Source organism: Wolffia australiana, chromosome 4, assembly GCF_029677425.1.
Source record: "Wolffia australiana isolate 7733 chromosome 4, ASM2967742v1".
NCBI classification, from domain to species: Eukaryota; Viridiplantae; Streptophyta; class Magnoliopsida; order Alismatales; family Araceae; genus Wolffia; species Wolffia australiana.
The window spans coordinates 3,131,262-3,195,037 of record NC_135838.1 but is presented as its reverse complement, the minus strand read 5'-3'; the positions used below and the strand labels follow the sequence as shown (position 1 = coordinate 3,195,037).

The 63,776-nt window shown below is 38.9% G+C and overlaps 4 protein-coding genes and 1 non-coding gene across 5 annotated transcripts in view; 4 read left to right on the top strand and 1 right to left on the bottom strand.

Annotated features, from left to right (window-relative positions):
• Nucleotides 1–8,371: 8,371 nt before the first annotated feature.
• On the top strand, nucleotides 8,372–13,938 carry LOC144701632 (two-component response regulator ARR14-like). The gene is made up of 5 exons (XM_078573351.1): nucleotides 8,372–9,773; nucleotides 10,974–11,126; nucleotides 11,678–12,070; nucleotides 12,163–12,239; nucleotides 12,992–13,938. The coding sequence occupies exons 1-5, from the start codon at nucleotides 9,593–9,595 to the stop codon at nucleotides 13,748–13,750; spliced, it is 1,563 nt and encodes a 520-aa protein (XP_078429477.1). The 5' UTR covers nucleotides 8,372–9,592; the 3' UTR covers nucleotides 13,751–13,938.
• Nucleotides 13,939–27,648: 13,710 nt separating this feature from the next.
• LOC144701631 (26S proteasome regulatory subunit 6A homolog) lies at nucleotides 27,649–35,959 on the top strand. The gene is made up of 10 exons (XM_078573350.1): nucleotides 27,649–27,808; nucleotides 27,981–28,097; nucleotides 28,727–28,834; nucleotides 29,922–30,113; nucleotides 31,443–31,634; nucleotides 31,705–31,823; nucleotides 32,331–32,418; nucleotides 32,486–32,605; nucleotides 34,434–34,574; nucleotides 35,773–35,959. Exons 1-10 carry the CDS (start codon nucleotides 27,689–27,691, stop codon nucleotides 35,848–35,850), a joined length of 1,275 nt encoding a protein of 424 aa, XP_078429476.1. The 5' UTR covers nucleotides 27,649–27,688; the 3' UTR covers nucleotides 35,851–35,959.
• Nucleotides 35,960–43,138: 7,179 nt separating this feature from the next.
• On the bottom strand, nucleotides 43,139–43,296 carry LOC144702834 (U1 spliceosomal RNA). Its single transcript, XR_013581408.1, has one exon. It is a non-coding gene; the product is annotated as a U1 spliceosomal RNA (small nuclear RNA).
• A 7,205-nt stretch (nucleotides 43,297–50,501) lies between these two features.
• LOC144701630 (uncharacterized protein At4g14342) lies at nucleotides 50,502–52,355 on the top strand. Its single transcript, XM_078573349.1, has 4 exons — nucleotides 50,502–50,622; nucleotides 50,864–50,949; nucleotides 51,039–51,162; nucleotides 52,068–52,355. The coding sequence occupies exons 1-4, from the start codon at nucleotides 50,617–50,619 to the stop codon at nucleotides 52,113–52,115; spliced, it is 264 nt and encodes an 87-aa protein (XP_078429475.1). The 5' UTR covers nucleotides 50,502–50,616; the 3' UTR covers nucleotides 52,116–52,355.
• Nucleotides 52,356–60,802: 8,447 nt separating this feature from the next.
• LOC144701628 (AP-2 complex subunit alpha-1-like) overlaps nucleotides 60,803–63,776 on the top strand; it is a 13,171-nt gene continuing 10,197 nt past the window's right edge. Inside the window, exons 1-5 of the mRNA XM_078573344.1 lie at nucleotides 60,803–61,191; nucleotides 61,700–61,831; nucleotides 62,789–62,914; nucleotides 63,593–63,655; nucleotides 63,737–63,776. The exon at nucleotides 63,737–63,776 is cut by the window's right edge and continues 58 nt beyond it. Coding sequence (XP_078429470.1) covers nucleotides 61,060–61,191; nucleotides 61,700–61,831; nucleotides 62,789–62,914; nucleotides 63,593–63,655; nucleotides 63,737–63,776 — 493 coding nt within the window. The 5' untranslated portion in view covers nucleotides 60,803–61,059. The remainder of the gene's footprint in view (nucleotides 61,192–61,699; nucleotides 61,832–62,788; nucleotides 62,915–63,592; nucleotides 63,656–63,736) is intronic.

Below are 63,776 nucleotides of genomic sequence, written 5' to 3'. Positions count from 1 at the left end.
AAACATTCCTCCCCAGAGATGAAGATAGAGAGATATATAAGACAGATAGATGGATAAATTTAGGCATAAATTTGCTCATTAATCCAAACATACACAAATGCATAGGTGTTGATGAGTACACGCATACATGGAAATAAGAACAAGTTCATAGAACCTGATGCACATTCATCAATGAATACTGACTTAGAAACATTCCTCCGCATAGAAATAAAGATAGCGAGATAGATATGATGGATGGATAATTGGTAGCTACTTAAAGAAAGAAACATAAAAATCTATGAGGACTGATAATATGAGAGATAAATGGATTGATATATTGATCCATAAAGACTGATAGATGATTATACAAATTCAAAATCCATTCACAAAATTTAAAAATGAATTGAATTCCTTAACTCCGAGCCATTGTCTCAAAGATAAAACAAAAAATTTGATAACATCTATCAAGGTGACATTTGTTTAAAATGGGGGGTTAGATGGATAAATTAAGGCATCATGGTAATTATAGAGTTGTGGCCAAATAAGAGCAGATATCCACGTGGCATTTTTTATAGAGCTATATGCATGAACATATGTGTGCATAATTATATGCATATATAAATAAGGTGTATGCACATGCATGAGTATATAAACAAATAGACACATGCATACAAACTTGAGTAAATATACAGCATACACAAGGCTGGATGGATGCAAACTTGCACACGTTCCCACACACGGATAAGGATATCACGAAAGATATGGTGTATGGATGGATGATAAGCAGATAAATAGAGGGGAAGGTAGTTTATGAAGAGAGAAATGTATAAATATAGGATGCCACCTTTCTATATCATTATTTTGGAAACAACATACATATTTGGATTATATTTTACAATCCACTAAAATTACAGTTTTCATCAAGATTTTATCTGAAGCGACGTTGATTAAAATCTTCATGGTAACATGATCAAAACACACACAATCTTGTTGAGACTTTCATCACCACTAAGGTAAATCATGAAGATCGTTGTAAGGCACCGATGAAGGAGGTGTGCAGACACAGCTGAGAGATTATCAAGTATATTGCAAACAGCTCAAGGTCAAATATAGAACTTTAAGGTAATTCTCTGATAGTTTATAAACATTCATCTGATGTAAGCATTTGGTATGCCAGAATTCAGTTCGACCAAGATCGTCCACTAGAAAATAATTTGATCAGTTATGGAGATTTTCCCCCACTTTAATGGAGATCATGCTCAAAATAAGTTTTAACTTTTTCAAACAAGGATGGTTCATCTATACAAATGAAATTTCTATATTGACTATTGGATGGTTTTCTACATGCTTTTTGAATTTTAAAAAAATATTTCCTAAAGATCTTTATGTCAAGTGTTGATGAATTTGAAACCAAGTGGCCCCTTATCATAATATCCATCTCAAATTGAAGATTTGGTTATTTTTCTATCACACCAACCCTCACATGTACATCAGAGTACTTACGGGAACGAAAGCCTGAAATATGATCTTAATTAACAAATATAATCCCTAAGTAAGTCAAAAAAGCATGGACTCTTTCACGGAAGCTGTATCCAAATATTCTGGTTTTGGACAATAGCAGGCCCATCAGCGCGACCCTATTAGCATGATCTTGTGGCGTCAAACAACTATTCTCAGCTATATTCGTCACATCAAGGCACAATACTAACTTAGAAAACTGTATCCTCAGCTAGACAGTTAGTCCGTCTATGGCTGGCGATTCAGTATCCACAACAGGCAGGAAGAAGCTCGTAAGACTTTTGTAATAAATATTTTTTCGCAACAAAACAATAAAAGGTTATGTTACTGCTGTAATGAACCATGTATATGCCAGGGTATCGATGTCAGATAAATCTTGACATATATATGTTGAGGATGAAGAGAATATGCATAACCAATTATTAAAGAGTATAATATGCAGTCGAATGAATCCTACGAAATTGAAGGCATCTTATTTGACTTTTACATATTTATCAAAGAGACCCCGCCAAAATCACATGGAATATCATGACTTTTGGGTTATATCAAGAATTCCAAGATGGTGGATCAAATTGATGGAAAAGAAATGATTTCATCAATCAACATTTAGTGATTCAAACATTGAATATTCCATTCCATCTGGACCAATATGAACATAACTCTGTCACATTTGTGATGGGAAAATCCAATGTAATATTAGAAATTTCCCAATATCATATCTATATTAGTTTCAGTTTAGTTGTTATCCCTCCCGCGGCCCTCCCGCTGGCGAACGTCGCTCCCGGGGCCGCCCGCACCGCCGCCCGTTGGCGGCCGCAACCGCCAGCCTTGGCCGTAGCCGCAAGTGCGGCCATAGCCGCATGGGCACCATCTGCGGCCAACCTTGCTGCCACGCCCTACAGCAGCTTTCTCCTGTTGCCACGTCCACTGTCATGCCGGTCACCGCATTTGCCTCTGTGCCTGACGCCGTGCCTCGCCACTGCGCCGTAGCTCCCGGCACCACCGCGTTTGACACCATTGCGCCCACTGTCATTGGCCTGCCGCTGCCGCTCGACCGTGCCCGCCGCCGGCGCTTGCAAGTGCTCTCTGTCGTCGGTCAACATCACCCGGCCTCATGCCCGAGCGCCCGCTGGCCCCTCATCGTCGATACAGACGTCAGGTCTGCAACAAAACGGGTACACCCGCTCTTCTTCCATTTTTGCGTTAAGGTATTTTTCCCAGTACATCCCGAGCATGTCTCCGCTGACGGGGTAAGGTTAGTGATAGATAGGAGTAATGTATAGTGGGTTAGGTTTCTATCAGTACGACCTTGGTTGGTGCGTCAACAGTGCACACACTAGCGGTAGTAGTCGTGCTCGCACCGTCGGCCTTCAACTTGTCGTCCGGGTCATTGGGAGCCTAGTGGCATCCCCAGGTCACACTTACTGTAACTTAGTGGTCATTGGCGTTCGTCGACGTCGGGTTTATACTTCTCATCAATTTCATCGTCACATTATCATTTGCCTTTCACCCGCATTATTGTCTCAGTTAGGTAACATGACTATCCCCACTCTCTTTGTGGTGTAACACGAGCCGTTTGAACCTGTCATCCTTCATGTTACATCACTCTCCCTCTCTATCTAACTAAGTAAACTCTTCTAAAAAATCAAAACCTATTCTCCTCCTATCTCTTAATTTTAAACTCTTGTCCTGTATATATAACTTACATCGCCTAATTAATCTATAGATAATTAGATTGTGTATTCCTTATTATTATCATAATTCTTAACTTCATTTATTTTTTATCCTTCCTCTTATCTTTCACTTAAAATAACTACAACTATTCACTAACTTCCTAAATCTTGATATCCTTCATTGTTATATCAGTCTATTTTATCTTGCATATAACCCGAAAAAACTTAAAATAAATAATTGTAGTAATTTTATAGTAAGAATAGTGTCTAGCTTATTAACCTCTCTAGTTTATTACTCTAACCTTTAATTTTAAAAATATAAAAAACAATATTTCCGCTATATATAGATTTATCTCTTCCTTTATTATAATCCTATAAATCAGTTTCATCATCGCATCTACTATCTCTAATTTATATAGTAAAATAAAAATAATGATGTAATTAATATCTTATCTTATAAATACCTTAAATCTATCTTTTCCTATTTCTTCCTAACTCTTACTCCTTATTGTCACTTAATAATTATCTTTCACACTTTCATTATCTTCATTATTATCACTTTATCCCCTTTATTATTCTACCACATAACTATTTTCTCTTATTATCCATATTATCCATGATTTTTTTAAAATGCTAACTCAATTATTAGATCTACCTCTAAAGGCCAGTCCTTGTGGAGACGAGCTCCTTCCTACTATATATATTTAAGTGAGTTTTTATAATTACAAACTTTATGTGACTCGCAAAAATCAGATTTACAACAACATTAGAAATGACACCCTAACTTGCATCTTCATAGCACCCTTCAGCACATCAATTCTTTAGGGTGGACAAATTTAAAGTTTCACCAAAAGACACTTGTACAACCATTCGATGATCTTTATCACATTATTGGCGTGAAAAATATTTAAGTAGCGGGGACCATTTTTAATGTCTAGAAACATCTGAAAGTTCATAGGTCTTGTCTCATACAAGTTCCTCGTTTGCTAAGTCCTCCACAGTTGTGGTAATGTGCTCTCAACCAGCGACATGACAACCATCAAAGTAAATGATGAATATCAAATGTAGTGTGCCATGAATAAGTAGATGCATCATGAGATGATTCAGAAAAAACGTGTATTTGAAAACTATTTGTTACTACCAGACCATATCAATATAGTTTAAGAGAAGTAATAATTCTAAATGTTCAAAGGAAATATTTGAATCAAGATAAATTTCAAAAGACATCTAAAAATCATCATGAATATCTTTGAAAAAAAATAAAAATTAAAGGTAAATGACATCATTTTAGTATTCTCCATAGTTGTACTAGAGAAGAGCTGATCTCTCATTAATTCATATAAACAAAATGCTTCATAGAAATCTTGCTTTTACGACAAGAATGATATTAGGCACTGATTGAGATGTAATGATTCATTTGTGCAATAAAGTCACTTTATCATGGAATAACTTAATCGATAAATCAGGGTAGAACATCATTTTTTCATCATCATTATTTTAGTTACATTGATAATCTTAATTGTTTTTTTAAATAATAAATTTGGCACATTGATAATGATGCTATATATGACTAGATTGTCTTCATTATGGAAAAACATAGCTGATGATTGAGACTTTAGAATCATCACTGTGTCCTCCCCCATTCACCCATTCTCTACCCTCCTTGGTTGCCTTGAGCTGCTGCCACCCTCCCCCAGATGCCCATTCTATGCCCTTCCCAATTGCCTTTATCAACCGTCACATGTTCTGCAACCTCCCTGGTTGCCCTTATCTGTCGCTGTCACCGCCCTCCCCCAGCCGCTCTTTCTCCTTTCCCTGGCCACAATTAGTCCTCACCCCTGGTGGTACCCTCTCACAGCTACCACTTCTAGTCCTATGTTTGCCATCACAGCTGCCCTCTCCCATTCAAATGAGTGAAGTGGATATTAACATGACCAAAACATACAATATATACACAGTTATATTTCGATGTATGTTATCCTCTCGGTATCAAATATAAAGAAAACCCCAAAAATTAAGAAAAGTGTTGAGGTTATGGATAAGATAATGGATATCATAACACATATTTCCATCCATTATCTGATAGTGGGTAACAAATAAGGATTATAAATTATCAGTAAATAAAGGAAGCAAAATGAAACAACTTCTAATGCTGTTTCCAACATCCATATTTGTATTTTTATCGGAATGGCAGCATGGTACACATTTTTTAATTGCTTTAAAGTGCCGATACAACTTTCTGTGTCTTTTTTGCGTGAATCCTTAATGACCATCTCAATCATGACCATATAACCCAACACCGGGAACATAAGCTTCAAAACCTAAGATCAAACATGATGTATAGTGTTACATTGGACATATAGTTTTACCTCTTGATTCATTAGTAATTCCCGCTACCTTAAATGCATTTCATGACCCCAGAATGGGGATGGGGTCATGGAGTATTTCAAACTTCTTTTAAGCATACATCTCAACAATAATATCTGTATAGTGTGCAAAAGACAATCAAATCATATATTGACCTATGAACCACATGTCAACAAAACAAATAATCAATAAATCTCTAGTATTGGACTCCTTCAACCTTTGTAAGTTCCAAATTAAAATTTTTATGAGATATCAATGGATCTTATTGAAATTTTTGAAAATTCAAAAGGTTTTGCTACCATTGTGGAGATTTTTTATGGTGTACCCATTATTATTCCTCTCATACATTATTTTAAACCAAGTCTACTTTTGGATTATTTTGAATCAAAATGTGAAATTACGTGGAGTGCCAAACTCAATTATTCTGATCAAGGGAGATTGTTCATCAGTCAGTTTTGGAAGAAACTACATAACCTTTAAGGAACTCAATTAAAGTTCAGGTCATCATATCACCCTAAAATGGAAGGTCAAACTTAAGGTACAAATAGAGGACTGGAATGTTCTAGTGTTTCACGTCTGAAAATTCCAAAAAATTGCACATGTGGCTATGTTGGGCTGAAATAACTATAATACCTCCAACCATTATTTAATTGGTAATTCCCCATTAAAAATAATATGTAGATGTGACCCACCTTCGTTTGATATGGATCGTTGCCTACTCCATTTGATTCTATCAACAAGTTAGCGTTTGAATGAGACACCATACTCACAACTATAAATATTCACTTAGACAAGTCCTAGATGAGAATGAAATACAGGCCGACAAGGATATCAGAGAGAAACATTTTAGAAGGATGACATGGTTAAGTTAAATATCAGGTCCTGCAGAACAAAATCATTGCACCGACAATCTTTTGGGAAATTGGGCTCCCAAATATACTGGATTCTTATAAATCCTTCAAAAAACAGATACCATGATGTAATATTTAGATGTCCCACGCCTTACTCTATCCATCCCGTTTTTCAAATTTCACTACTCAAAAATCGCTAGGCACTTCTAATTTAGCTCAACCACTTTCTTTCAAATAGGTGATTGAGAATGATAGTCGTATCAAAAGATGTTCTGCATAGAGGTATGAGCTACTCTTCCAACTGATGAAGGCCACATGGGAACATGCCAAACAGCTCCAGAAAATTTACCCAAATTTAGACTTGCAAAAAGCTCAGTGTGCTAGGAAGTTATTTACTGTAATATATCAAAGAAGGCGTAAGGGAAAAGGGCAATCATTAAACCCACATTAAGGGGTGCTACCACATAAAACCTCTTTTAAAGAGACTACCTCATTGTTAGGAGGTCATCAGACATTTTTAAGACTGGAACATGTGAATGACGATTGGATTGAACTGAGGCTAGAGCAATGAGATGCAACCGCTGCAAGATTACTCCATTGAGGCCCCGTCTGTTCATCTATTGTTATTTCTCTCATCCTATAGTGTTCTATTGGATGATGTTGACACGTTCGTTGTAGATTTTGATTTTGAATTCCACCACACTAACAACTTTATCTGTGCAATTATTCTCTCAGATGCTGCTCAAGATGTATCTTCAAAGTTACATAGATACAGAATTGTGTATCATCTTGAGATGCATATTTACTTGTATGAATATGAAAGTGTTTTATGACAAGTGAATCTATTGATTTGGCCATTATTTTGAAACTGGAACAAAGTATGTAATGCCCCTCATAATATGTCATATTCTGGCAAAACATTAAGTGGATAAATTGGGGCATGATGGTACTCAACGTGTTATAGCTAATAAGACCTATGTGCCTTAATAGACACATTTTTTCTCAGGTGCACAGATCGATGCATGCATTGGTGCATGTGTAAGTATAGGTTAACACATATAAACTTATACACATGCATGGATTGATGCATACCTGTAATAATTCATGCACGAACAAATATAGATACCAAGAAAGAAAACATGAGTGCATGGTAGATTAGTACATTAATAAATAGAGAAATATATAGATAAGTATTTCCACATATCCATATAGAAAGCCATGTATCAAGAGATATAGATGGATTCATATATTGCTCCATAAAGATAGATACCATGAAACATTGTACAGATAAAATTTGTAAAACCAGTCACAAAAGTAAGAAAAATATACGAGATATCCTCAAGTGAACGATTAAACCCTTGCCTAGCAAAGTGTGCATACATAAATACATGCATAGATGCAAAGTTCAAATCATACCTTTGTATACATGCATGTTTGAATATGGGCAATTATATTCCCCCACATAGAAATAAATATGTTCAGATAGATATGATGGATGGATAGTGAGAAAAGTATTAATATAGGAGGCCATTGTTTTATATATATATAAGGCAAGAAGGGAAACTTTCATACAGATATACAAATTCCAAGACGGATAAAACAAAAATTTCAATGCAGCGCATTATTATTAATTCTTTTTTTAGATGGCAGTTTTAATTTTCTCCGGAATAAATTTGTTTCTAATTCGTGCTTCCGGAGCCCATCTTTACTGCATTATTTGTCTTGTCGCGGCTCGTGTCGGAATTAAGCAATTTAATTAATTGCGATATGACCGGAATAAACAGACTAATTAATTAATTAATTAAAAGGCGACCGGCTAGCGCCGGTCAACATCCGGTCACGCGCCGGTTTCTGGTAGGCCGTCTGCCGTACCGGCGGCACGCCAGGCTAATAAGTACTGGAAAAGAGTGGGGCCCACCGCGGTCAAGGGCATATAAATAGTCCCCCCTTCGGATCAAGGCTTTCACAGACAACATCATCACTTTCTATTTTCTAACTTTATCTCTCTAACTTTCTCTCTCTAGCTTTCTCTCTATATCTTTCTCTCTCTAGCTTTCTCTCTCTCTCTCTCTCTACATTTCTCTCTCTAGCTTTCTCTCTCTAGCTTTGTTTTGTCCGCTCTCTCTTGTTTTTTTTTCTCTAGCTCTCTATCCATACTTCCTCTCTCTGAAGCTCTATTCATCTCTCTCTAGCCCCATAATCTTTCCTTCTCTCTCTTTCTCTCTCTATATCCATCTTTTTCTCTCTCTATCCATTTCCTCTTTCCCTCTGCATCTATCAAGCTCTCTCTCTACCCATTTCCTCTGTCCCTCTACATCTCTCTGTCCCTTTACTCTATCCCTTTCTCTCTCTATCATTTAACTCTCTCTCTCTCTATCTCTTCTGTTCTCTCTTTCCCTCTCTAGCTCTCGCTTTCTCTCTCCATCTCTTTTTCTCTTTCCCCTCTAGCACTCTCTTTCTCTCTCTTCCTCTCTAGCTCTCTCCTTCTCTAATTCTCTCCATCCATTTTCTCTCTCTAGTTCTCTCCCTATACTGCTGTCTCTTTTTCCTCTATCTCTTACTCTCTCTCTATCCAATTCGCGCTTTCTCTCTCTACACTCTCCTCTCTGCAGTTCGCTCATCTCTCTCTACCGTTTCCTCTCTATCCAGTTCGCTCTTTCTCTCTCTATCCAGCTTCCTCTTTCTCTCTCTACCCTTTTCTCTCTCTAGGTCGCTCAATTTCTCTCTCTCTCTCTCTCTCCTGCTCTCGCTCTATCCAGCTTCCTCTTTCTCTCTTTATCCTTTTTCTCTCTCTAGTTCGCTCTTTCTCTCTAGCTCTCTTTCTATCTCTACCCTTCTCTCTCTAGTTCATTCTTTCTCTCTCTACCATTTTCTCTCTCTAGTTCGCTCTTTCTCTCTCTATCCATCTCTCTCTCTCTCCTTGTCCATTCGCGATAACCTCTTCCCCTTTCTCAATACACAGCCGTCGTTTTCCCCCTTCTCCTTTACTTCCGAGCCAGGTTCCTCCGTTCTTCGCCGATTTGGGCCCTCTCTTGTCGATCACACCCATCCCCAGACCAAATTCTTCGTCGCCTCCGATCAATTCTCCAATTCGAAGCCTCAGATTTGGTCGATTTTTCCGTTGTTCGAGCTGGATGAACTTGCCGGTGGGGCGATTCCAGGTTAGGGCGAGTTTTTCCGGGCCGGTTAGGGTTTTTTCGGGCCATGGCGGGTTCGCACAAGCTGGGGGCTTCGAATGTTAGCCTTGGGAGCGGATTTAATCCTCCCCAGACGGAGGATGAGCTGCCCGGGCAGTTTCCTGCCGGGCTCAGAGTGCTCGTTGTCGACGATGACATGATTTGTCTCACGATTTTGGAGCGGATGCTGAAGAAGTGCGATTACAACGGTGTGTGTGCGTGTTTTTTTTGTTGTTGTTGTTGATTTGTTGGATTTTTTACGCCGGAATGTGTTTCGTTGGTGTCTGATTGAGGCCCGAACTGTTGATTTTTTTTTGGTTTTTTTGTTCTTGTTCTGATTTTACGCAGTTGTTCCGGTCGTTCCTGTCTCTGATCTTTTGGCTTATCTTTCATCTTCGCGCGATGAAATTTGTTCTCAGTTCATTGTTTTTATGTGTTAATTCATCGTCTGTTTCTTCCCCGATTTAATATTTCGACGTTTTAGTTGCATCTCTCGGAGAGTATTTCATCTTCGTGCGATGTATCTTGTCCTCAGTTCGTTGATTTACGCGTTTAAATTCATCGTTAGATTGTTTATAAGAATCCGTATCTTGCGAAATATGATATTTAGATGTTTTTAGTTGCATCTCTTGGAGAGTGCGATGAATCTTGTCCTGAGTTCGTTGTTTATTGGGGTTAAATTCATTATTAGTTTGTTCATAAGAATCTGCATCTTGACCATTTTTTTAATGATAGTTCGTTGTCTGACGCGATAAATGACATTATTTATCTTGCCAAATATGATATTTCGATGTTTTTAGTTGCATCTCTTGGAGAGGATTTCATCTTCGTGCGATAAATCTTGTCCTCAGTTCGTTGTTTTACGCGGTTAAATTCATTATTAGTTTGTTCATAAGAATCTTTATCTTGAGCATTAGGATATTTCGATATTTTTAGTTGCACCTCTTGAAGAGTATTTCATCTCTGTGCGATGAATCTTGTACTCAGTTCGTTTATTTACATGTTAAACAGATAGTTATTTTGATCATAAAGATCTATTTTCTTCCCCAATCTAATATTTCAACGTTTTTAGTTGCATCTCTTGGAGAGTATTTCATCTCCGTGCGATAAATCTTGTCCTCAGTTCTTTGTTTTACGCTGTTAAATTCATTATTAGTTTGTTCATAACAATTTATTTCTTGCCCAATCTGATATTTCCATGTTTTTAGTTTCATCTCTCGGAGATTTTTGGGTTTTGAGGTGTGTTATGGACTAAGATACTTCTATTGAATGTTCCAAGAGTTTTTTGTCCTCTGACATCTTTTTCGTAATTGTTTCGAGATATTCTTAGATATGGTCTTAATTTTTTTTCAAATATTGGATGGAATTTTGCCCAGTTCCTCTTTAAATATGTGTGCTACGTTATGCAGTTACCATCAGTCCTTGCGCAACGGGCGCCTTGTCTATTCTTCGGGATAAGAGGAGTAGCTTTGACTTGGTGCTCAGTGATGTTCACATGCCTGATATGGACGGATTCAAACTGCTAGAACTCATTGGCCTAGAAATGGATCTTCCCGTGATAAGTGAGCTTTTACCATCGTATTTAAAATGTTAATTTTTGTTACTTCAGTGATTTGCAATCGTTCTTATAATTTATATTTAAAATTGATTATCTGAGTGTCTTTTCTGAGTTAAAATTTAACCCTGAATTTGACGATCTTTTATTTTTCATAATTTAACCTTAGAATGGGATTATTTTGCTGGCTTCAAAAATTTCACGTCAAATTCGATTTTCCTCTTTCAGATTTTCACATTGGTTTTATATTTTATAGTCGTTTTATGGGTCTACTTTAACTTTAAAAAAAGTCCTAGTATTTTTCTGGGTAAGAATATAACTTGAAATTTTATATTCAGTTCCCGGTTAAAACGGTAATGCTCTTATTCTGGGTTAAGATGTAACATTGAATTTGACCATCTGTTTCTGGGTTAAAATTTACGTTCAATTTTCATATTCTTGTTTCTGGGATTAAACTACACTGTCTTCTGCTGAGTTTAAAGTTTCAACTTTAAAGTCGACTTTCTTTTTGATGGTTGGTATTCATCTTTAAATTTTACTTTTATGTTTCTGGAACAGTGATGTCGGCTGACAAGAGAACAGAAATGGTGATGAAGGGGGTCAAACATGGGGCGTGTGATTATCTGACGAAGCCCATACGGTTTGAAGAACTGAAGAACATTTGGCAGCACGTAGTTAGAAAGAAATGGATCGGGAACAAAGAGCATGAACAGTCATGCAGTCTGGAGGACTCCGATAAAGCCAGGCGGGTGGTGGATGATGCCGAGTACACGTCTTCAGTCAATGACAGCAGCTGGAGATCTCAGAAGAAGAAGAGAGACGTGAAAGAAGAAGAAGAGGAAGGAGAATTCGAAAGTGAAGATCCTTCGGTGTCAAAGAAGCCCCGTGTCGTCTGGTCTGTTGAGCTTCACCAGCAGTTTGTAAATGCTGTGAACCAACTTGGAATCGATAGTAAGAAGTTGACTGCTCTCGGTGATTGAAATCGTTATCGTTATCATTTTCATCCTTAGATCATGGGTTTGGATTGTCGCTATTTTCTGCAGAGGCTGTTCCCAAGAGGATCCTAGAACTGATGAATGTCTCAGGCTTGACGAGAGAGAATGTTGCTAGCCATTTGCAGGTCCGTCCACTTTATGAATCTTGTTGTTTAAAGCTTTGGGTTCCCTCTTCTAGTAATCTTTTAGTGTATTTCGTCCCTAGTTTATTCGTTTGTGTCTTTTCGTATCTCTGTTGGTTTTACATATCCGGATTATTTATGTGCTTGCATCATAGGTCCGTGCATTGTGTATTTCTGACACAAACTTTACAATCAAAGCTTGTTCAAATTTTACTCCTAACCCCTCAATTGGCAGTTTTTTGAACAGAGGATGTAATTTTTGTTTTATGTCTTATTTTTTCTGTAATGTTTTCTTTGTTTTAGGTCCGTGCATTGTGTATTTCTGACACTTAAATTTTACTCCTAACCCCTCAATTGGCAATTTTTTGAACAGAGGATGTAATCTTTGTTTTATGTTTTATTTTTTCTTTTATGTTTTCTTTGTTTGAGGTCCGTGCATTGTGTATTTCTGACACTTAAATTTTACAATCGGAGCTTGTTCAAATTTTACTCCAAACCCCGCAATAGGCTATTTCTTTATTTTTATCAGTCCTAGTAATTTGAAACTTTGTTTTATGTTTTATTTTTTCTGTTATGCTTTCTTTATTTGAGGTCCGTGCATTGTGTATTTCTGACACTTAAATTTTACAATCGAAGCTTGTTCAAATTTTACTCCAAACCCCGAAATTTTCTATTTCTTTATTTTCATCAGTCCTAGTAATTTGAAACCTTGTTTTATATGTCTTATATTTTTCTGTTATGGGGTGGTTGAACAGAAATTCAGGCTATACCTGAAACGGCTAAGTGGAGTGGCCCAGCACCAAGCCGCGGTGCTGCAGAGCACGATGTGCGGAAGCTCCATGGACGCCGCCGCCGCCGCTGCGAACATGGGCCCGTTAAGCCGGCTTGACCTGCAGTCCCTCGCTGCATCCGGCCAGCTGCCCCCGCAGACTATTGCTGCCCTCCACGCCGAGCTGCTGGGCCTGCCTGCCTCGGCCGACACCTCGGTCCTGCCTTCCATGGATCAGCTGCCAAAGTATGGCCCGATTGACCGTGAGCCGGTGACCGTGGGCAAGCCCCTCGTCCCGGACTTCGCCAGCTGGCACCCCACCAGCCACCCCGTGCTTCACCAACCATCGCTGCTGCCGCTGCCGCCCATGTTGCCACCGCTGCCACCGTCGCCCGTCGTCTTCCAGATGGGGGGCAGCAGCTCGGAAGCGATTCTCCGGTACCAGCTCTTGAGGACGGCGCTTCCCGGGTACCCCCACCTGGACCCGCTTCCCGCCAGAAGCAACGGCAGAGGCTATGACGTCCCCGCCGGCGGGGTTTCCCCGCCTAGCAGCCTCGGGTTCGTTGGCAAGGACACGTGCATCCCCAGCCGGTTCGCAGCGGACGACGGCGAGCCGCCGCCTTTCCAGCTCGCCGGTGGCGAGGATTTCGCTCCCGGCGGGGAGCTGCCCTTCGGCTTCGTGGATGGCTCCAAGGTGGCACAGCATTTCTCCCTTGCTGATGTTATGAGTGTCCTTTCCAAATAGGTGAAAGACACAAAAGAGAGTGGGGCTGACCCTGTTTCTATTTATGTTGAAGAAAGAAGGGGCTGTTGATGGCCTCTTTGTAAATCTTTTATCTGGCTGACTTGTCTAGCATCAACTGATTTGTTCTTGTTCTCTCTCCCAGCCTGGAATTTACTGCAAGTGGTATATAAGAGGAAATTTATGGATCATGTTCTTGATGTGTGAATGGGTTAGTTTGATTGTCTATAGATTGTTGTCTTGAGCTTTCCTTGATTTGACTCTGATGAACTAAAAGTCCAGGCTGAATACTTTTGTTTGAGCTAAACTAAAATCACAATAATTTCTAAATAATTTTCTTGAGCTAAACTCAATAATATGTGGTTATTGAGAGGGATACTGATGAGCCAAAGTTGAATCCTTGTGTAACTTTATGCAATGTATAGAAGGTGAGATTGATGATAGAAACTCAATTGTGTGTTGGTGTGGCCTGATCAAATCAGTCAATTGGTTGAACTTTCAGTGTTTCAGTGCTTCAGTGCCTATCTAGTGAGGCTTTTTTTTCACTTACCCACTAAAAACTATAATTTTATGTCAAAGCCGATGTGTGAATTAACTTTTTCATGAAAAATAACTGCTAATATAACTATATCTGCAACCAACGCATGGTGTGTGAGTAATTGCCAGATAACTGATACTCAATCTACAAGAAACATTCATGTTAGGACATGCAAGGAAGAAAATTCATCAAGATATAATTATAATTTGGAGACAGGGAATAAACTCTGACAATAAAAAGTAAGGCTAAATCATGGTTATCAATTTAATTGAATATCTTTTCTGGTATCATGAGGGATAAGAGACTACTGAATTCCATACATAAAATTGGTGCCTGTTGTCCGGAGGAAAAGAAATAAAATATATTTACACATTTATGATTCTTTTAAGATTAATGATCCTTTTTACTTACATATGAGAAACAGTATTGTATATGTGAATCATACACGGTTATTAAGTTAATATGATCTCATTTTAAATTCATGTACTGTATCAAAGACACAGAGGTGAATAATCCTGATAACATACCCACAAAATTCTCAACATAGAAATATTTTCATGAATCGAGTTCTTCTCAGAGATAGGAGGGATGTAGACAAGAAGGGAGGAAGAGATCCTGGTGTGATTATACTCACTCAGGGAAGGGATTCTGGCGGAATGGACATCACAATGAGAGACAAATACAAGGGAAAGGACCAAATGATACTTCTTACTAATGTCCTCCTACAAGGAATGTTTCCCTATCTAAAGGCAAATGCATAGAGATATCAAAGAACAGAATACTCCCTAATGGGTAAAATGACAGAAATGTCCCTAGTGTACCAAATGAATTAAGCCCACTTTCATTCACCAGGATCATATCAAATGCTTAGGTGAAATTATGAGACATTGGATATCAGAATTCCGTATTGTATCAAAGATTTTAGGGACAAGCTGCAGTACACTATGTAAGAAGTTAAAATTGATGATTTGATGGGTGTTTGAGGTTATAATCACGATATTTACCATAGTAATTGTCCAGAAACAATCAGGATAGTTACCATATTATTTCATATCGAGTTATACAATTTCAAGTTAATCAATATTTTTGATTAGTTAGATAACACATCAAAATTCACTCACATGGAAAAGTTCATATTGAGAAAAATCGTGGAAATTTGATAAACCAAATCTAATGTATTAATATTTTTTAGATTTTTGGGAATTTATTTCAATAATGTAGTAAAATTGTATGCCAAATGCAATTAGGTGTTGAAAAATAATATATAGTTTTTATTTAACCATGAGGTTTGTGTGTAGAAATCAGTATTTTTATTCTAGCGAAATTAAAAAAGAATTATTAGACATACAAAGATATTTTAAAGATGTACAACTGATAAGTTATTTCAAAAAAAAGTTATAAAGGATTTTTGAAATACCAAGCATATTTTGGCTTGTAGTCTTTACCATGCATCTTCTCTCATGCAGTGGCCTCAATAGGAAAATCAAACAAATAGAACAATAGTTGATAAGATAAAGAATCTCCACTTCCCTCTTTCTCTCTAGATTCTAGTTAAAATTCATAATGTAGATTAGGAGGTCTCGAAATGTATTGTGAGATATTTAAAGTGTCGAAATAATGAAAATTCTGAGATAATGAATGAGATTTAAATTAAGATAATTGGAAAATGAGCTTGGGAATGAAAGATAAAATATAAAATTGAAATTGAGGTCGAAATTATAAAAGATTGGAACTTTAAACAAAATAAAAATGTACTTAAATTCAAAAACCATCCCAAGAGAAGATAGAGTTTGTTTATGATCAAATCAGTAGTTTAGAATATAAGAAATAAAATCTTAAAAAGGGATGAATTGAGCCCATTCAGTTTTTCAAGTTTCTTTTTATTACTGTGCCTTTAAAATGAAAGACCTGCAAATTCAATTTGAGCTCCAATAAAGTATTTTTCTTGAATAATTGACTTGGAAAGAGACCTAAACAAAGTCTCGGTTCCATGATAATAGGATAAATAGTTCTTCTGAATCCTTGATGACCAAGTAAGCATTGAGCTAAGCATTTAAGTTGATTTTCTTTTCTAACTAATATTATGTAGTTATGTTTAACCTTGAATCAAACTTATAAATTCTAGTGCGATAGTTGCTCCAACTTGAAATTATAATTATATCATATCCTTCTATATATGTTTACAAATACATTTATTTAATGCCAAGTGATATAGATAATTATTAATTTATTTGAATATAATTTAAAAGAACTTAATGTACCCAACTTTAGGTTCTATTTAGCCTAAATATACATAAAAACCTAGTCATACAATCCCCCCTTCAAACCTAATTTCACATGGTTTTTTAAACCTTTAGAATTGAATTCCACAATTGGATTTTTTGACATGAATATTAAATCTGAAATATGCAGAGAGTTTTTCTTATGAATTAAAAAAAATATATCCTTCATAGTCTGTATTTGGGTTCAAGTTTTTTGCCTTGTTGTGGTTCAAAAAACATTTTATTGGATATTGGAGTTCCACTACTCCTGCATGTAGATATGATGGACTCTGGTTCTCCATAACGGGGTTTCCTTTATTTAGATACAATAGTTCATCCAATTTAGTTGACATATAAATCTCAGGTTTGTGCTGCTTAAGAAGATACACCTGTTCTGTTCTTTTTTTTTTAATTTTATTTCAAATTAAAGAGACTAAAAAAATCTGTCAAGTAGGAAACTTAAGGAAAAATTATATCTCCTTAAAATCATTGGAGGAGCTTAAAATAGGTTAGGGGTATTTTACATGGAAATAAGGAAGATTATGAGCTTTGTTTCTCTCCAAACTGAGGTAATGGAATTTTTTTAAGATGAAATTGCATGGATTGGATACTGATGCACCCAAATATATATTCGGAATTGAGAAGAAACCCATCCATAGGGATGAAAAAATCCTGGACCACCAATTCATGCCGAGTGACGATGCATTGACTTCCTGTTGGGTTCTAGAGGCCTATATCTGGATGAACAGAACAAAACGATGCGTAGCGGAAGACTTTTGCGAATCAAACGACATCAACAAAAATCATTGAAACGAAGTGCCTTTGCACAAATCTCATTGGTGATTTCTTCAATCCCGGAGCGAGACGAGTTGAGCTGCTCAAGTTTGCAGCCTCTAGACGTATCCACGCGGTCCTCGGCGCATCGGATCTCCTCCTTCTCGTTGACAAGCTCCATTCTTTCTCCGTCGGCGTCGTTACGTTGTCCCGATCACATCAGGGATGGAGAGGGGGTGTGGGGAGAGTGGAGAAGAAGGGAAATGACCCCTGAACAATTCTGGCCTGGGTGAATTTCGTTCAGGGTCTTCCCTTATTTATACTAAGTGGGTATTTTTCATAAAAACCCCAAAACTTAAGCATATCTTCCAACGTCCAAAAGACCATTTGCGTGTGACCCTCTAGGCCCAAGTATCAGTCTAGTTAACGACTCCAGTGGCCCAATAACCTTTATTGGCCATCTAAATTAATTAACTATATCATCATATAGATTAATTAACGTCGGATTGATTTAACCCAATCGATAGGTTGAGACTCTGACACGTGGGGTGCCAAGCTACACCTCGTGTCCTAGAAGATACAAAGGAGTGTGTATCGACTCACTCATGGAGCCTGTTCATCATTAGTTACGGTGTATGTATAATCCCTCATCCACTTGACGCTCCTTGGACAACTTAGGGTATGGTCAACTGTCAAACCCTAATCGATCATCCGAGTTAGTGCTGATGCATTCGAAAATCATTGGAGAACTCTTCTCCGATATTTCACTGCCTTGGCCAAGGACTTCGTTGCATCATCTTCCTTGATCTGTCACCTCTTATACCGAGGGTGGACGATCCCATCTTGACCACACAATCACCTTCGTGTACTTCTTGATGCACCTGAACTAAGACCATTTAGAATCCCATGATTAGAGACTCATTGGCCATAGCCAAAGTACAACCATCCGTCCACAAAACGTCTTTGGTGTCTCAGGTCTAAGGACCACTTACACAACCGTGACGTGAATCACCCTGATTGACACTTCGGTATAATACCATTCAGGGATTCGTACGGATCAGTTCAGTGAACTCTTTCCACTAAAGAGCACCCACTATCTATCCTTAGTGTCGCCACACTAATGGCTACGGGACCGGCCATACTCATCATATTCTATCTGGATACTTCGATGTCCTTCTCGCGTATCCTTCGAATAGGAATGTTTAGAACACAGGCTTAAAGACTAGTGATCTCCGTAATTCACTAAGTCCGATCATGTATTCATGGACTTCATTATATGCATCACACGTACACTATAATGAATATGTTCTATTAATGTACATGGAACGAGATGTGGAATGTGTGATTGGCTTGCCGGCCACATATATTTCCATCACTTCCTAGACACAGAAAGACAACAAAATACATCAAGAAGGATATGAGAGATAGATCAGGATAGAGTCACAAGAGTTGGGGTAGGAGAGAGAATTAAAGATAGAATATTGAACTAAAAGTGTTCATACTTTTCAGAAGTTAATTCACCAATGCTCCAATGAGGAGACCATTTAGGAAGCTTAGAACGTCTTTTATTCCAAACGAATTTATTTTAAAAAATAAGGTTTTATAATTAAATATTTTATCATTGTAATTTTTAAACACCCATTAAAAATAAAGGGTAAAAAATTTCAGAGATAATTTTTTTTGTCAAAAATATGTATCACATGATATTTAATACTTATCACATGAAATAATTAATAAATTTATTTCATTTATTTATTTGATTGAAGCAAAATTTATATTAATTTCATTAAAATTTCATGGAATCTTTTAGTATTAAAGCACCTTTATAAAATAGAACTCTTGCTTAGAATTTTAGAAGTATGCAATATTTTTTTATATAGTTTGTCATACCTTTTAGAGGTAAAGTTTTAAGTTTATTTTTAGTTAATTTATTATTTAATTCATGTTTAGGAAAAAAATCAATTTTACTGCTTTCCTCATATCATATTTACATGTTGGCTACCTGAGTGTGATTATAAATCCATTAAGTGGTTAAATCATATAATAACATCCATATCAAACCATTTTTATATTGAATAATCATTGTGTATTTTTATCTCTGTCAACTATCAATTCGTGATTACATAACTAAACATGGTTTGTGCACTTCTATGAATTTCAGACACTGCTTATCTGTTTTTTTTTCTGCCGATCGACATAGACTGAAAACATAAACACAGAAATATTTTGGTGATGGGTTATTTCACCTATATCCCTAAAATACACTAAGATTAAAAATATTCGTAGATCCTTTGAAGTATTTAATCCTGATTCTTTTAAAAAATTAGATACAAGAATTCACCAAATAAAAATATGCAGAATAATTTTATGAAAAACCCAAATGTTTGGATAATGCTTAGCTGGTAAGATTGATGGCTTAAACAGTGAATCTATGCACTTTAACATTGTTTCATCTATTCATATATCATTTTAATTATTGCAAGTGTGAAAAATACATTATTTTTTATACTTTATTTTGGCCATCCTGGAATGATTTCATAACATTGAGTATTAAAATTTATGCTACCTGAGAAGAATATATACCTTCATTCAGTGCATGTGAAAGTCTACAGTATATTTTTTAGTAATTAAACCTTAATGTGACAGCGAGTCTTGAATCCTAGGACTATAATTTTCTGATTAGAGCTGAAATTGATGAACCAGAAAAAAATGCAGAACTGATCCTATATTTAATAATTTCATTCAGCTGGAACTGCACTATGTTTCTGGAATTAGCAAGGCGTGAACGCAACCAATGATTATCAAAATATACTTGGGATTTCATGAAATAATAATATTATCATGAAATCTAACGGATAACATGTTAGAGATAATCAGCTTAATGTACACTTACATAACATGTACCTGATGAAATGACCCATTACCATTTAAAACAATTAGATTACTTAAGTGTATTTTCTTGTATTTGTATAAATTCATTTATTTGTGATAACTAATAATTAAGTTATGTGGAATCATGTTATGTAATAAACATTATTTTATTTACTTACATCTATTCCATTGAAATTTTAGCTAAAATCCGTTTGAAGTGAAATTAGTTTCTGTGAATATCCATACCACTAAAATCAACATTATCAGACTTGCCCACTGAATAAAAACTATTAAGGTAATCAATCATCACACATTTTCCATTTTCAAGCAATGTATCAGCTAACTGTAATTTCGTATCAGGGAAATTGAGATAATTTTTTTAAACATATGAGTGAATTGATATCTTTATTTCTTCTCATTTTTTGAAATCATGATTCTTTGAAAAAACATTGGCACTTGTCCTGGGCTTTTATAAAAGTTTCACTGCTAAAAAAATATAGAAGGTACAATAACATAAGACTTATGACATGGAATTTTGTTTTTTGTAGATTCTCCAAACATCATGAGCACATTAAAGGATTGTGATGGATATTTACTTAGAATTTATAAATCAACAAATGGGTGCCATTTCTAAGGGACTAGTAATGATTTAAGTTGGCGGTCGGATAACACACACTTTTAGTAGCTTAATCAAACCATATTTACATGTTTATTTGCATTGAGTTATATATTCATGTCATCAAGCTTAAAATAATTAAATTTAGTTTTTAGAATGATTTTCAGAATTTTATGCATTTTTACATATTTTAGGGATTTTTTTGAAAGAATATAACTTTTTAAGTGAGAATATAATTTTTGTGGGATTTTTAGACATTAACGTCATATAAATTCGATTTTATAATTAGATATATAGTTTTATTTATACTTTTTGTGCCTTTATTCAATTTAATATGAATTTTAGAATATTTTTAAACCTTTCCTCAATGCCATGTGTCGCCGTTCGATTCATTGAACGTCGATACTTTTTAGGCCAATAACGGTTAGGGATATTGATTGGCGACAACCATCATTAACCTAAACCGCTATGGCATCACGATTAGTGATGCCATAATGGCATTTAAAGCTTAATAATTTTCTTTTAAATTTTTTTAGCGCAGGGTGACATGGCCCATTTAAAAAAAGGGATGTTTTTTGCAATAAATGCAGCGAGAGGACCAAGGAGCGAGGACTTGAAAAAAATTATATTTTCTTTTCTCTTACTGGTCAACAAGTGTGGATGCGCCCATGTGTACACGTGGTGTGTGTCATCCTATGACTGGTTTTAAGGGGAAATGCGCTCACATGGTGCGCGCTGATGCGACGCCACGTGAGTTGCGACAAAACTTATTAATTGCTATATTTCAATAATACACCATTATTCCTCTATTTTGTCTTTTTCCTAGGATGATGCGCAGTGTGACGAGAGCCGTCGATCGTAGATGACAAGGAAGAATATGAGCCAATCATCACATTAAATGCCAGGATGAGTGATAAGCCAAAAATAGGGGTCAATTTTACCAAATTTAATCCCTTGTCGTTGTAAATTTATAAAACCCTACTTAAGATGTGTAATGATATGTAAAGGGTGTCATCTAAGGGAAGATAGTAAGTTAATTCAATTGATGATCTACTTGAATAATTTGACACTAATTAAAGTTAATTTGATCTGCAATGAAGATTAAATCACCCTACTTAAATGAGGAATTTAGAAAGGGAGATAGGAGAGATGTGAGGAATAGAAGAATATGGGGCTCTAAATTAAATTGATTGATCCAATTGAAAGGATCAAAGAGTTCAATTAGAGAGATTAAGAAGAAAATTTTGATTTGTTTTGGTTGGTTTTGTAGGTTTGATAAGTTAGGAACAATTACTCTACTGGATAATAAAATGGAAATTTAATCTCCTACAAAGTTAACCCTTTTTATAAGTTTTTTTATAGTTTTCTTGCTATGCACTTTGAATAGCTAGGTGAATCTCTCAATTTCTCCTCTCAATCCTAGTATGGGCTTGTACATACCTCTCAAGCCAAGCGATTTAAAAGTTCAGACAAAGATCAAGAGGACTGATTAAGAAATTCAACTAAAAACTTCCAAAAATACACAAAAAGTTCAAATACAAAGAAGGAAAAAGTACCAAAAAAGTTGATCCAAGCTGCAGCTCCTCTCTGTCTTGCAGCTGTGATAGAGAACCATCAAGAATGAGCTCCCTCTCTCGAAATCCAGCTTTTATACTTAGGTTATGTGGTGAAAATAACCATTTTACCCCCATTTAGTAATTAATTTTTATCTATAAATATAGGATTGGTCTGAATGATCCAACCATGCAGATAGAAAGAGGGGGTCAAGACGAGCAAATTCATAAAAAATCATCTCAATCAGACCTCAGGATCAAAAGTTATGAATAAATGAACTCAAAACAATTTTAACCATTGGATTTAAATCCATTTATTTAATTATTTTCTTTTGAAACACGCAATGACGTGTCAATTTCTCATTAGCTGATGACTTTTGAACTTCAAACAGTGGGTTCATTCTCGTTGCGCCACGTACCCCTTGGCTTGGAATAAAAAACAAAGAAAAAAAATATAATACTTAGCGATTTGCACGTATCTCTACGTTTTTATAACGTAAGCCATTTATAAGATGCCACGTCACCTCCCGTACATGCACTTTGCAAGCACAGCACGGGAGGTGAGCTTACCTCCCAGAGGAGAGTGGCCTGGAATTTTGCAATCAAGTCCCTCATTCAATGAGGACATGCAAAAGGACGCCGCCCAAAAATATTTATGTATATATACTATTCGTTGTCTCTCTCCTCCTCATAAAAACCATTAAAAATTGCTGATGTATTGCAATAAAACCCTGTAATTATCTAAATAATACATTTACGCCTGCACACACGACCGAGAGCTGTTTTTAAGGGCATAATTGCAACACTAATTTAAGAAAAGTCGCCCAAAATTTGAAAATTACTTTAATACTATTTTTCCCATATAAATAATCCTTTTCCTCATTAAAAATTCATTTCTTCCTCAAATAAATCTCAGAAAAATCCAATAAAATCCTAAAAAATCCTATAAAATTCCAGAAAATTCTAGAAAATTCAGAAATTCATCCCCATACTAATTAACCTCGAAATTAAATATTAAAAATGCTATTTTAATTTAAAAATAATTATTTCAAGCTCAAATAAATCCCTACAAATTCATAAAATTAACAGAAAACTAGGGAAAAATCAGAAATCACTTGAAAACATTAATTTCATGTAAATATATGATAAAAACCCCTTTTAATCTTGTTAAATGCATAAAATTGTGCCAAATTTCTTGGAATATAGACCAAATTTAGGGTGTTATCAATGAGACAAAACCCTAACAAAACGACATGATGGTATTAACGAGGATGAGGAGAGAGAAATCTTCAGATTAAATCAATGTCCAAGAATTATCCAACTTCTAGGCTTGATATTTGACAATCTAGAACTTGAATTGAGCTGAACTTTTAACCAGATTTTTTTTTCTGTCCACTATTCAGCCATATGGTTGAATCTATAGATTGAGCCGCCAATCTTTGTAAAAAAAATATTTAAGTTCATTTCCTCCAACAGAGGCAGATTGAATGAAAGTGAAGTTTTTAAGGTCCATTAAGTGTTCCTTGCTGCCTCTAATGCTTGGAGAGGTTCAAAGAGAAGTAGGGGGGTTGATCTATATCAGTAAGACACCTTGATCCCAACAGAATAGAGGGATCTAAGGTTAGCATCTTGCCTTACATTGAGTTTTCACCAACACACTTAGTTTAACCATCATCACCTTCATCCATTACCATCATTCATCCACCTTCGTTAGCATCCATTTTCATCTACACTCATCCGTTTCACGTCACCTGTCCCTTTCAAGTATGTCACATCTCCAGCCTTAATCATCATTCTATATTGTTCTTACTATCCATACCATTACACCTTACACCCTCTTCTTCGTTCCTCCTGATATATTGTAAACCTTAACTCCTAAATCCCTAATTAGCAACCTCTCATCATGCACTCTCTTCTCGTTTCACCCCATCCATTCACTAGCTCGTGAACTATACATAATTCTTATCATCTTCGTGATTTTGCCCAATTGAAATCTATATTTCCCTAGCTTCTGTTCCCAATGGAGACGACCCTTACTTCTCACTAGCTAATTGAATTATTCACGGGTATAGGTTTATAAATTTTATTGATTAAATTCAAATTCTCATTGACGTAATTTTTACCCTAATTTTGAGTTTATTAATACTCTCAAGTGAACTTATGCAATTTCTTGTCTCTTTCATGTATAACTAAAAATTACATGTTTCTATAATGTTATCTTTAACAACATTTTTTACATACATACTTACATATATTTAAAATTTTATTCAAGAGAGCTTATAGTAATTATTGTCTAATTCGCATATAAGTAATAACCAATCTAATGTTTCTATAATATATGTTTATAATTATTTCTTGCACACACACACATATATATTATGTACAAATACTTACAATACTCCTGCAATTTGTTATATATTTCTTGTACAAGTGATTACCAAACGTTTTAATAATTAATTTCTATATATTTAAATATTTTAAATTTTATTCTGTCGAGGTTCTGAAAATTCATGCAAAAGTAATAACCTAATATTTCTATAATTTTTTAAAGTATTTTCTTGCATACATATTTATACAAATATTTTCTATATAAATATTAATATTTTCCTTATCCCATTTCTTACATATTTAACGTAAAATTAATAACATATTTGTATTTTTTTATAACTATGTTTTGCATTCATAATTAAAAAAATATTTTATAATTTCCTATATAAACATTTTACAAGTTTCTTCAAACAAACTTCTGCAAATCATATAAACATTAAATTCATGGATCCACATGGGTAATTACATTAGAATTTTAAGTGGAAATGCAGAATGGAGTTGGGAAATTGGACAAATGATGGGATGTAAATTCGTCCACTGGTCTCGGGGTGGGATGGTTTTTTGCCATCAGGACAAAAAAACCATTTTGTCTAGGGGCTTTGAACAAATGACGGGACATAAAATCATCTGCCATGCACGTGCAGCGAGGGAAAGCTGAGAGGGAGTCGAGAGGGAAACTGACAGAGGCAAATTTGTAAAAATAGAAACTTACTCAAAGATGTATACGTGAGAGTAAGGTCGTCTCCATAGGGACTGGCCTTTAGGTTTAGATTCAATAATTGAGTTATTATTTAATAAAATGTAGTAATAATACTAAAGAGAATGGGACTAAGAAAAGATGACTAATCAATAAGTAGAGGGGATATTAGTTTAATATGGTAATAAGATAAGTGTAGAAGAGAAAATATCACTAACTATATATGTACTATAGATACTAAGAATAAAGAGGAAGTAAGGAATTAGATATTATATTTAAGAAGGATAAAAATATAGTTAGTGAAAAGATATGTAAGAACTTAATGAGATTTAGTTTAATAAGAGAAAAAATAAGAAGGGCTAGAGTAGTATTTTATATATATATATACTAAAAAGATAGGTAAAGAGAGAGATTTAAGCAATTATTAACTGTAATATACTAAGTAAATATACGTAAAGAGAAATATTAAGAAGTTAAGAGGGAGTAGTAGACTTTAATATTTATATGAGTATAATATTTATTCCATAGTTCGAATAAGGTTTAGATGATTTTTATATATTCTAGACAGTTTTTCATTCAATTTAAGGAAAAAAAGGGTAGATTTAGTTGAACACCCGTGAGGTGTTCGACCAAATATCCGAAAGGAGGTCGAATACAAATATTTGTATAGAATATACTTAAGTGTATTATGATTTTTTTTCAGGTTTTTATATAGATTTTTGTAGAGAAATTCGAATATAAGGGGGTCTTTCATCAAACGCCCCTCAGGTGTTCGACGAAATGCCCGATAGAGAACGATAAATGTATTTTAGATTTTGTTTTAGTAAAAAAAAGATGAAAGGGTTATTTCTGTCGAACGACCGTGGGGTGTACGACAGAATGCCCGAAAGAGGGTTGATAATAGGATAGGTGTATATTTTTAGCTTTTTATAAAGTGAACTTAGACAAATCGTAGTATATTACTCGAACACACTATGAGTTCGGTGAAATGCCCCAACAAAATATGCGAATCAAAATCAATTGAAATTTCACTGTATGTTGAAATGTTGGGAAAACTTTCCGCTAAGATCAAAACGGATATATAAGGGATCTATCTACGAAGATTAGATCTCACTGAATGCCCTGATTCAGAGAACAGGGATAGCGGCGCCGGTCGCCTGCGTGGAGCTTCCATTTAGTCGGTCACCTCATCTCCTCCTCCGTCAGGGTGCGACTCGATAATGATCTGACCTCCGAGATCTTCTCGAGAGTCCTTTGAGCCTTTAGAGGCGTGTCATGGCACCTCGCCGGCTACTGGGTCACCTGCGAGAGTCTTCCGCCGTCTCTTCTTTTCTTGCGGCTGGAGATGCCCGAATTGGGGTTCTCTATCCCCTTTTAATGGCTTGGGAGGGGCGCCTTAGGCCGTCCGATGGAGGGGGGCGGACTTGGGGGTCCTCCCTCGCCGTTTGATGGCCTGGCGGTCCCCCCACCCGCGGGCCATCAACCGCAGTCCGGACGGCCTCGTCGACGGGTGGGGGAACCGCCAGGCCAACAAACGGCGAGGGAGGACCCCCAAGTCCACCCCCTCCATTGGACGGCCTAAGGCGCCCCTCCCAAGCCATTAAAAGGGGATAGAGAACCCCAATTCGGGCATCTCCAGCCGCAAGAAAAGAAGAGACGGTGGAGGACTCTCGCAATAATTGAGTCATCTCCAGTAGCCGGCGAGGTGCCGTGACACGCCTCTAAATGCTCAAATATTTAAATTGTATAACATGCATAAAATTTTATTAAAATGCAACATTTTATCATTTGCTCTATTTAGTGCATGAAATGCAAAATGCACATGAAATGATCCCAAAATGCCGTTAAAATATGTATAATTACATGACTCATTTTGGACTTACCAGAAACCAAAGCAGGAGACGCGAGGGAAAGCTGAGTGGCAGCCAAGCCTTCATAACTTGACTTATTTTTCCATCGAGGACACGGGACGGGACGAGAATATATCAAACGGTTTAGTCAAGCCTCTAAAAACTGGTACACGAAATAGCACAACCATTGTCCCATCCCGTCCTTCGTCTTCATCATGGACGATCATGCCCTAAAGCATATAATGTTTTACAAATATTTCAAAAAAATAATATTTTACAAATATTTTTTTGTGTACAAAATATAAAAAAAACATTTAAAAATTGACAGACCCCCTTACATAATTAAATTACAATTTTGGGTGGAAATGCAACATGGAGTCGGTTGGGGGGGTATATAATGAGGTTTCCTGGTATTACTTCGAGCAGTATCTCTGTTCGTTCCATATCTCAGTCATGGCATCGTCGGCGATGGTGGAGGACACCAATTTCGACGACGATCAGCTCGCCAACATGACAACGGAGGACATCGTCAGAGCATCTCGGCTCCTAGATAATGAGATTCGCATCCTAAAGGTACGATTACGAGAACCCTAGGTTTGTCTTGGAGAAGAAGAAATCAAGTTTCAGGCAAAATTTCAGTGCGAATCTCTTTTTGGTTTCTGGATTCCTGTTTTTCGAACTATTTTTTTTGATCATCTTTGTTTTTTGTTCGAGTTTGACGGTGATCTCATCGTTTTCGCCTCAGGAAGAGCTGCAGAGGACGAACCTGGACCTGGATTCTTACAAGGAAAAGACGAAGGAAAATATGGAGAAGATCAAGCTCAATAAACAGCTGCCGTACCTCGTTGGCAACATTGTCGAGGTCTCCTGCATCATTATGTTTAAACTTCTTGACGGATGGATGGACTTCGTTGGATTTTATTTTTTTTGAGATTTTATTCTAATTAGGTGGTAGAATATATTTTTTTTCTTTTGAATATCAGCTCTCGGCTTCCACCTGCTTACATCCTCAGTTTAAGATCGGTTGACCTCTTTCGAAGGTTATCAGTGGTCTATCCAAAGGAGCAATAATGGCGGCATGTTACCGATCATTTTTATGAACTTTATTCCCCTTAATCTAATATGTCCTCACCTTATAAAGGCTAGAGATGATTTTTGTTTTAAAATTATGCACAGATTTAGAATTTCACGAAGAGATCATTATTTAACCTGTTATTAGGGTAAGGTGAAACTTTCTGAGGATATGGCCATCCTCACAAAACTAGCGAAGCCGGGCACAAAAGAAGTAGAAATGAATTAGAGGGATCAGAAAATTGACCCTCTCGTTCAATTTCTGATATATTTTTTATAGTCAGTAAGTGATGCGTGAATGTTTGAATTAGTTTGAAGTCTCCTGACCATTATTTGACTTTGGATTACGCGTAACCATTTGCTTTCTTGAATTAGTCGTTCCATTTACTTGTGTTTCTTACCTTTCTTTGCCTCTCTCAGATTTTGGAAATGAACCCGGAAGAGGAGGCTGAAGAGGATGGTGCTAATGTAGATTTAGATTCTCAGAGAAAAGGGAAATGCGTTGTGTTGAAAACTTCTACTCGACAGGTGAGAGAATGCTGGCTTACTCTTCAACAGATATTGACGTTATACTTTGTCCATATTTTTCACCATTGGTTTTTTCAACCACTCTGAATAAGAATTCATTATTTTTTCAGCTTCCTTCGACTTGAAAGAACTTAATAGAACTAGGCGTATTAATGATCATGGTTCTGCGCCTCTCTTAATTTATTTGGTATTTTTTTCATGCCAGAAACTTTGCTTTATTCTCATTTTGCGTTTCATGAACTAGACCCAAGTCTACCCTATAAATACAAGAGACAGGTTCCTCATCTCATTTTGCCTGTCCTTTTAGTAACGGCCCGTATATGCCTACTTGCGAGTGAGCTGTCTCTTGTATTTACGGGGTAGACTTGTGTCAGTCATCACTCCATCTAAATAGACGAAACTAGAAAACTGATAAAAATTGAGAAAGAAACTAGAGGACAATGATGATTTGCCGTCATCATCAATTTTATGACGGGTAGATGATGAACCTGTCGACGTCATCTTCACAAACATAAATGATGTGGAGGATGATGAGTCATCACTGTCTGCAGCGACAACAAACTCCAGCTTGGGTGGCCACATACTGGTTGAGGCTGGGATTTTGGGATATCCTCCTGAAGATCCGACTCTCTGCCACACTCAAATCCATGCCACACTCATAACTGTCTTCTTCTTCGCAAGTGAAATGGGCTATCAATTGAGCTGTTGGAAGTGTCACGTTAATTTTTTTTTTCCACTCCTGGATCTGAAAGACATTGCACATTTTAGTGATACTACTGGGAGGTACTATCAGATTCAATGGCCCTTTTCCCCCCTCGAATATGCGTAAATGGAGTCATATAAACCGTGCGTATTTCTTATCTTTTTCATATTTCTAGTGTAGGATAATCTCTTCCGCTTTTGTACTAGTGTAGGATAATCTCCTCCCCCTTCCTTGAAGGGAAACAGTAAAGAAAGAGGTTTTAGTTTGATCTCTCTGTTGGAATCGGGTATTTATGCCTTCTCTTGTCATTGTATTGCGCTGTATATTTTGCGTTATCTTCTTTGGAATTTGAGTTCACTTTTTCATTGCTTAAATTCATTGCAGACGATATTTCTACCAGTGATTGGGCTTGTGGACCCTGATAAACTGAAACCCGGTGACTTAGTCGGTGTGAACAAAGACAGTTTCCTGATATTGGATACTCTTCCGTCGGAGTATGATTCTCGAGTCAAGGCCATGGAAGTTGATGAGAAACCAACTGAGGACTACAACGATATTGGTGGACTGGAAAAGCAGGTGATTGTGTTTTCATTTTTTGTTATTCTGATTAGAAATTTCCCTAGTTTTGAAATCCAGCATTCTATTTCTAACATTTTCTTCTAAAAAATTGTGTCATTTGATTGGTTGCATCTTATCTGTCCCTAAATTAACATGTTTTCTGATAGATGAGAGGATTAACTCAGCACTCTATCTGAAAGAGGAAAGGAGATGGGCCATGCTTCTTTTTACTGGAAATAGATTTATCGGCCTTTTGTGTTTTTGTTAAGATCTTGTTTGATCTTGGAATAAACGGAAAGCTGAAATCCTTGAATCGTCAAAAAAATCGATCAGATATAAGAAAACAATGTGCATACTTCCAGAGAGAATTGGAGAATCAAAATGTTTCTGTCTTGCACTCTCAAAGAACTAGAAAGGGAAAAGATATAGGGAAGAATGGTAGAATGGAGAGATGCCAGATCAAAATGCCCTCTTTATGTAGGGTCTAAAGCCCTTTGGTCAACTATGTTTGACGGCTACATGTCCTTACACTTTATTGGTCTGAGTAAGCTTCCTCACTCTGGTATGAGCGGGGAAGGTTCATATCAGTGTTCATCACAAATCTATTATTCAATCAAACATCAGAGAAGAGTACCCTTTCCCTGCTTCTCCTCTTTCGCTGGCATTTGATCGTATCAGTGTTCATCAAATCTTTTTTACGAAAAAGAAAATACAAAAAAAGACTTCCTGCTCGGTTTCTCTTTATTTATTCTTTATGTCCGCAATTCTTAGCTTTTATTGACAGATCTCGTTATTAGTGGGCATCTGTTGTCTGTACTTTTGATGTGGGTATCATTCTGAACGATTTTCTTGTAAAAGGTAAAAAAGAAAGCTCCTTTGTTAACTTGTGACCGGATCATCGCCATTTAGCCCTTGTGTACATTTTATTTCTTAATACTTACCTTAAAATTCCAAATTTTGTGAACAGTGGCTATCTCTGTACAGCATTTGCGTGTGAGTCTGCTTATTGAATTTTTTCCCCGAAAACTTAGAAGAAAGGAGGGCTTAGGGTACTAGAAGTTCTTGTATGTTCTGTAATTATTAATTAGCAGTTCATTTTCATTTAATTTTTCCGTATTCTTTTAATTCTCGATCGTGACAGTTACTTTCCATATTTTGCGTTCTTCAGCCCTCTTTACCAAGTTCTTGCATGTGCACAATTCATCTTGAAATTTTCCCCCTAAAAAATACATTGCGCAATGATTTTGTGCTCGGTTCATCACCTCCAATTTATTTTTCTATTTTTTTGTGCTGTATATTTACTTTTAGTTTCCACAGTTTTTAATCACTGTACCTGAATCTCGTCAGATCCAAGAACTGGTCGAAGCCATTGTCCTGCCGATGACGCACAAGGACAGGTTCCAGCGCCTTGGAATCCGCCCCCCGAAGGGCGTCCTTCTCTACGGACCGCCCGGGACGGGGAAGACGTTAATGGCACGAGCATGTGCTGCGCAGACGAACGCCACGTTCTTGAAGCTCGCTGGCCCCCAGCTCGTCCAGGTCTGCTCTCATCCCTCTCCTCCCCACCCAATTAGAATCTGCCATGACTTGACTGACACTCGCCGTACAGATGTTCATAGGTGACGGAGCGAAACTCGTGCGCGATGCGTTCCAGCTTGCCAAGGAGAAGTCTCCCTGCATCATTTTCATTGATGAGATCGACGCTATCGGGACCAAGCGATTTGACAGGTGATGAATAAATCAATTTTTTATTATCCTTAACATTCTAAAAAACCCTCATCTTGATAAACCGGTTACTATATATTGGTCATTTTTTTTGAAGAAAAAATTATCAGGGTCAGGTGACGAAGACATTAAAAACAGTTATTTATTCATCACAATTATTCTAAAGTCTGGTTTCGTTGAACGCCGGGGTATGTTGAAATCAATCATTTACTGTCATTGTTATCTTAAAACTCGTTTTTTATCAATTGGTGACGTAAAAGTAAATAGTTTATGAGTCATTATGGTTCTAGAATCAATTAATTTGCTAAAATTCAAATTTTCTTGTTTTTTAATCAATGAATTGACGAGAAGTCAGTAACATCCGTTTTTTGATTGACCGGTGACAGATAAATCAAGTTATCTGCTGTCATCGTTATTTTAAAACAGACGGAGGAGTCAATCAATATTAGTCATCATTAATATTGTTTTCCACGGTTTCTTAATAGAAATCTGTATTTTATTGGTGCGCAGCGAGGTCAGCGGTGACAGAGAGGTGCAGAGGACTATGCTGGAGTTGCTGAATCAGCTGGACGGTTTTAGCAGCGACGACAGTATCAAGGTTTTTGTGTTTTTTGTTGGAATTTTTCGTTTGAACTTTTTTTTTGAATAAATTAGTACTTTTTAAGGTGATCGCTGCGACGAACCGAGCCGACATTTTGGACCCTGCACTCATGCGATCCGGCCGTCTTGATCGGAAGATCGAGTTCCCGCATCCGTCGGAAGAGGCCAGGGCCCGGATTCTTCAGGTTAGTTAGTTTCTCTCTCTCTCTTGTTTCTGTCTTTTTTTTCTCTCTTGTTTCTGTCTTTTTTCTTGCCCTTATTTCTTACTCTTGTTTCTCTCTCTTATTTCTGTCTTTTTTTCTTGCCCTTATTTCTCTCTCTTGTTTCTTTGTCTTTTTTCTTGCCCTTCTTTCTTACTCTTGTTTCTCTCTCTTTTTTCTGTCTTTTTTCTTGCCCTTCTTTCTTACTCTTGTTTCTCTTTCTTGTTCCTCACTATTGTTGCTGGTACTTGTTTTTCTCTCTTCTTTGCAATTCTTTCTCTCTCTCTTGTTTCTTTGTCTTTTTTCTTGCCCTTCTTTCTTACTCTTGTTTCTCTTTCTTGTTCCTCACTATTGTTGCTGGTACTTGTTTTTCTCTCTTCTTCGCAATTCTTTCTCTCTCCCTCGTTTCTCTCCCTTGTTTCTTTGTCTTTTTTCTTGCCCTTCTTTCTCTCTCTCTCTTGTTTCTCTCCCTTGTTTCTTTGTCTTTTTTCTTGCCCTTCTTTCTTACTCTTATTTCTCTTTCTTGTTCCTCACTATTGTTGCTGGCACTTGTTTTTCTCTCTTCTTTGCAATTCTTTCTCTCTCTCTTGTTTCTTTGTCTTTTTTCTTGCCCTTCTTTCTTACTCTTGTTTCTCTTTCTTGTTCCTCACTATTGTTGCTGGTACTTGTTTTTCTCTCTTCTTCGCAATTCTTTCTCTCTCTCTTGTTCCTCGTACTTGTGTTCGTCTCTTATTCCTCGATCTCGTCTTTTCTCAATTGTTACTCGATCTTGTCTTCTCTCTTTTGTTTCTCTCCGATTCCTCGCTCTTATTTCTTTCTCTTATTCCTTGAACTTGTCTTGTCTCTCTTCTTACTCGCTCTTGTTTCTCTCTCTTATTTCGCGGTCTTATTTCTCTCTCTTATTCCTTGATCTTGTCTTGTCTCTCTTCTTACTCGCTCTTGTTTCTCTCTCTTATTTCGCGGTCTTATTTCTCTCTCTTATTCCTTGATCTTGGCTTGTCTCTCTTCTTACTCTCTCTTGTTTTTCTCTTATTCCTCGCCCTTATTTCTCTCTTATTCCTTGATCTTGTTTTGTCTCTCTTTCTTACTCGCTCTTGTTTCTCTCTCTTATTCTTTGAGCTTGTCTTGTCTCTCTTCTTACTCGCTCTTGTTTCTCTCTCTTATTCTTTGAGCTTGTCTCGTCTCTCTTCTTACTCGCTCTTGTTTCTCTCTCTTATTCTTTGAGCTTGTCTTGTCTCTCTTCTTACTCGCTCTTGTTTCTCTCTCTTATTCTTTGAGCTTGTCTCGTCTCTCTTCTTACTCGCTCTTGTTTCTCTCTCTTATTCTTTGAGCTTGTCTTGTCTCTCGTCTTACTCGCCCTTGTTTCTCTCTTATTCTTTGAGCTTGTCTTGTCTCTTGTCTTACTCGCTCTTGTTTCTTTCTTATTCCTCACACTTGTTTCTCTCTCTTACACCTCTCTGTTGTCTTCTCTCTCTTGTTACTCGCCCTTGCTTCTTTCTTATTCCTCGCACTTGGTTCTCTTTCTTATCGTTCGTTTTGTTTCTCTCTCTTGTTACTCGCTGTTGTTTCTCTCTTGTTTCTCCCACTTGTTTCTTGTTCACGTTTCTCTCTTTCTTGTTCTTCGCTCTTACTTCTCTCTTGTTCCTCGCTTTTGTTTCTCTCTCTTCTTACTCTATCTTGTCACTCTCTCTCTTGTTTATCTGTCTTGTTTCTTGCACTTTTCTGTCGCTCTTGTTTTTTGCACCCGTTCTCTTGGCGCTTGTTTCTCGCTCTATCTGATGGGGTTTGAGTTTTGTGCTGGGGGGTGGTGAAGATCCACTCGAGGAAAATGAACGTGAACCCGGACGTGAACTTTGAAGAACTGGCCCGGTCGACAGACGACTTCAATGGTGCACAGCTGAAGGCGGTCTGCGTGGAGGCCGGCATGCTCGCTCTCCGCCGTGACGCTACCGAGGTATTCTCTCTCTCTCTCTCTCTCTCTCTCTCGCTCTTTATCTCTCTCTCTCTCTCTCTCTCTCTCTCTCTTACGGATGCTTGCTCTCTCACTCTCTCTCCCCCTCTCTCTTGCTCTTTATCTCGCTCTCCTCGCTCTCCCTCGCTTTTTTAATCTCCCTCTCTCTCTCTCTCTCCCTCGCGTGCTCCCTCGTGCTCTTTATCTTGCTCTCTCTCTCTCTCTTCCTTGCTCTTTATCTTCCTCTTTCTATCTCTCTTGCTCTTTATCTCGCTCTCTCTCTCTCTCTCCCTCGCTTTTTTATCTCCCTCCCTCTCTCTCTCTCTCGCGCTCTCTCTCTCCCCCTCTCTTGCTCTTTCTCTTGTTCTTTGTCGTCCTCTCTTTTTCTTATCTCCCACTCTCCCGTCCTTTATCTCTCTCTCTCTCTCTCTCTCTCTCTCTCTCTCTCCCCCTCTCTTATCTCCCTCTCTCTCTCTCCCTCTCTCGGATGCTGATCTGGATTTCGAAAATGATATTCGTCTTAACTGATATCTGGAAACCGGATGATGATATTGAATATCAGTTGCTACATAACCGATATCAGATACTGTCAATCTCTCGCCTTTTCATATCCCTCTCTCTCTCTATTTATCTCTCTTTTGCTTTTTATCTCCCTCTCTCTCATGCTCGTGCTCTCACTGTTTTCATCTCCCTCTCTATCTCTCTCTTGCTCTCCCTATATAGCTCTCTAACTCTCTTTAGCTCATTCTATGTGGCTCTTTATCTCCCTCGCTCTCTATAACTCTGTTTATCTCTCCCTCCTTTTCGTTCTCTTTTTCTCTTTAGCTTCTCTATAATACTTTATATACATATATCTCTTATATCTCTTTCTCTTCCATTCTCTCTCGTCCTTTTTGATCTCTTCCGTCCTCTCTCGTCTCTCTACATCATCTCTCTCATTCTCTCTATGTCTCTCTCTTCCTGGGTCTCATGCTCTTCATCTCTCTCTCTTCCGACGTCTCCCTCTCTCATTCTCTTCCTCCCCATTCATTTTTGCTCTCTCTTGTCATTCTCTCTCTTTCTACGTCTCCCATTCTCGTCCTTTCTCATGCTTTTCATCTCCCTCTCTTCCGACATCTCTCACTGTCATCCCCTTCTCTCTCCCCATTCATTTTCTCTCTTGCCATTCTCTTTCTCTCTAACCTCGATGGTTGCGGGGTAGGTGACTCACGAAGACTTCAACGAGGGGATCATTCAGGTGCAGGCGAAGAAGAAGGCCAGCCTCAATTACTATGCGTAGGCCCATTAATCTATTTCCTCCTTTTGGGCCTTTTCTTTTCTTTGAAAGAAAATAGGCTCATTAACCCTGCCACAATTTCCTTCTATAAGCAACTGCCCTATTATAATTTTCTCCGGTCCAAGTTTCGGCAACTCGTCAACTTTCCTCGAGTTCTTTTTGAAGGGCGGGGCGATTTCCAGGCCGAATAGTGGAGGCTGCTCTTAAATGCCGACTGCTCGAGACCAATGCCTGGTCGGTCGAACAGCCCTCTCTCTTGCCCTCGGGAGGGGCCGAAGTAAAATGTTCAGCAGATCTCCTGCATAGGGAATGGTCCGGTTTTGCTTTTAGTAAAGACCTAAACCTAGATTGGAAGTTCGGCCTGGTCTTGGTTCAGTCGAGGACCAATCTGGTGGAATTGTCTAGTCAGCGTCAAAGAACTAAAACTAAAGTGGAAGTTCGGCCTGTCTTGGTTCAGTCGAGGACCGGTCAAGTGCAATGGTCTAGTCAGTGTCAAAGAACTAAACCTAAATTGGAAGTTCAGCCTGGTCTTGGTTCAGTCGAGGACTGGTCTGGTGCAATTGGCTAGTCAGTGTCAGAGACCTAAACCTAAAGTGGAAGTTCAGCCTGGTCTTGGTTCGGTCGAGGACCGGTCAAGTGCAATTGTCTAGTCAGTGTCAAAGAACTAAACCTAAATTGGAAGTTCAGCCTGGTCTTGGTTCAGTCGAGGACTGGTCTGGTGCAATTGGCTAGTCAGTGTCAGAGACCTAAACCTAAAGTGGAAGTTCAGCCTGGTCTTGGTTCAGTCGAGGACCGGTCAAGTGCAATTGTCTAGTCAGTGTCAAAGTCCAAGTTAAAAAGACAATTTTTTTACCAAGTGGAGACCACATCATGTTTCTCCACCCGAGCCATATGGCCAACCATGCCAACTCTCCCAAGAACAACATACCATGCATTTCAAATCAAAATGGAAGATTGCATGACATCATTTCACAGCAAATTTAAAGACTTGGTTGCACTGTAACGTTGATTAATATGTAGAATAATGATTCCCAAAGCAGCGAATTTCATAACTGAACTAAAAATCGAAGCAGAAAAATGCCTATGGAAAGAAATGAGATAAATGAACTGGATGAAGATCAAAGCTGTTGCTGAGGAAGACACCAACATGCCATACATTTCAAAGCAAACTGGAATAGTGCATATGCATGAACAATGACATATGATCATGATTTTCCTCCCCTAAAGAGTTTTATTTTTAACTACTCTCACATACATATATGTTCAACTAAATTTATATTTTTTTTTCAATTTGGCATCAGAATAACTAGCTACACAATTCCACACTGCTCACTAATTAGTGAACGTTATTTTGTTCTATTTAAGGTTCTATCAAATGACATCTTGGTTTGATAATGTCTGACCAAACTATGTTCAGACTGTTGTGGACCCTATTATCACTTATCCAGGCCATTTTCTTCCACCTCTAATTAGTCTGCATGAAAATTTGTTTCTTGTTTTGGTCCCAGCTGAGATAGGTTGTTTGATTTTGGTGTTTTCGAGATAAGTCAAACGAGCTTTCTCATTAACCTCTAAGTTATTTATATTAAATCATTAATAATGACACCGTGTTGTTCTATGATAGTAAAAGAAACAAATGCATATCACTTTTAGTAAAAAACCCCTAATTATCTTTGGTCTTTCTATTGTGATCAAACAAACATATCTTACACTCATTGTAGCTCAATCTAGCCAAGTGAATTGCAAAATTAGATAATGACATCAGTTTGAGGTCAAATCATCAATAAAAAACATATTAACATTTGAGAAAGATAATTTCTGAAGTCACTACTCATGCACGCCCCCAAAACACACACATACCCCTACCCCGCTGACCATAAAAGCCAACTATATCTTTATAGGAGATGCCTTTTAACTTTTCTTTTAGATATGCCATGCTCTAGTTTTAAAAAATGCCAATAATAATGTGAAGTAGATTTTATTAGAGCTTTTTAATGTTTCAACTTAGGTTCATTAACTAAGCTTAAGGGGTCTTCACAGTCAAGAAGTAAAGACAAGTAATGGACAAAAGGGACTGATGAACACTTTGGCCAGTCATTCATTATGGAGTCTACAGTTGTGTCCCATTTCCGTGCTAGATCATAATATAACTATTCAAGGAGTGTTTTCCTGTTCTCGAAGAGAACTTGTCCGGATATCTAATTGTATGTTAGATGGGGAAAAATTGATAGCCAGCATAATGGATATTCTGATAATTGATGTCAACATCAGATGTCAGTTGCTACAGCACCTGAATTTTATTATTTATCTGTCCTGATATTGGCATCTGTTTGTGTCAGATACTAGATATCAGACGCAAATACCAAATTTCCTCACCCCGCATGTATTCATTTTATTACTACAATACTATCATGATAATATTGTTCTGAGTATCCCTCCCAATGTATGATATTTAATTCTGAAACTTGTTCTCCCAAGATATGATATTGGAGGGCTAATACAATATGGAAGACGCCCAATTATGAGATGGAATGGGATAGTACAGAATGGAAGGCATGTGATGATGGGATAGTAGGGCACTACTATTCAAATATCAGATTAAAAACTGGATATTGGATATCAAGATCAGAAAAGGTTTCTTTCATGCGCCATTCGTAATCCCCAAGGCTGTTATCAATATTTGATATCCAATATTAGATATCGATAATGGGTAATGGGAAATTTATGTGTGGTATCCATAATCAGGTCATTATTCGTCGATGTTCTAAATTTTGACAGATTTTCATGTTTCTATTTATGATATCAAAAACAGATATCAGATAATGAAATATATTTATTGAGACACTTGAGTTGTATTATGTGGGTAAAGCCTAGGCTAAGGTGACACGATGGACAATGAGCAATGGGTGATGGGTGATGTGTGAAGTGCATTGAGCATGAAGCGCCGATGTCATGGGTGATACATGATGGGCCAATGGTGATAGACGGCGGTAATAGGTGACAAGATGTTATCTCATTATCTGATATCATTCAAAACATATATGAGTGAAATCATTCTAAAACGAAGTCAAATGAACTTAAATAGGAAATATGATCTCATTAAATTGTAAGGAAGTGATTCCACTCTCATTTAAATCCTTTGAAGACTCTCTTCAAGCTGTTCACATGTCCGATCTCTAAAGTTATCCACATGATCAATGCGACGATGGATCTCCTCTTGAACTTCTTCAACTCCTCTTGAAGATCTTTTAGATCATCTCATCACCAAGTCATGCTATCGAGGGAGTGATTTGAGAAAGGGAGAAGAAAGGGGAGACAACTGGATCTAGCTGGCATGAGAAACAAAAATGAGTACCCTTTAATTATACTTATTTTAGACCTTTTCTCAAAAGCCCTTATAATTATAGTATATCCACCATTATACATGTATCTTGTTTTTGATGATTTGGCCCGTGTATCAGTCTATTTAATAAATTTAATGTCCCAATATTATTTTATTAACCTTATTAATTTACTATATCAACATGTAGATTAATTAATCAAGGATTGATTTAACCCAACAAACATATTATGTTCTCACTTAGTTGGGTGCTAAGATACACCTCTCGCATAGTAGTAACTAAACTCTCGCATAGAGCATTTACTATCATTGGTAATAGTATTTGTGTATAATCCTCCACCTATGCCAGATTCTTGAATGACTTAGGGTTTGAATAACTTTCAAACCCAAATCCATCATTCTTGTCGGTATTGATGCATAACGCGGATCACTAGAGAGAGTCTACTCGAATATTACCATTATCTTGACCAGGGGTTTAATGAATCTTCTTCCTCAAGTCAATCTCCTCTCTCATTGGGCAAATATGATGTCATCTTGACCTCTCAATAACCCTCATGTACTTACTTCTATAACTAGGCTAAGACTGATTTGAATATCATGATTAGGAACTAATGTCTCAAGTCTAAGGACCGCTTATACAACCATGGTATGAATTAATATGATTAACTTTTAGGTATAGTAACATTCACAAATTATTATGGATAAATTCAGTGAATTTTTTCTCTAAAGATCACTCTACATCCATTATGTCTCTACACAAATGGTGACAATATCAGCCAAACTTATCATACAAGTAGGATCAAATAGTCTGATATTCGTCTCGATTATCATTCAAATATGAATATTTTGAATAAAAGTTTAAAGACTAATGACCACTCTATTATGATTTCATCATAATTCATCAAGTCATCCCATGCATTCAAGGACTTCATTATAAACATCAAGAGAATGAATAAACACATATTCTAATCAATTTAGACATGACATTAATGTGTGACTGGATTAGTGCACATAATACCCATCATGCGAATATGAAATGGGGGAGGTGAGATGAAGGGCAATGAGTTGCGAGCCTATGATGTAGGACAAAAAACAACAATTTTTAATTGGTGAGCACGTGACAAGTGGTGGTGAATGGAATTTGGTGATGATAGCAGTGACACGAGCTGATTTTCGCATGCAAAAACTGGCAATTAGTGTTGGGTTATGTGTCTTGGTTCAATCATGGAAAAGAAGTTTTTTCATGAATGCAGAAGAAGTTATCAATTCCAAATCTATCTTTAAAATCATACATTATATGTACCTTATGTGGAACTTGTTCCACCCTTGACATGCTCACTTTGAGATCGTTCTGAGGCCGTTTACGTGTCCAACCTCTAGAAGTATCCACATGATCACATTGCTCTTGGATCTCCACTTCTTCTTCCTCTACTCTTCTTGAAAATCTTGAAGATATTCTCACCATGAAGACACTCTCCTTGGTTGAAGGGAGAAGATATCAGAGTGGAGAAAAGGCGGGCTCCCAATTCTGGCTGGCCTGGGTGCTAGAAATGTGTGCCCCTTCCCTTATTTATATTTCACTTAAGTTTTTCTCAAAATCCCATTAAGTAACATATATTCACAGATGCCCCTATGATATTGTGTGTATAACCCTCTAGTTAATAACTTTAGTGGCCTAAAGAATTATTGGCCAACTTATTAATTAACTATATCAACTACATACGAGGGTGATTATCCCATGGACCAGTCAGTCACCTTTGTGTATTCCTTGTTATGTCCAAGTTAAGAAACGTTTAAATCCCATGATTGTAGACTTACATGTCTTAGTCAAAACATGGCCATATATGGATTATTCGCCATTCATGTCTTAGGTCAATAGATCGCTTATACAACTTCGACATGAATCAACGTGATTGGTGTTTGGGTATAATGCCATTTAGGGATTCATGTGGATTACTTTGGCGAACTCTTTCTTAAAAGAGAATCCATCCTCTGTACCTATGATAGCATGTTTTACCTTACATTTTTCCATACTTGTCATCATCATTACCTTATATCTATATCATCAGCACATCTTATATGTATCTCTATCCTCCTTTTCATATTGTCAATGTCTTTTTACTTCATCATCCATTTCTCTTTCTCATTATCTCCATAAAATCTCAATCTACTATCTTCTGTCAATTCATATTAATCTATAAATATTATCTATTTCATCTTCATATCTATCTCCATTATTCATGTCCCTGTCTTTTATCACATCTCTTCTCGGTAATCACCACTTGACGAGTTTTTAATTCTTAATCACCATCCCCTATAGAGACCACCCTTAATCATCACTAAGATGTATGTCAGCGAGTACATGTATTTATAAATTGTATTGATTAAAATCAAAATGCAACAATGGTAAACTATACCTTAAATTTTAGCCTATAAATTGTCTCTTTCGCCGGAAATGCCATTAGGGCTCTATATATCAGATATTTTCAGCATTCCTTTTTTGAGATAAAGGATATCACAATATCGGATACAAATACCCTTAGTAGCATCCTACGGGACGAAACAAGACACGAGAAAATGGAAAGAATGAAGATTTTCATTCCGCTTCCTTTCAGAGGGCAGGATGGATGGCTGATGAAGGGACGAGACAGAGGATGACAGGTCATCATCCATCCACAAGCCTTTTTCATATAGTCCCGGATCGTTGGGGACGTGGATGATGGATGGGACGTGGACACAGACGTGACAGTTTTTTCGTCCGAGTGGATGAAAACAATGCAGACCATTCGCCACGGGACGAATTTCCGTCCCGGTTTTTGTCCAACCTCGCGGACGGGATGATTTTTTCATTTTGGGACGAGAAAACCATCCCGTCCGCGTCTCTGCTCTAGTGTAGTTCTGGATCGTTCGGGCCATGGACGATGGACGGGACGGGACAAATACCGTCCTGTCCAACGTCTGGAATCAGTGCAGGTATAGTTCAGGGATGTGGAGGGGACGGGACGAGGACATTTCGGGATGAATTTCATTCCGTCATACGTCCTTTGTTAGCGTAAGGACAAAGGATGGGACAGTTTTTTTTTCCGCCGAAAAAAAAACCGTCCCCTGTCCAGTAATGTCGGGACAGTTTTTCGTCCCGTCCAGGCCCAAAATCGTCCCCTCCTTCGTTCCGGACAAAAAAATATAATGTAGGAAAGTATTTTAGTCAGAAGAAGTCTCCCGCACCAGATTTAGGGCTTTCCTTTGAAGTCTCCACTCTCCCGCGCCCGGCAGAGTTAGGGCATCCGCTGGAACTCTGAAGGAAGAAGGAAGAACTCTGAAGTCTTAACTCATGAACTCTCACCAGGCATCCTATTTTCAAACGTGAAGTCTCCCACCAAGCGTAGGGCGCTCCTCCGCCGCTTCTTTGACGTCGAGGTATGTTTGCATCTCTTTCTCTTTCAATGGCTTTATTATAATGTTGCTGTGTTGCATCCTGTTTTTTCTTAGTTCGATTGATGCCATTCCTTTGCGCCATTAAGTGGATTTGTGTCGTGATCATCGCCGTTGTGTCGTGCATAAAGCCTTTCTATTGTGTAACGCATTCATTTACCAGAAGCCGGGCTCTCAGTTAGCAAATCCATTGCCAAATATGAGAAAGGATATGAGGCCAGCCTTAAACCCCGTCATGTGGGAAGAGATGTCAGTCAAGAAAGACATATCTTTTTATATATATGTCCGGGTAATAAAATATTATTCCCCCTACAAAAAGAAGTATCAATACCTTCTATCTCTCCGATCGAACAGGGAAACTATATTTAGATTCCCAGTGGTAGAAGTATCTAACTACTCTCTCCCTCCCAATCACCTCTTCTCTCCAAAGTATTAACTCTCCGTCATATTAATAGAACACAGTAAACCCATAAATTTTAAAGTTCTGAATTACACTTCAACGGTTTCGTTTGGAGTTGGGTGGGGGCCGCGCACGCAGGCCCTGCTACCACAAATTATGATGTCCACTCTCCCACTTGGGGAGATGGTAGCCGAGTGCCACTCCCAAGTGCAATGGTGGTCACGTGGCTAGGCCACAGGCCTTCTTGATCATCCGTAGACCCTGTCCAGGTAAGTATGGCGCTCGGAGCAGCCCGCTCTTTATTTTGAGCTGCTGGGCAGGCCATGATTTACAGCGGAATCGTTAGCGGAACACATCCAGTCTCTCTGCACCGTTTACGGCCGATGTTTTAACACTTGCTCCCCATTTGTGGGACGAGTACTTTGCAGGTACACGGGAGTCGCGGGCTACAGCAACAACTATGCCTCGATCATCATTGACACCCCAGCATCACGCCGAGTCATGAGAGGATACCCTGTGTCATAGTCAACGCGTTCCACGCCGTAGTGTTTGTCTGCTCCTTCAACGCCTGGCCTATCATCACCCAAATTAAGACGTCATCGACATTACCTCAGATTTGGACTCCGAAACCCCGACGCCTTCCTCGAAGCCACCGGCTGAAATTTTCCTTACGTCCCCAATAGTCCTGCTTCCACATTGCACGCCCCGGCAGCATGCGCTAATCATTGAAAGTGCACACCGCCTTTTCTCCCGCTTACGGCCCTTCCTTTTCGGGGTTCCGGATCCCCCTCAGAAGGTACCCAAAAATTATTTCAAGGATACAGCTTTTTGGGAAGCCCATAATTTTTCTCTGGAGATGATTGGCTAAGTACGAGCTATGGTAGCCCAACCTTTTCGCGACGACCACGTCATCACGGGTTCATGTACAACTACAGCCCCCTTGGCGGATAGCGGTGGCAATGGGTGGCTAGTCGAGTAACAACCATGACATGTTCAGAAACAAGCTGCGCTGAAACCACTCTCTTCTTCAATGGAGTTGAATCTTCTGAACCCCATGGGAGTTGACGTATTGCGTGTGACGCATACGTCGCATACGGAGAGAGTTACGACTCTCCATGGGGGCCTTACCAGTTGGTAAGCCCCCATGCTTAGTTGGTTAAAACATTTAAGACTCCTGTTTCTTTAAATATCTCCAGTAACGGGGAAGAACACAGCTGTTGTTGAAGTGAATGAGTTTTCTTATGTCTAGCATTTCTCCTCTCCTTCTCTAGCGTTCTCTCTTCTCTCTATCTTTATCTCTTTCCTTCTCTATCTACATCTCTCTCTCTCCTCTTTCTGTGTGTGGAATGTTGGACACAGTGACTGCTCGGGATTTTATCCTCTATGGATTTTTCCTGATTAATAATGTAGCTTACTAAAATGATCAAATTTTCTCTGTCTAACTGCGTCTAAGATGTGGTTGGGACATGATGTTTCTCTCTCTCTCTCTCATTCATTAATAGTTACGTACATTACGTTTGTCACACTACCCATTTCATATATTTGAAACATTTTAAAAATGTTCAATTGAGAGAGAGACTAACTCGATTGATCAACCCTCTTACTACATCCCAAGTTTTTGTTAGGGGTGACCTCTGTATCTACATATGGTTTATCTTTCCATTTCTTCTTTCTGTGAATGGAGAATTGAAGGTGAGGACAACCCAGATTTTGATCCTCTGGAGACCTATTCAATTGAGATCGAACTTCACATGGCGTGGCAATTCAATATATCAATTCACTCTGTCTCATGCAGTCTTACCCCACCGCGGGTACGGCCGTGGCTTGGTCACGCTCTACAGCAAGCTGAGTCTCATTGCCCCCACATCCTTGGGTCCTCTATAGGATTGACATTGATTTGTAATCGGGTATACGCATTCTTCTTTGCGTTCTTTGTTGGTCCGTATGGTCTATGGTGGTTTGTATGTGGGGCGAGTTTTGTTTGTTTTAAATTAAGTTACCTCTTGGGATAACGGTATAATGATTAATTTGTTGAAATATTTTTGGTCCTTTACTGCCTTTGATGGATTGCAACTGTATGAATTTTTATACATGAATGTTGATGATGCAACCATGGTAATGGCAAATGTATTTCTGTATGAGGAAAATATCTGCAAGATTTCATGTGATTGCAATTATTTTCTGAATTTCCTGATCTACTGAATGTAATCGTTATTGTAACTGACACGTATTTTATAAATGATTGCGTCTTGTTAACTGCCCAGGTAGAGTAATGGAATCCACTTCTGCTACTACCCCAAAATCGACGGCTAAGGCTACGTCGTCGATATCCGCAGATTGCATCGCAATCGAGGTTGATGACAACCTATCAACTCGTAGCGGAAGACGTAATCGGTCAAAAGTTTTAGATCATTTTGTTGAAGTTGACCTGGACGAGTATTAGTGCACGCTATGTCAAGCAGAGAACCCCATCTGTAAGGTCGTCATTAGGAGGAATAAAGACAAGAGCACAAATATATTTTGGAGACATCTGGAGAAGGTGCACCACAAATTTCACAACGAAATTAGGGGATGCAAGCTGAAGTAGAGAACCATTCTCCACTACAAACTATTCTCCCATAAGTTATACTTACACGGCATCACCATGGAGCAGATAAAAGAAGAGTTCATTAAGTTCATTTGCGACAACGATCTTCCTTGATGTCTTGTGAAGAAGAAGTTTTTACGAAGACTGTGGTTCTATGGGACACAAGTGGTGGGGGACATCCTTGGTCTGGATGCGGTCAAGGCGACGGCTGAAAGGATGTACACTGATGTCCAAGGGAAGCTGGTGGAGATGTTTGCAGATGTCCCCAGCGTGTCACTTATTGTGGATGCTTGGACATCCCAAAACAACATTGCCCTTTTAGGAATCACAGCCCACTGGATCGACAGCGACTGGAAGCTATGTGAGCTTCTTCTAGGACTGCGATAGATCAAGGGACCCCATAGCGGCTAGAACTTAGCGATGATCGTCGTGGAAGTTGCATATCATTATGGCATTGAGTCGAAGATATGTGCCATCACCACGGATAATGCGTCTAACAACAGAAAAATGATTGCTTCCATTGTGGATCAATTGAAGACAATGAACCCCCAATTCACCATGGAGCGACATGTACCATGCTTTGCCCATGTACTAAACCTCGTAGTCCAGGCCGGACTCAAAGTCATTCGCAATCCAGAACCCCATACAACTAATTTGCTACGTGTCCGAGATCTTCGCCCAATAACACCATTGGACACGGAAGACCCAACTGATTCAAATGTCGAGGAAGATATTGCGACACTAGTTTCACCTTTGGGGGAAGCCATTTTACGCGTGAGAGCCATTGTGAATGCCATTCAGGGATCCACACACCATATGGAAAAATATGTTGATATGTGCAAGATGTTTGATTTACCGGATTCGAACAAGATAAAGATCGACTGCCCAACGTGCTGGAACTCCATTTTCACGATGTTAGAGCGTGCTCTTGGTAAGAAAGATGTCTTGGACCACATGGCTATGCGGTTCCTTTCCACGACCACCATAGATTACGGCCTATGTCAGGAGGACTGGGAGTTGATAGACGAATACCTGGGCGTCCTTGGGCCACTATGCCAGGGAACTGACTTTGTGTGCTCGGAGAAGAAATTGCCAATAACTGAAGTAACGTCATTAGTCGCGGAGCTGACGAATCACCTTGAGCATGCTACGAACAATGCAGGGACAATATTGGATGCCGAACAACGGAATGCCTGCGGTCAGCGTGTGGTGCTATGCATAGCAAATTGATGCAGTATGCAATGGTACTTTGGAGCAATAATATCGTCGCTACAGCGGCGACATTAGATCCGTTCTCAAAATTAGATGTGGTTGATCTGTCATGTAGACAGAGTGTGTTTTCCTATCTTGGCAGTCTTCTGGATTCTGTAGCTACAACGAAAGCAGATGAATGTGACTTAGAGCGGGGAATGTTGTCGGTAAGTCGGCGTCCAAAGCAATATTCGTCCAAGCAGCAATATACGCGTCCGTGTATGCATCAATGACCACGTTCAACGCCGAGGCAAGAGCTGGATACGTATCTTAACATCCCATGCAGTAAGGAGGAGGACAACCCTCTAGGTTGGTGGAAGGATGTCGCGATGTGGTACTTGCCGAATTTGGCAGTAATTGCTCGCCAATTCCTCGATGTGAGTCTGAGCAGCGCACCGGTGGAGCAGCTTTTTTCAGTCAGCCGAGGCATCACAAAGTACCGAAGATCACGGCTCGATGCGGACAGCATTGAGATGTTGATGATGCTTCGCGCATGGTTTTGTCGTGTAGAGCAGGACTCCGACGACTTCGATGATGACTTTGACTATGATGACGGCTCGAGTGCTGGTGGGTTACGCTCTATCGCTTTCCATTTTTCAGAAACATGTTTCTCTTTTACTGACTCTCTCTACATTTCATGTTACAGAGTAATGGGGGAGACAATATGATCGCACTGACCCATTCACTCATCCACTCATACGTTCATTGTAAGTTCTGTTTCCTCTTTACCCTCTCTTTACTCCAATTATTATTTCAATTTTGGTTAAAAGCAAATACTAAGATAAACTTGACTCAGCTTTTGCTCTGCGAATTTTGTCGTTGACATGTTCTGATTATTCTTGAGCTCTTACAGTGTATAGCAGTGGAATTTCTTTCCGGTAATGTATTGATCATGATAAATGCTGTATTTCTTGGCAAAAAACGCAGACTAAGAAAAACTTGAATCAGGTTTCGTTTAATTTTTTCTGAACCATTAGTTGAGATATGTTGATGTGTCTTATTGCTCAAAGTTGATATTTTTTGGCATGACTCCATGACCCGTGAGTTTTCGTTGAGATATTCCAGCATGAATTTATCGCTAGACATGGGCCAAACCGTGCGAGCGGTTCACGCTCGTGCGGTTGGGCGCATGTGCGGTGCGTTTGTGCGAACCTTCGCACGAAAAATTTGCACACCGCACCGCCCATCGCACAGGGGTAGGTGCGGTGCGAATTTTTTTAGTGGTGCGATTTTACATTTCACAACACTAGCCCCCACCCCGGCGCCCTGCTACACCCCCCGTCGGCCCGCCGCCTGCCCCCCGCCGGCTGCCCCCTTGCCTCCCCCTCCGGTCGTCCTCGCCCCCTTCCACCCCTGCCCCGCTGACTCCCACCCACCGCGCCGCGCACCGCCTCTCCCTGCCCCCGTTGCCCGCCGCGCCTTCTCCGGCTACGGCCCTTCCCGCCGCCCGCCCCGCTAGCCGGCCACTCTCTCCAGCCCTCCTCTATCGGCATCCCCCCGCCCCCTCCAAACCGCCGCCTTCCCTCGTCGCCGGCCCCTCCCTTCCCCCCGCCACTCTTCACCTCCCGTCCTCCTCCCTCGACCGGCGCTCTCCGCCTCCCACACCCCACCGCGCCCCGCCTCCCGCCTTCTCCACCCTCCTCCGCCGCGCCCCACCCCGCCCACCTCCTGCTCGCCGCCGGCACCATCGCCGAAACCGGCGACGCCGTCTGGGCGACGAGGCAGCGCCGCCCTGGGCATCATATTATTTTTAATTATGAATTATATTAATAATTAAACATAGTAATGTTTAATTAAATTCCTGAAAATGTAGCCACATAAATACGATTTAATAATGTTTAACTTAGAAATTTAAATATTTCATAAAGTTCATAAACGTGCGAATTTCGTGTGGTGTGCAGTGCGGTTCGCCGCACATAACCGCACCGCTCACCGCCCAAGCCATTTGTGCGGTGCGGAAATTCACACATTTGGTGCAAATTTCCGCACCGCACCGCATGCACATGTCTATTTATCGCTCAAATAAATTACCCAGTTTTCCTTGCAATGAACAACCTTGAATACAAATACAGAAAATCTATAGAAACACCACATCATCATGCAATATTCATATAAATATAACGAGAACAAGATACTATTCTTGTTTCCTCAAACTGGTGGACTGATAAGGGCGCCAGATTCAATCTAAAAGGGCGCAAGCTTCCCCCCACCGTGTATGGCGGTCAAAGCTACAAACAAGTCAAAGGCAATGCAATAAGACGAATCAAAGTCAACAATCCAAGCACATAAGAACATGGGGGCCCAACGGTGCTTACTGTCGCATCCACCGATGTGCTTCCCTCCAATGAACACATTCCGAACCGTTGAGATATATTTTGGTTCAGAATTATTTTGTTATATCTTTTCGTTCTTATTTAACAGTCAATTATAACTCACATTGATCACTCTATTTACCTTCAGGAAGTGGCTGGCTTTTGGTCGTGGGGAGGCGGCTATGGTGTGGCTACGGTGCGGCTATGGTGCGTCTATGATGTGGCTACGGTGTGGCTCCGGTGCAGCTCCAGTGCTTACCGGCCTTCTGCGTCGTATTGTTCTGTTCCATTCTGCGTCGTATTGTTCGTCTACTTCCTTCGTACCGAAAATACTTTAAATACTTGTTGAACATTTAAGTTGATGTCTACAACTTATTTGAATTTGAAAAATTAAAAGTTTGCCATTTTTTTTTTTTTTACATACTCAGTTTGAGTGATTAACCTCAAGAAAGAGCAATATAAAAATTATTAGGGAACTGCCCTTTTAGGTATCGGTTTTCAATATTTGTTGATTTAAGTAATCAAAATTGAACCCATGAACATAATATTTTAATAGGTCAGAGAGTAATAAGTAATAGTGCAATTTCTTAATTTTTTCAGCAATGCTACAATTAATTTCACCGTATATATAGTTAAGCAATTAAAATTGAACCCATACACATAATATTTCTCCATGTCTATAATTAATGTTTATTTAGTAAATTACCCAAATAAATCCGATTGAATAAAATGGAAATGAACTCAATTCTAATAAAAAATTAGTTACCCTGTAGTAGGAAATTTAGTTTAATTCATAAACCTTACATTTTGTAGGGGATTAAATAATCATTTTTTCAATTTTTTACTGTCCAAATTCATCCGTCAACCGCCCAAGCTTATCGGATGGACGAATTTTTCGTCCCATAGGACGAATATCGTCCCGTCCCAACGTCCAGCGGACAATTTTTTGTCCTAAAAATCGTCCGACCCTCAGGGACGGGACAATTTTCGTCCTAGGAGACGAAAAATTCGTCCGTCCACGTCCCTGCACTATAAGTGCAGGGACACGGATGGGACAATTTTTTTGTCCAAGTGGATGAAAACCGTTCCATCCGTTCATCTCGGGACGAATTTCCATCCCGGGTTTCGTCCAACCTCGTGGACGAGATGATTTTTTCATCCTGGAACGAAAAAACTGTCCCGTCCCCGTCCCTGCACTGTGGGAAATTATTTCCCATAGTCTTTCTTTTACAAAAAAAAGAGGCCCATTAACCCAATAAATGGCCTCTTGTAGTCAAAGTGGCCCATTATCACTGATCCGGCCCAATATCATCTACTATTTATACCCCATGAAGAACACTCTTCGAACAGTCTAATTTCATCTGTTCTTTAGTCTCGATCGCCAGTAATCCGCCGCCGCCGGGGGAAAATTTTCTGTTATTTTAGATCATTTCTTCGGAATTTAGACATGCAGGTGATAATTTTCTCTGTTTTCTTCATTTTTATCGTGAATTCTTGAAACAGTTTGTTTCCCAACGGAGGGATCTTTGCGAAAATAGTGATCGATCGATTTGTTTGTGCAATATGAAACTCTTTGATGTCGTCACGATATTAGAATTACTGTTGATGAGTTTGATCGTTTTGTTCTTTGGTTTTTGTGGTAAACCCTAGATTTAGCTCGTCGTTTGATTGTTGCTTTTGTTTTTGAACCCTAGGCCAGTGACAGATTCAACATCAACTCCCAGCTTGAGCATCTCCAAGCCAAGTATGTCGGCACAGGACATGCGGATTTGAATCGATTGTACGCAATTTCTTCGGCCCTTGTTATTAGGTTGTGAATATCAGTTTTTTCTAGGTTTAATGATGTCATTGCTTATCGATTTTGCGCAGCGAGTGGGCGGTGAACATTCAGCGTGACAGCTACGCTTCGTATGTTGGCCATTATCCAATTCTTGCTTATTTCGCGCTGGCAGAGAACGAATCTGTCGGAAGGGAGCGTTACAATTTCATGCAGGTAAATCATTAAAATTTCGTTTACAGATCTTTGAAAGCATAATTTTTTTATACCCTCTCTGAATTTTTTCAAATATGATTAATCACTGAAACAGTTGTTGCACAAGGGTTTTTCTCTGTTCTATGCGGCCTGTGTTCTTTAAAAAATTCGTGAAGGAAAAAAATGATACATAAAAGCTATCTTCTTGAGATTCATAGAGTCCTCTTCATCAATATCTAGATTTTTTTTCTTGATTCCTTGCTGCCTTGTTTTAATTTAAATTTAATGTTTACATTTTGACTGTGGCAACCCATGAATTAAATATGTAAATGTGCAACCCCAATTTTGTCTCCTCATCCTTTTAGTTTGATCCATTTGGTGGGGAATAAAATTTTCTATGAACTTTATACCGTGCCTATCACGTAGATAAATCCCATCAGATAAACTCCTACTAGCAAGAATAAATAAAAATAGGAAAGTCACCAATGGGTTAAAGGATGGTATTTAATATGAAATGGATGATTAATTGGATCTCTTTCTCTTTCAAACCCAACCGATTTATTTCTTAAAAAAAACCCAATCGATTAGATGGGGTGATTTCGACTTTTTTTCTTAAGACAATTTACGTCGATTCATTGAAAATGGTAAATCAAGAGGGTTATAATATGAACTATGTGGCTCATGTTCTTGAAAGATTGCAAAGAAAAAAACTGATAAATTTGTAATGTGATTAGTTGAAAGATCTAGTTTTTTTCAGTTGAGATTCCTTAGAATTTTGAATCCCAAATTCTTCGAAGTATGCTTTCTTCGTTAGTATTTAGATTTTTTGCTCATTTCGTTGTCTGATTGTAATTTAATGACATTTTCTTGATAATATGGTCATGCCTACTTTGAAAATCAGTTAATCCTGGATTATTTTTTTACAGAAAATGCTGTTGCCATGTGGGCTCCCCCCGGAGAGGGAGGAAGATTGAGTTTTTACCCTTATGAACTCACACACACACATTCTCTTTCTATCTCTACATCTCTCTCTCTCTCTATCTCTACATTTCTCTATCTACCTGTGACGGTTGAAATTTTCTATCACTCTCTCTTTATCTCTTCATCTCTCTGTATCTGTCTAGTATCTTCTTCCATCTCTCTCCCCTTTTTATTACAGATGGTAATTACTGGTGATGGTTGAAACATTCTATCACATTCTCTTTATCTCCTCATCTCTCTGTATCTATCTAGTATCTCTTTCCATCTCTCTCCCCTCTTTTATTAGAGATGGTAATTGCTGGTGATGGTTGAAGCTTTCTATCACTTTCTCTTTATCTCTTCGTCTCTCGGACCATATCTCGTCTCTTTCCATATCTCTCTCTCTCTTGCTATCTCTATCTATCCATCTCTCTTGCCCTTTACCATAGACGGTAATCCCTGGTGATGTTTGAAATTATCTATCACTCTCTCTTTATATCTTCCTCTCTCTGTCTCCATCTCTTATCTCTTTCCATCTCTCTCTCAATGTCTATCTATCAATTACTCTCCCCCTTTTATTACAGATTGTAATGCCTTTCCATCACTCTCTTTCCATCTCTTTTTCCCCTTTTCTCTCAGATGGTAATTCTCGGTGATGGTTGAAATTATCTCACTCTGTCCTTATCTCATATCTATGCGACTATCACGCATCTCTTTCCATCTCTCTATGCCTATCAATCTATCTATTCCCTTTCTTGCAGGTGGTAATTGCTGATGATGGTTGAAATTATCTATCATTCTCCCTTTATATCCTCATGTCTATGCCTCTTCCAACCAATGTGAGACGTCATTATATTGATATTGATTTAAAATGCTGATAAAATAAAATAAATTTCCCTCGCGGTGTAATTAGGGTTAATCATACTGCTCCGGTCTGGGTTTTTATCAAAGACTTAAGCCTCACCTAAACATTGGTCCAGTTTTGGTCCATTCTTGTTCGATCCCCGTTCGGACTGGTCCCGGTCTAGTAATATTGACTAGTTAATGTCAAAGCCAAAGTGTAAACTTTGTGTTGATGGTTATGTTAAATATCCTCTACATCAAGAGGGTACCCACGTATGGTCAAATATTTGGTGGCTATGCAGAGCTCAATAGAAACCACTCTGGAGTTTGATTTGATATTTTTAGAATTCTATAAAGAAATCTTTAAAAAATATTTAATAATTTATTTTCAGTTTCAGTCTAGTTTATCCCTTGGACTTAAACCCATTTGACCAACCAGTATACCCTCTAATGGAGGACCTATGGTCCCTGGTTCGATTCGAGCAGACCAGTCCTTGGTCCAAACTGTTCAACCCTTGGTGTAATGAAGTGTCAAGAGATGATGACTGTTGATACGATATGTAGCCTGCAAACCAATCACACATTCTGTAGCTTGATCAAGAATTTATTAATTTATGTCATGTATATATAGTTTAATGTGCATGTAATGCCTATTATTGATGTTTAAAATTAGTGAATTACGATTAAAAGAAGCAATCCAACATACCTCTAAGATAATGACTCTGATATAGCTTGCTCTTTGAGGTGCTTGAATATTTCCTAATTGTTCGGTAGCATTTACAGTTCTTGCTTTTTGCGAACACAATAGCTAGATAATCCCATCGTGTTACATATGGTGATTATTGAACAATTCTTCAGTTCCCTCCTGCTCAACCTCTTTCCGGATTTGGTTTGGGAAACTCAAAAATGGAACCAGGAGGATATCCAGATTTTGAAACTTCAAAATCACTTTTGAGTCACTGAAATTCCGGTTTGGAATCTATTGTTCAACCATCTATACAATGAACATCTAGAACCTTGCATCAACTATGAGATTTTAAGAACTGAGATTTCCCTAAACTTGTCTTGAAAAATAAATGCTAGGGTTTTGTTGGCAAGTGAAGCAATCCTTGAGGACCTAAGGCATAGGGTACAACAAGCCAAGAGATCCTCATAGCCGCTTGACCGAGGGCACTTGGAGTTTCAAGTTAAAAAAAACTCCAACCCGATGCCAAGATGATCATTACTATTCATAAAGGTAATAAAAAAGACATTGAAATATCCAAAAAGGATAACACCATCTAGCACTGATTATTTCATATGACTGATCATGTAGCCATTAGTGTGGATAAATCAAGGGCAGATAATTTTTCACTTAGTTGATCCATATGAATCTCTAAATGTTACTAAACCTAGTGGTCCTCAGACATAAGACACATTATGGATGGTTTGGTTATGCTTTGATTATGAACTAAAATTATATAACCATCATATTCAAATCAATCCTAGCTTGCATGCAATAATAATTCCACGAAGCTGATTCTATGTGTGTTATCAAGCTTAATATGATTAAATCTATTTTTAGATTGATATTCTGATTTTATGGATTTAATTAGATTTTACAAGATTTTTTTGACGTCGTATCCTTAAAGAACTTAATGTAACGATTCATAATATATTTCTTACAATTTTTGAACTTATATTCAGAGAGATATTAATTTTCTAAGTCGATATATATATATATATATTATGGCTTAGTATTTATTTTATAATGATTTATTAATCTATTTTTCAGCTTTAATAAGCGATTGTCATATGTCGCCATTCAATTCTTCAGATGGCAACTGATCACACATTTTCATAATGATTAGATGTGTGAATCATTGTGAAAAGGCACTATTATGGTATGGTGATAATGCGCCAATCATTAGCTGACAAACTGACGCATGTTTTTGCAGGGGGCGATGTGGACCAATGAAAAAAGGAAACGATTTAAATCACAATAAATGCCATACAAGAATCGTGGGAGAAAATAATAAATAAGGGGAAAAAGAGAGTCACCAATTGCGGTAATACACGTGGTGTACACATGTACCCCCCTATTGATTAAAAAGCAAAAAAGGACACTGACAGGTGCCGTGTCAAATAATGATAAGGGAATATTCCCTTTTTATGTGAATGATGCACCTAAGCACGTCATTCACTAAAAAAGAGAGAAAATAAAGGAATCTCGTGGCGTGGCATGCGGCAACGCGGCGCCACGTCATGCAATAATGGATTTAAAAAATATACATTTTGTCTTTTTCTCCTGTAAGTACACGTGGCAGTTCCGAAGTGTGCGATCGAGGAAGATGAGCTGATCATGAAATCATTAAAGCATCTGACAGTTGGTCAGCTTAACTGAAAATGGAAAAAGAGGAAGCGTCAGCGTTGATGATTAAGATAGAAAAAAATGACTGACTAGGATTGCTCAAATTCAAAACAGGATCTGACAATCCACATGTCTGATTGAGGTGAAAATTTTCAGGGATGCCAATGAAAAAAGGAAACGATTTAAATCACAATAAATGCCATACAAGAATCGTGGGAGAAAATAATAAATAAGGGGAAAGAGAGAGTCACCAATTGCGGTAATACACGTGGTGTACACATGTACCCCCCTATTGATTAAAAAGCAAAAAAGGACACTGACAGGTGCCGTGTCAAATAATGATAAGGGAATATTCCCTTTTTATGTGAATGATGCACCTAAGCACGTCATTCACTAAAAAAGAGAGAAAATAAAGGAATCTCGTGGCGTGGCATGCGGCAACGCGGCGCCACGTCATGCAATAATGGATTTAAAAAATATACATTTTGTCTTTTTCTCCTGTAAGTACACGTGGCAGTTCCGAAGTGTGCGATCGAGGAAGATGAGCTGATCATGAAATCATTAAAGCATCTGACAGTTGGTCAGCTTAACTGAAAATGGAAAAAGAGGAAGCGTCAGCGTTGATGATTAAGATAGAAAAAAATGACTGACTAGGATTGCTCAAATTCAAAACAGGATCTGACAATCCACATGTCTGATTGAGGTGAAAATTTTCAGGGATGCTTTTTCTATTCCTCCTCTTTCCATCCATACCATATGATCTATAAATAGAAGAGTGGATGGCTGCAAAAATCATCCTTAAACTTGCTTCCTACTCATGTGGGTTGATTGGAAGATAGTTTTTGATATCCATAAGTGTGTTCTTGGTGTCCTAGGTGTGTGGGAGGAAGACACAAAGAAGAGGGGGAGATTATCTGCACTTGCAAATCACTGTGATCCTGGCAGAACATAAGGATCTGTGGTGAATATGTTCACCTTACATTGCTCTTTCTTGATATTGTTGGTAGCGAAGTTTGTTTCTACGATCACATCTTGCCGTCACACCACCTCCATGTCTTCCAAATATGCCTTACCATCGTCGTACCACGATAACATTTCATCATTATTTCATTCTCGCATTTACTTGCAAGTCTCAAACTTGAATTATAAGTATCTACTAACTACTCTCCTTGACTCAATATCACTATCTAGCCTCATATTTCCCCATCACTTGATTTCGTATTAAGAATTATCTCATCTCATCTCGATAATCACCATATTATGAATATTAAATCCTTAATCATCGTTCACTCTGAAGACGATCCGTAGTCATCATTAGCTAAAATTACTAAGTACATGTTCATATTTTTATTGAATAATATAAAATATTAATGCAATATTAAAACTCTAATTTTGAGACTATCAGGGCCTCAGTGAAACTCTTAATGCTAAAACTCTCGGTGATGTGTGCCCCTGATCTTTAAAATCATCACCCAAATGGTGTTTGTGTTTGTCAGCGCATGCGTAGCAGATCTAAGGTAGGCAACACTCCCAAGTCGTCGATGCTTACGTCACAGTTTGTGGGTACTACCCACGTAGGGGCGGGGCTGTATCCCCCAAGCGTAAAGGCACGTGAAGGCCCAGATGGATGTATCCATGGGGTGTGGAAGCTCCAAGACGGAGGCATGGCACGTGTTGTGTCCCTGTGAGTGGTGCTGCAACACACATGCATCGAGGCTGGAGGTGCTGAGCATGGCTGTGCCAACATGGACCAAAGTGGAAGAGGTGATAGTGTCGGTGCTGGAGGCACGAGGAGCATCAATGTGTATACCTTGACTCCAAGTAGTATGTGTTGCAGGTTGACGTCAAGGAGTGCGGTAAGACCAACTGGCGGATGCGCCAAGGGCCATAGCCCACAAGCACATGGGGCGCCTGACCCTAGGGCATGCTTGGAGCAGTGGTGCCTGCGAGCACATGTGTGTGGCTGTGGCCCCAAGGCACTAGAAGTGCTACTGCCCAACAGCACAGGCTGCACCCCATCTCTACATTCCTGTACGGGCTTCATGCCCATGTAATGGCTACGCCCACTATTGTATCTTTATACATGTTGTAATAAAACGTCTCAGTATTCTGCTATGGGCCTAGCCCAACCTCCTTTAAAATCCCCAAGAAATCTCAGGCTTTCCCAAGAGACTTCTGCTGTCTAAGTGAAGGTAGCTCAACGTTCTTGCCCAAGCATTGAGGCTAGTACGTGTTCACTCTGCGCATTGTTCTTAACTGAGGAATTGACTGTGTAAAACATATAGAGAGATAGTCAGACTGATACATAGAAAGATAAAAAAAAACATATAGGGAGACAGAAAGAGACATCAAGAGAGATAGAGACTGAAACACACACTTAGAGAGACAGATAGATCAACATAGAAAGACGTTAAGAGAGAGACATATAGAGGCATGCATAAAGAGAGATAAAGATAAAAAGAAAGGTAGTAAGAGATAGAGAAAATTATAGGGAGAGGAAGAGAGACATCAAGAGGAATTGAAAATAGATGCACATAGAGAGAGATAGAGATATACATGGACATTTAGAGAGACAAATAGAGAGAGGTAGACACATACTGAGAGAGACATAAAGAGAGAGAGACATGCATAGAGAGAGTTGAGAGATATTGAGATAAAGGGAAAGAACATTAGGGAAATAGATAGAAACATAAACATGAAGAAATACATAAATAGAGAGAGAGAGAGACAGAGAGAGGTAGACATAAGAGAGAGTAAGAGAGAGGCAGACAGCGAGAGGGAGAAATAGATAGTGTAAGGGAGGCAGACATAAAGAAAGAGAGTAAGAGAGACAGACATAGAGAGAGGTAGTGGAAGAGACACAATCATAACGAGAGAGCAAGAGAGAGAGACATAAAGAGAGAGTAAGAGAGAGAGAGATAAAGAGAGAGGCAGACATAGAGAGAGAGAGAGAGTAACTGAGAGAGACATAAATAGAGAGGCATGCATAAAGACAAACATTGGGAGGGACATAAAGAGAGAGACAAACACAGAGAGAGAGAGAGTAAGAGAGAGATACTGTAAGAGAGGCAGGCATAGAGAGATAGAGTAAGAGAGAGATAGTGTAAGAGAGACAGGCATAAAGAGAGAGGCAGACAGAGTGAGAGAAAAAGAGATATACATAGAGAGAGATGGAGAGAGAGAGGGAGTGAGAGAGGGAGAGAGAGGGGGGGAGAGAGAGGGGGAGAGGGAGAGAGAGGGGGAGACAGAGAGGAAGAGGAGAGAGAGGCAGAGAGGGGAAGAGAAAGAAAGAGAGAGAGGAAGAGAGAGGGAGAAAGAGAGGAAGAGAGGGGAGAGAGAGAGATGCAGAGAGAGAGAGGGAGAGGGAGAAAGAGAGGAAGAGAGAGGGAGAGGGGGAGAGAGAGATGCAGAGAGAGAGGGAGAGGGAAAGAGAGGAAGAGAGAGAGAGGGGGAGAGAGGGAGAGAGAAGGAGAGAGGGAGAGAGGAAGAGAGAGAAGGGAAGAGAGAGGAAGAGATAGGGAGAGAGGGAGAGAGAGAGGAAGAGATAGGGAGAGGGAGAGAGGTAGAGAAGAGAGAGAGGGCAGAAGAGAAGAGAGGGAGAGAGGGGGAGAGAGAGAAGAGAGAGAGGGCAGAAGATAAGAGAGGGAAGAGAAAGAGAGGGAGAGGGAAGAGAAAGAGAGAGGAGAGAGAGGAGAGAGAGAAGAGAGAGAGGGAAGAGAAAGAGAGGGAGAGAGAGAGAGAAGAGAGAGAGGACAGAAGAGAAGAGAGGGAAGAGAAAGAGAGGGAGAGAGGGGGAGAGAGAGAGAAGAGAGAGGGAGGGCAGAAGAGAAGAGAGGGAAGAGAAAGAGAGGGAGAGAGGAAGAGATAGGAAGAGGGAGAGAGAGAGAAGAGAGAGAGGACAGAAGAGAAAGAGAGGGAGAGAGGAAGAGATAGGGAGAGGGAGAGAGAGGGCAGAAGAGAAGAGAGGGAAGAGAAAGAGAGGGAGAGAGGAAGAGACAGGGAGAGGGAGAGAGAGAAGAGAAAGAGAGGACAGAAGAGAAGAGAGGGAAGAGAAAGAGAGGGAGAGAGGAAGAGACAGGGAGAGGGAGAGAGAGAAGAGAGAGAGAGAGGACAGAAGAGAAGAGAGGGAGGGAGGAAGAGATGGGGAGAGGGAGAGAGAGAGAAGAAAGAGAGAGGGCAGAAGAGAAGAGAGGGAAGAGAAAGAGAGGGAGAGAGGAAGAGAGGAAGGGAGGGGAAGAGAGAGGAAGAGTGAGAGGAGAGAAAGGGAGAGAGAAGAGAGAGAAGAGTGAGAGGAGAGACAGGAGAGAGAGGGATAAAGAGAAAGAGAGAGAGGGATAGAGAGAGAAGAGAGAGAGAGGACAGAAGAGAAGAGAGAGAAGAAAGAGAAAGAGATAGAGAGAGAGAGATAGAGAGAGACAGAGACAGAGAAGAGAGAGAGAGGGATAGAGAGAGAGAAGAGTGAGAGAGAGGGATAGAGAGAGATAGAGACAGAGACAGAGAAGAGAGAGAGGGATAGAGAGAGAAGAGAGAGAGAGATAGAGACAGAGACAGAGAAGAGAGAGAGAGAAGAGAGAGAGGGATAGAGAGAGAAGAGAGAGAGGACAGAAGACGAGAGAGAAGAAAAAGAGAGAGAGAGGACAGAAGATGAGAGAGAGGACAGAAAGAGAGAGAGAGAGGACAGAGAGAGAGAGAGAACAGAAGATGAGAGAGAAGAGAGAGAGATAGAGACAGAGACAGAGAAGAGAGAGAGAAGAGAGAGAGGGATAGAGAGAGAAGAGAGAGAGGACAGAAGATGAGAGAGAAGAAAGAGAGAGAGAGAGACAGAGACAGAGAGAGAGAGAGGACAGAGAGAGAGGGGGAGAGAGAGAGAGAGGACAGAGAGAGAGGGGGAGAGAGAGAGAGAGGACAGAGAGAGAGGGGAGAGAGAGAGAGAGAGAGAGAGAGAGAGAGAGAGAGAGAGAGAGAGAGAGAGAGAGAGAGAGAGAGAGAGAGAGAGAGAGAGAGAGAGAGAGAGAGAGAGAGAGAGAGAGAGAGAGAGAGAGAGAGAGAGAGAGAGAGAGAGAGAGAGAGAGAGAGAGAGAGAGAGAGAGAGAGAGAGAGAGAGAGAGAGAGAGAGAGAGAGAGAGAGAGAGAGAGAGAGAGAGAGAGAGAGAGAGAGAGAGAGAGAGAGAGAGAGAGAGAGAGAGAGAGAGAGAGAGAGAGAGAGAGAGAGAGAGAGAGAGAGAGAGAGAGAGAGAGAGAGAGAGAGAGAGAGAGAGAGAGAGAGAGAGAGAGAGAGAGAGAGAGAGAGAGAGAGAGAGAGAGAGAGAGAGAGAGAGAGAGAGAGAGAGAGAGAGAGAGAGAGAGAGAGAGAGAGAGAGAGAGAGAGAGAGAGAGAGAGAGAGAGAGAGAGAGAGAGAGAGAGAGAGAGAGAGAGAGAGAGAGAGGAAATCAGACTACACTTGAAAGTTGTAAAGTAACACCCACCTGGGTAAAATTCATAATCGACGGCCACCGTCAACTTCAACCCATCCCATCGACGGTGCTTCTCCTCTCCATTTCTTCCCCGCGTTTAAACAGAATTGCGGGCTGTCGGACGACAACTCAGAAGCTGCTTCTCCCAAATTGAGATCCGGGTAAGATCAAAGCTGGGTTCTTCAAGATTCCCTCTAATTCCTCCTACCCAGATCCGGTAGATCGATTTCTCCGCAATCCTGGAAGATACCCACAAGTTTTCCGTGGAGTTCATCCCTTGATCTCCGATCTGATCTTGCTTTTGACTGGCGATGGCGCTTTCTGGCATGAGGGGTCTGTCCGTGTTCATCAGCGATATCCGCAACTGCCAGAACAAGGAGCAGGAACGGCTGCGCGTGGACAAGGAGCTTGGAAACATTCGTACCAAGTTTAAGAATGACAAGGTACGAAAACCCATGCTCCAATTTTTTATTTTTATTTCTTTTTAATCCCCATCGAAGTCTGCTCGATGTGAATTGTGATAGAATGGTGGATGCTTTGTCAGAAAATTTTATGAAAAAAAAATATGGGGTTCGTGGTGTAAACGTAGCACCAGATCATATCTATGTGGTAGATGAATGAGCTTAATGATGTTGCTAGTTGAATTTGAATGGACGTTATTTGGAATTAGGAAGGACATTTTATAAACTGAGAATTTCCGTGGATTCGGCAGCTGTAATGTTTTTATATTTGACGAGGAGTATCATCATATGATAAGAAATACATATGGAAAATGCTTCGATGAAAGGCAGTTTCCCTTGGAAATTTATAACCGGATCATCTCTATGTGATTAGATGAATGAGCTTGATGATGTCGTCAGTTGATTGCAACTGGATGTTATTTGGGAAAGTTATTTTAGAAACCGAAAATTTCCGTTGATTGCTGGGAAATTTCTTCATCTTAATTTACAGGGCTTGTCGCCATATGAGAAGAAGAAATATGTGTGGAAAATGCTTTACATCTACATGTTGGGCTATGATGTAGATTTTGGTCATTCAGATGCTGTCTCCTTAATATCGGCACCCAAGTACCCAGAAAAACAGGTAATTTCTGTTAACTATGAGGAATGTAATCTTATTCAATAATTTTTTTTCTCTGAAAAATGGATTTTTTCGAAGTTCTATTTTTCTTAATAGTTAAAAACACATCTTACCGGTTCTTCGTCTAGTTCTTGGTTTTGAGTCCTCAGAATTTCTAGTGGAAACTTGAAGATGTGTTTTTATCATTGATTATATGCCATCTTTTAGGAACGAGAAGTTGATTCATGATTTTTCTTCTGTCAGCGTTGTAAGATAAAAAAATCACAGATAATCGAGCTGGCTTATTGGTTCTTTTTTTTTAGAAATTTTCATGTTTATGGCTTCTCATCACCAGCAGAATATTGTATAAATATTATACATGCTCAGTTTTTTCTCCAAACTTCTGTATAAGTTGGATTGATGGCTTTTGATCAATCCTGTCAAAGTTGATATGTCTGGTGAGGAGCGTACCAGACCCCAATATTTTATAAAGTAACGAGTCTATTTCCAATGATTTAATCTCTTTCATTCGAGAGAAGTGAGCTGCAATCGTTTTGAACAAAAACAACATTAGAAACTGTGGACAGTTTTTGAAAAGGGAAAAACATTTTAATACAGGTCCAAATAAAAACTAATCAATGAAACTAAAATTGTTTCTTTGGCCCAGTGGATATTGATGGTAACCACTCTACTGGTGTAATCAATATTCAGAATTTATTGATGGTATACTTATAATAGTGCAGTGTGTAGTGCATGAGTGAGATATTCGAGATATACACATATATCGTGTAACGTTCATTCCAGGGTACTAACTTAGACCCGCATATGGAAACTTAGTTTGTTCTCTGCTGATATTTTTGCTTACTTTATTGCTTTTATGTTAGAAGATAGTATGTTTGCAATCGTAGTTTCATACTTCAGCTACATTTCATTTGTATGTCAACTTTTTTTGTGATTTATTGTTATCTTTCGTGTTTCTAGGTAGGCTACATCGTAACGTCATGTATACTAAACGAAAACCATGACTTTCTTCGGATGGTGATAAATACTGTGCGCAATGATATAATTGGACGTAATGAAACGTTCCAATGCCTGGCCTTAACAATGGTACGCCTTTACTTTCATAGTTATAGCATTTTCGTTGTTTCTCTTCCCTGCTTTAGTTTCAGTTGTTATTTTGCATTTCTTCTATGGCTGAATGAACATGGAAGCTTTTATTGACGTTTGTGGTTGCAAGTGAAAATTATAAAATTTTCTCTTTCGTGATGACGAGAAGATGATTACGATGACCATCTCAATATCCTCATCATCATCGTTTTTCATACATGGTTAGGATGATGATGACGATTTTTTCTTGGCATTGTCTCTCTCATCCATCTGTTAACGAAATTGTCAGCGCTGTTATGATTCAGCTGTGACCTTGACAACGACGATGGAATCATATTCATCACTCCAGCTGCAGATGATGACAAGGACAATGACAACTACAGGTTTTGGACGATGATGATGTTTGTCTTTGTCTGCAAACACTGCATGCCGTTGGCTTTTTCAAGGAATATTGCTCGCATGATTGCAGACCCATGGGGACCCATAATGAATATGTACAAAGCTAATACGGACAACGAGAAATATTTGTCCAGTTTTCCCATTAAAGTGAATGAACCATGAACCTCTGGTTATGGATCATTTCTTCGTCCGTCTTCAAGTCATTTGTATTTATTTGTATTGTTACTTGTGAGTCAGTCTGGAGGTATCTTTATTTTCATGCACTTTGTGTTTTTCCAGGTGGGAAATATTGGAGGAAGAGAATTTGCCGAGTCTTTAGCTCCTGATGTCCAAAGACTGCTCGTAAGATCAGTTGAAAGTTTGGAATCACCATTCTTATTAATAGAAAACAAGATGATTTTTATTTATGTTCTTCCTTTTCAGATATCCAGTAGCTGCAGGCCTCTAGTGAGGAAAAAGGCTG

Coding starts and splice junctions, on each gene's coding strand:
- LOC144701631 (XM_078573350.1), top strand. CDS start 27,689: ATGGCATCGTCGGCGATGGTGGAGGACACCAATTTCGACGACGATCAG. Junction 28,098..28,726: donor TCGTTGGCAACATTGTCGAG/GTCTCCTGCATC, acceptor TGCCTCTCTCAG/ATTTTGGAAATGAACCCGGA. Junction 31,635..31,704: donor CTGGCCCCCAGCTCGTCCAG/GTCTGCTCTCAT, acceptor CTCGCCGTACAG/ATGTTCATAGGTGACGGAGC.
- LOC144701630 (XM_078573349.1), top strand. Junction 50,950..51,038: donor CATGCGGATTTGAATCGATT/GTACGCAATTTC, acceptor GATTTTGCGCAG/CGAGTGGGCGGTGAACATTC. Junction 51,163..52,067: donor AGCGTTACAATTTCATGCAG/GTAAATCATTAA, acceptor ATTTTTTTACAG/AAAATGCTGTTGCCATGTGG.
- LOC144701632 (XM_078573351.1), top strand. CDS start 9,593: ATGGCGGGTTCGCACAAGCTGGGGGCTTCGAATGTTAGCCTTGGGAGC. Junction 11,127..11,677: donor AATGGATCTTCCCGTGATAA/GTGAGCTTTTAC, acceptor TTTCTGGAACAG/TGATGTCGGCTGACAAGAGA. Junction 12,240..12,991: donor ATGTTGCTAGCCATTTGCAG/GTCCGTCCACTT, acceptor GTGGTTGAACAG/AAATTCAGGCTATACCTGAA.